Genomic DNA, 71,765 nt, shown 5'->3' with positions numbered 1-71,765 from the left:
TGCTATACAGAGAAGAAAATAGCACATCTCAGAACCATCACACCAGGCTCTACATTTTAGTAATTAATTTCACAGGTTTCACTACCATAGGGCATTGAAAAAGATGTCTCTCATTCCTGAAATGTGTATATGTGCTAGGGTTGCAACATAAAATCCATTTCCTGCTAAGGATCTCGCCCAGAAAGTTTACAAACACAATATTAAAGGCTGAGCAGGATTTGAAATGTCATAGGGAAAGGGGTAATTAGCAGAGGAAAACAATCTTACCCCGTTATGGATCAATAAACTCCTATAGATATAACTCCTCATGCTGCCAACTTGGCTCCACCTACCCCACCCCAAACACCCACTACTGTCAGCAACCCGAAAATGCAAAAATCAATATTTTAAGTACATATGTTTTTAAATGACTGGTTTGCCAAGGGATTATTCATTTTTAAAATGGGTCATACAAGGGTGTCTGCCTGGCTCAGTCAGTGAGTCGACAGAGCATGACACTCTTGATCTCTGGGTTGTGAGATCAAGCCCCACATTGGGTGTAGAGGTTACTCTAAAAAACTTAAAATAAAATAAGATAGGTCATACACAGGGCTCATGTACAAAGCAACTGACCCTGGTTTAATATGGGTTCATTTGCTTGACACCCAGTTTTTTTTTTTTTTCAGAATACCAAGAATACAAAATATCCAGGGTTGCCACTGTTTGCTTATATTGTGTAACAAACCTAATGTTAAACATGACCCTTGAAACTGTTCCCACATCTTTCCAGTCAGGACGCTTTGATGATATAGTAAATATCACCATGGTTCCACCTTGAAGAAATAGGGTTTAAACAAGGATTTTGCTCCATCAAGTAATTTTGTCCACATAAAGCTTAAAATTCTCTTCAAAAGCAATACCTGTCAACAATCTGTAGTAAATATATATTTAATAAAACATATCTCTGAAGCAATTCTAGACTCCCCAATTACTTTAAATCATGACAGTTTCTGTTCTCTCACTTTGTCTTCTATTCCTTCTGCCTTTCTTGGTCTGAAAATTAGTTACGGATACGAAAAACCCAGAATGTAATCTGAAACCGAAAGCAACAAGCCCATTCACTGAACTAAATCACTTGTAATTAGAAATAAAAGAAAATTCATTTATGAAAATGAAAATCCTAAAAGCTTTTTGGAATATGAAGTTAATCATTACAAATGTATCCCATCAGAAATAGCTTTTTAAGGCGGTAAGCTCCATAACTAATTTTAGAATAGCTAAAGGAAAGCCCTCAGAAAATTAAGGCAATCACCATAAAGACCCCATTTTGATAAAAGGGGATCTATATTAAATCAGACTGGAAGCATGGAGAGGACCTCAGAGAGCATCTACAGAACGTAGACCACAATCACACAGGAGACAAGAATAGGACTGGGACCGAAATACAGGGCCCTTTCTCCAGTTCCAGAGCTTGTTTCTACCACACTCTTGACCTTGAGACTGAGGGTGATGGACCTGACACAGCACCTCCTACATCAGTAATTTCTGACTTGTGCCTCCTGACCAACATCCAACCATACCCAAAAGACAACAACAACAAAAAAAATAGGGGCACCTTGATGACTCAGTTGGTTGAGCAACCGACTCTTAATGTCAGCTTAGGTCATGAGCCCAGAGTCATAGGATCCAGCCCCTAGTCAAACCCCGTGTCAAGTTCCACACTGAGCGCAGAGACTGCTTAAGATTCTCGCTCTCTCAAAGTTACTTTGGCTTCCATTCAAGACTCTCTCTCTCTTTCTGTCCCTCTGCCCCTCTCTCTCCCACTCAGCGCTATTAAAAAAAAAAAAAAAAAAAGAAGAAGAAAATTAGGAAAGTTAGCCCATTACTTTGAGATGGTATCTGAATAACTGTTTTTTCCCCTCTTTTATACAAAGAATATAAAAATTCATGCAAGTATAAAACATTTTAAAGTATAAATATTTTAAATGTATTTTAAAGATTATATTATTTAATAGTAAGTATTATAAATATGAATATTTTAAAATATGAAATAAAATATTCCACTAAAATACAGGATTCATGAGGGTAGGGTCCATATCTAACTTGTTTATTGTTCTATCCCCAGTTACCTATATGGTAAAATATTTCTGGGTGCTTTTTGTTTGTTTTCTGGGGGTTTTTTACTGCCCTTGATCCAAATATCATTCTTATTTTAAAGTAACTCCCTACAGTATGCATTGTAAGTAGAATGCAATGACCCTCTTCTCACCTTCTCATAGTTAGGGAGGCATCCAGCTGGTTCTTGTAGAGGCAACATAAAAACACAGGGATAGCAGAGAAGTTACTCTTGGCTGCAGCAACAGAGACAGCAGCACGAGCAGAGGCTGTCTGTTGCATGGAGTGACCTTGACCCTGCTCTAGCTCCTATTCTCCCCTGGTCCTTACTTGTTTTCCAAGCTTGTACCTCTTGCATTTCTGTTGCTTCTGTGAGCTACCTGGTTTCTTCCATGAAAATTCTTTTCTAAATACTCAGTTGGTTTAAGGCAGCTTCTCTTGTTTATACCAACAGCTCTAACATGCACATAGTAGGCATTCAATAAATATTTTTAAATGAACAAATCAATTAATAAATCAATTAACCATCATCATAATTTTCTGTATAACACAGAATTTTCAAGAACTCGCCTATATTCTGATTATTGCATCTGGTTGCTACCCCACTTATGCTCCAATATTTAAATTGCGATATTTAACAAAGGTAAATTCTTCTTGAAGCAAGAGTCAAGTACAAAAAAATTATTATTTTAACTAAACTAGGACTAGACGTCATTTACCAAAGTCGGCCATGATACCTCATGGTGTCGATTACCACTATGAGTAATGCCATTTAAGTAGTAAGTAATTTGATGAAGTAAAAGTCTTTGAAAGAGAATTTTAAAATAAGAGCTAGGGAGAAAAACTAAGTACGAGCACGAAAAATAAAAACTGTGAAATAATTTTATTCAAAAGAAATTAGATTTGCAAACAGCATCAAAAAACAGGTGTAAAAAAAAGGCAACTGAAACTTCAGATATGAGCTGACATTCACGGGGCACACAGTGGGTGGAAAAGTTCAGGGACTTTGAAGGAGCGGTGCCTGCAAAGACAAAAACTAGGTCCCCTTATAACACAAAAAAATCTTTGCTTTAATCAGATAAGGCTATTTAACCTTACTTGGTCTGTGAATTCTTTAAAATGTTTCCATTCACCCCTCCTCTACTGCCCTGAAAGCTGAAATCAACCATAACTCACTCCTTCCACACAAAACCCCCTGATTTAAAAGGGGAGGGGAAGGACTAATACTAAAAACTGAAAATTAAATATCATAGTTTTGTAGCACATGTATGTAGAATACTAGTCAAAGGATTTTCAGAAATCTTTCAAGCCCAGGATCAACTAAATGGAAAATTCTGAGGACTTTTCACATTTAGACTCAGGAACCATGTTTGAAACATGTGTATCAAAACATGACGTTTCAGAATTGCCCTAAGAAATTCCACTCCCTTGTTACAGATTTACATTGATAAGGCAAAGAATTTAACACAGTGCGTTGTGTTTGGTTTATGTGGACACAAAGCCCGGAGACCAGGTTTCTCCAGTCTGATACCATTACAAAATCCATTAAACCATCTCAGTAAGCAAGAGTGGAAAGGCCATTTTGTGTTCAGTGACCTATACTCAGCCCCATGGATTTTGAAGCAGGCAATGTAGTTTTGACTCTATATCTGATCTCCAGGGAGCCTGAGCACAACTCCTTTCCGGATAAAGTCTGAAGAACACCTTTCGCCAAGAAAAGTAGGTAGTAAGCACTTAAAAGTAGTTTTAAGAAGAGACCAAGAGGAAAATGAAACATCGGGAATGAGGACTGTGAAACTCTCATTATTTCAGCTCCACGTGGCCTATGCATTTCCTGTATAATCTGTGATTCCTACAAAATGTGGTCATTTCAAACTGTGATGTAAAGACGACCCAAGAGGAGAACCCAAAATCTACACACCGAAAGACTACCCCCTGGCTTCCAGTGCTTTTCTGATATAGATTCGGGGGAGGGGGGGAGCTTTTCCTACACTACTTGGATGTATCAAGTCCCTCTACATTTTCGTGTCAATAGAACCATAATGGCTCCTTCAGCATGTACGGTCCACACAACCGCGTCCGCTCCTTGCTCTGAGAACGCACAGATATTCCTCCTCAGGACGACATTCCTGGCCCCGATCCTGAGCGAAGGAGAAGCAAGGCGCACGCACTGCCCTCGGGGCTCCTGGGTCCCGCCTCGAGGACACCCAGACTTGTTGCTCCGGCGGCGGGAACTCACCATTACGGACCGCGTGCGGCGCGCCCTGCCCACGAGGAGGACGGCCTGTGCTCGGAGCCGGCGTCCCGCGCCCGTCGTCCCGCGGCGGCCCTGCGAGCCGGTGCGCCTCGCGGGGCCGGGCCTGGAGCGGGCGGCGGTCCTACAAAACCCGCGCCCCGAGAGCGGGGACCGGAAGCGCCCGCGGTCCGCCCTTCCGCCTCCAGAACGCGGGCGCCAGGCCTGGGGCGCCTACTGGGGGCGGCCCGGTTGACCCCGGGGGAGCATCTCGCCACCTCCCGCCCTGCGTCTTCGCCTCCCAAAGGTCTCCTCCCAAAGGGGCGAGCGCAGCCCCCACCCCGAGCCCGCGCCCCCCCCCCCCCCCCGGGCCTAGCTCGAGGAGAGGAGCCCGAGTCCCGGTGGCCCGACCCTGCCGCGTGCGCGACCCGGGCCGGGGCCGGGGGGTCAGGCCAGGGCACCCGCTAGAGGGCCCCCGTGGGCCGGGCCCACTCCCCTCCCTTCTCCGCACCCCCGCGGCCTCCCCGCTCCCGCTGGCTCCAGGAATCAATAGTGACCGCTGATTTTTCACGACAATTGCAGCTGTCTAATTCATCAGTGAATAATTAAATCAGAAGCAGCCAGGCCTGCTTTGAGCAGAGCCGGGTTTGGCGTCGGAGACTAGGGGTCTCCCCTACCAGATCCCAACAAACTGGGGGCCCAGTCGGGAGCCAGGAGGGCAACCAGGGGACAGGCCTCGCCCCGTGCCGCGGCTGGGAGAGCGGCTCCGTGCGAGGAAGGAATATCCCGGCGTGGGGAGTAAGCGGGGGGTGGCCGGGGGACAAGCGGGGCGCTCCGCCGCGGAGCTCCGTTTGGGGGCTCATCCCAGAGCGTCCTGGCCCGCAGTGCCTCGCGTGGGGCTGCGCTTTCCACTCTCCTCACGCTGACTTTGCGAAGGGAGAGGAAATCACCCTCGGGAGGCGATTTGCCTTTGAGGAAGATGGAGAGGAGCAGAGAGAAGCGCCTAGAAACGGCATTGATTTAGACATCAATCCTGGCCGGCTCCCTCCGCCTCCCGAGCCGCGGGGCCGCGCAGCCCCCTCCCCGAGAAGCGGCTCGCCTCCGGCCCGAGGCCGCCCGGCTCCGCGGGGGCTGGCGAGGGCGGGCGGAGCCCGCACGAGGGCACGGCCAGCCTGGGGAGCCGCTCGCAGCCTCCCGCGCCGCCACCCCGCGCCCGCAGCCTCGACGCCCGTCTCGGCGCCGCCGGAGCGGCCGGCGCGAGCACCGCTTCGCCGCGGCCAACAGGTCTCCCGAGTCTCTCCCGAGTCAGGGGCGTCGCCGCATCTCTCTCGCAGCCGGGGCAGCCGGACGCCCTTGGAGCCCGAGCTCTCCAGAAGCGGCCAAACCACCTGTGCCTGGCCAGGCCCGGCCCCCGGCGCGGGTCCGAATGGCCCGCGGGGACCGTGTCCCGCTCCTCGAGCCCCCACGGCCCCCACAGTAACTAAACAGCCTCGTCTGAACCCTGTGGTCGGCCAGAGTTGCTTTTTCTTACACGTTTGGAAGCGAAACAATTCAAAATTCCTAAAAAGTAGCATCGAAGCGATTTTCCAAAATAAAACGCTCCTGAAATAATCTGACTGTGCTCTATTACTTCTGATCGTGTTACCTTGAAAGATCAGCTCAGACTCACTCGGTCATTTAATTACTTTCCGAGCTAATATGCACGGAAACTAAAAAATATATACCATGTGATTTCTTTTAAAAGAGATAGCCTGACTCGCATGAATATTTAAAACCCCTCGATTGGTTCTGTTAGTTTTCAAATAGATTATCTTTAGAGATCGGAAATAATATTTCTCAAGTTTAAAAGCTGGCTAACTCTTGAATTTTCAGTACTCTGTGCCCTTTTTCTGATTACATGGTAGCCGAGACAATTGAAATTACACAAAAATTTTTAAACTCTCCTATTTTCCTAGAGAGAGGAAGTGCTAGGTATTTGTATTAATGCCTAAACAATATTGAATCCTCAATCAAAAGTGGTTCTGTCCAGAGCAAATAAATGATCGTCTTAAGAAGGTAATAAATAAAAAGCGATGCCCGTGTTTAGTGTCTCAGGGCAACTTGAAAACAGCTCCGCTTCCAGAGAGTTAAATTTGTCCTTTTTACCATCAACTGCAACTTTTGCCTTCCCTTTGAAAGGACAACAAAAAGATTTCACGCACAACTTGGCCTGAACAAAAGGACCTCACGCCAGTTTCTCTTTTGTGGGGTGACAACTGGAGGAGAGAAAAACTTTATTTTAAGCATACACGAATTGTACTTTTGGAAACCCACTGTTAAAAGAAAACGCGACTGCGGATTCACACAGCTCGAAACCGACGCTACAGGGCTTTGGGGGAGAGAAATCATAGGACAGGTACGGAAGGAAGGCCGGTGAGCATAAAACTCATCTTCGTTCTCAGGCTAACAAGTTGCTTTATACAAGCGCAACGTTCTTGTAGAGGAAGCTGTGTTCCTGTGAGAGCCGTGCTCCAGGCTCCTCGCTTCCCCAGTATTCCCCCGGAAAAAAAAAAAAAAAAAAAAAGAAGAAGAAGAAAAAGAAGCCCTCTGATCTCTGCAGTTTCCAATCCTCAAATTCCCCTTCACTTTTTGGAATTTCATTTTCCCCAACCGTTAATTTTTATCTCCCACCAGCTTCTGCACTGGGAGCAGCCGCGAAAACAGAACCGAAGGGTGGCCCCAGAGAAGGTTGTATGGTGGGCCCCGAATTCGGGGGAAGAAAAATATCCTGGGCAATCCCAGCACTCAACTACGGCGACAGTCACCTTCTGTCCGTCTCAGAGGCCCAGGCTCTTACTTCCGCCCAAACTCCTCCCGCGAGGGGTCGGGAAACCGGGAGAGGGCAAGAAGGGAAGACGGAAATGTGTGTGTGTGCGTGCGTGTGTGTGTGTGTGTGTGTGTGTCCTTGAGAGCACAAAACTCCAACAATCTCCTATCTGTGGGAATGGAGGGGGAACGATCAAGGTCTGCAGACCTAGTCCCAGTCTTTCTTTAAAACTAGGCAGGTGGACGCTCTAGCAACTTAGACCTGCGGAGTTCGGGATCCTGGCTGTCGCTGCTCTTCCAGACCCGCAGCCCCGGGAGCAGGTGCTAACTTTCTTCCGGCTAGGGGGGGTCTCCTCTTCCTTCCCCCCGCCCCCAAGCCCGCCCACTCCCCGCGCCCGACTACTGAGGCTGTGGTGGCTTTTGCCCCAGCCCAGCCACCGCGCTGGATTGGCCCCGCAGCCACGCTCCCCACCCTCGAATCCAGGCACTGCTCTGGGGGCCCCGAGAGAACGCTCCCCCAGCTGCCAGAACTCTTGTGGCTTCATTTTTCTTTTCCTAAGAGGCCAGCCGAGTGTGGGAAGAACACTAACACACTCTAAGTGCTCCTCCACCCCGGCGCAGTGTCGACCAAAAAGTTAAGGGCCGTCCCTGGCAGCTTACACGTAAACTGGCTTTTCCATTTTTAACCAGATCGACGCAGGGGAGACGAGAGTTCAAGAAAAAGGACCCGTTTTGCCTCACCACCTAAAACACTTAGGGGGGAAAAAACAAACAAACAAACACCTTTCCTAGATTTAACTGGAATCTGCAGTTTCAGAGAATTTCTGAGCTGAGAGGCAGAAGGGAGTTAGTGGTGCTGGGCTTCGGTTTTAGTTTTCTTCTTCCTGTGCTCAACCAGCCTGCGCTTTCGGGCAGAATAAAATTGAAGCTAATGGAGATATCAAACAGAGCCACAATTCCGAAGGCTCCTTTTTCCGCCACAAGCACCCACCGTCCATCTGCAAGTGTAATCACAGAGACTTGCGGTGTCTTCATCACTATAGGCTCCGGAAGAAAAGGGAGGGGGGGGGCGGGGAGGAGAAATTTCTCCGTCGTTAAAAGGAACCCTCTATTATCACATTATTATTTGTGTATAGCAACATAAGAATTTCCCCCCTCCTCTTAAAATTCTCCCACAATATTGAGACAGCATTTGTTGTACGATTCATACAAACGCTTGAGGCCTTTCTGGAAAACCATTACCATTCAATGGCTAGAAAATTGCTCTCCTTCCTTTAAAAAAAAAAAAAAAAAAAAGGCTCAGCAGCAGCTACCACGGACAACAAAAACTTTCTCCTGCATAATCCTCGCCCACGGAATGACAAAGAAATGATATTGACTTACCCCTGAACGGATGAAGTGTTTGATAAGGGGGGGACTTTTCTGAAGATTTCTTTTCGGGAGCTGCACAGACAGCTGCAATTCATGGGCGACACTGATTGCCAGAAACGCTATGGATTGGCATGGGGTCTGCAGCTCACAGATCCTGATCAATACCCCTACACTCACACGCCAGATGGTTTGGGGAAGGACAAAAATAAAATAGTCCAAATCAACCCACCATTATGTCTTTTTGTATTGCTCTGATAAACCCAGTTGCAGCACAAATGTGTTCTGCCCAACACAAAACCTTCCTCAGCATTTTGAACATTTGGGTAGAAATAAACAGCCCCCCCATCTTCTTGGGATTTGGGCTGTGGTTACTGTTTTTAGTAAAAACAAAGCCGTTGGGCCCCTTATCCAGATTGGGTTTACTTGTAGTCTGTTTATTTTAATGTGGGTTTTTTTGGTGAATAATTTATAGGGTCTCTTTTAATTGAATGTTCACCTTTCTCTCCCTCTCAGAGCCTAAAAAAAATTTTTTTAATGTGAAAACACACATGAAAAGCTCTGACAGTAAAAATTTCCAGTCTATTCCCATAATTGTTAACTAAAGTCTTTTTCTTTTATAACGCACTAGCTTACATTTGTTGTCAAAGCTGCATTTTATTTACAGACTTCTTCTTACTCATTGAAGTGTCTGATTTTGAAGAAAATTGGACCTGCGGATGTGATATGTTAAGAAACGGATATCCTAATCCTGATATAATGGCTGGTACAACCGTCCACGTTTTAATAGTCATGAACTAGCACTCCTGTTACCATATTTCTGCAGTCTATTTGTGAATCAAATGCTGAGGAGAGGAGGGAAGAGGAGCGTAACTTCAAATTAAAAAAAAATTCTGAGTTACACAACTTCTGAAGGTTAGAGTACGGGTGCTAAACAAGGGACAGTCAGAAAGCAACTCTTCCTTTTATTTGAGAAAGAAACATCAAAGATATTTTGAAACACACTTGAAAATCTTATTAAAACTGATATTCTTAAAATTATCTTCGGGTAGAAAATAAATTTTTTTCCTTTTTAGAAAGAATGGGAAAGGGCATGCAAGACTAATTTAGTAAAAATTAAGATGCTGACTAAACATGCACATTAATTTTCCTTTTAAATGGGTTTTAGGTTGAAATACAAAACCTCAAACCATCATTAAGAAAAACAACGTGAAAAATCTGCTTTAATCTAGCCCAATGAAATTATACACAAAGAAGCCAATACGATTTCATGATTTCCCTGAGATCGCCAATATTGATCGAGGGAAGGGGGAGGGATGGTGGGAGAGAGGGAGGAGGGAGAGAGGCAGGGAACAAGGCAGCGAGAATATGCAACTCACCTTTCAACTCTCCAGCACGTGACTGCTCCCAGGCACACCAAAATGCAATTCCCAGGAGCAGATTTATCTTGGTAGCCTGGTAAATGAGTTTATCATTTTGAAAAATTATTTTAATGGAAATCTACATATTCAGGTTTCTGTATGGAGGCAGTGCCTACTCAGGGTCCCAGCTCGGGGTCATTGGCCACTCCTTGAGCTTGGAGCCGGGGCAGGGAAGGCTATGTTCAGCTTTGGGTCCCATCAGACAGACTCTTGCCCCAGCCTTGCTTCTCTCTTGCCCTATTTCAGTCTCTGAGCACTCCTAGACCAACAAGAGGTTGCACTCTTGTGAACTTTTGTTCAACTCGGTAAGTTTTCAAACATTAACTGTTGCAAATAATCCCAAATGTCCAGCTGCCATTTGGGGAGTGAAAAGAGAGACAGTAAGAGAAGGTTGAGGGGGAGAGGAAAGACAGAGAAACAAAAAAAAGCAGTTATTTTTACCTGTCTAAATTCGTGACATTCAAGATGTGAGCAGCTAGAAAAGTATGTCTAGCAAAGTAGAGGACCGTCCACTTTCTTACCCAGGCTTTGATATCACAGAGCAGAAGCTACTTGAAAGAATGATGGGCAAGGTATTGGACAGACCTCAATAAAGTTGATCTATGAATAACGTCACTGTACATTCATGTGACAGGATGGTGTGGGAGGGGGTGGATTTTTTTTGTTTTTTGTTTTTTTGCTCTGTAGCTAGAAGGGAAAGGAGGGCAGCCGCAAAAGGTCACCAAGACTAAGAACTATTTTCCAAATGAATCAAACCTTTCTCTAGTACCAGGAAGACACATGCAGTATCTCAGGCTGTGTCCTTGTTTTCTTATCAAGTTTTCTCTAACAGCTGGAAGTGGTTGGAGGGGGCTGTCTTAAGGAGACCCCCTGCTCTTCTTTTGACAGCTGATCAAAAGAAAATAGGTCACGCTTCTCAAACTTATGTCCACCCTGTCCTTAATTACTGTCTCTTTAAACAAAGGCAACATCTGCGCAACCTCAGCTAAGCTTGAATCTTCGGAGGCAAACAGAGCGCAACCTGCCTTAAAAGAATCTGTTACTTTTAAGGGTTTCAATGCTGGGTAGCTCCCTGTCTTCAGCCACCCCTCCACCCCCACCCAGGCCTCAGAAATCTCCACCTCCTTTCTCCGTAGCTCCACTTCCAGTCCCCGACCCAGGATTACCAAACAACGGAAATTCTGGATAGACGAAGGTGCACTTTTGAAAGCTGCGGCTTTCGAGCGTTTTAAAACTCGCCAGGATTCTTGTCTTTTCAGAAACAAGTTTTGGATACACAGATATCGGGTGAGAGTCCGTGTCATCTACCCACAGCCGTAACCTGAGGTGTTCCTTTCTAGGGATTCGAGAGAAGCGTGTGTGTGTGTGTGTGTGTGTGTGTGTGTGTGTGTCCGCCCGCGCGCGCGCCCGCGCGCGCGCGTTAGGAAAAAAATCTGCGGGTGTCGTCCCGCAAGGTTTACGTACTCCCTGCTCCCAGGAGTTTGCTCACTATAGGCATCGGCAACAATCTTGCCACACCGCCCCCCCCCCCCACTTCTTTCCAAGTCGCTAATGGGGGGAGCATTTGGTCACCTTGAAACCTCAGCTCCTAGAGTTCTAGTTTTGTTTTGCAATCTAACAGGGCCCTTCTGAAGCCTCATAACTGGGAGATTTATGGGCTCGCCGGGTAATTAAATGATGTTATTGTGTTAACTTTGCTTGGATTACGGTGGCCCGCGCCGCCTGTGGGCTTGCGAAGCTGACCGCAGCTCCTAGGCGGCGAGGGCGCTGGGGTTCCTTTAGCCCAGTAGATTATGCACGCCCCGGTCTCGGGAATCTACCCAGCATTAGAATACTTAAGCGCCTGCATTTTGAAAGCCTAAACTACTGCCCCCCAGCTAGAGACGCTTGAGGAAGTGGCTTGCTGGGAGACTTGGGTTTGTTTTTAAGCCAGTACGTTCTGGCTTTCTAGCCTCCAGAAAAGCTTTGGGGTGAGGCAAGGAGAACTAAAGCAATGCCCTTTTCTCCAGCTCGCAGCTGCTCAAGAGGGACACAGCGAAGCATCTTTAGCATAATTTCTCTCCCTCGCTCGCACTCTCGCCTCTCTCTCCCCACTACCCCCTCTTCCCCTCCCTCCCTCTCCTTGACGTTCGATTCTTGTGGCAAAGGAGGAAAAAAAGGCACAGAGCCGTCAGCCAAACCTGAAAAGCACAGCCCCGCCCCCTCCTCAGCCATTGGCAGCCGCAGTCGGGAGGCCCGCCCCCCAGGGCAGCCGCGTACTTGGAGTGGCTGTTCGCCGCGCCCATCGGGCGCGGCCCCGCCCCAGGTCCGAGAGGCTAGGTTGGCTGCCCCGGCGAGCGGCAGAGCCCTTCTGGACAGCTCCCGCTCACCCAAACAGAAGACGTCGGCGCTGGAGCGGGCTCGGACATGGCGAGGCAGCGTGCCGGCCCGAGCGGTGGGGCCCGGTGATCCCTCCCTCCCTCCCCGCCCCCTCCCCCTTCCCGCACGCACGCCCCGTCCGCCCCCACCCCGCCCCCACCCCGGGCGCGCCCGCCTGCCCGCCCGCAGCCCGGGGCGCACACCCGCACGCACGCTCCCCCTCCACACACTCACGCACTCCCGCGCCCTCCCTCCGCACCCGCGACCGAGCTCCGCCACGCGCGCCTTGCCAGCCCGCCGGCCGCCCCCGCCGCCCCCGCCGCCCCCGGGCCCCGATGGACTGAATGAAGGCTGCCTACACCGCCTATCGATGCCTCACCAAAGACCTAGAAGGCTGCGCCATGAACCCGGAGCTGACAATGGAAAGTCTGGGCACTTTGCACGGGCCGGCCGGCGGCGGCAGCGGCGGGGGCGGTGGCGGGGGCGGCGGGGGCGGCGGCGGGGGCCCGAGCCATGAGCAGGAGCTGCTGGCCAGCCCCAGCCCCCACCACGCGGGCCGCGGCGCTGCTGGCTCGCTGCGGGGCCCGCCGCCGCCGCCAACGGCGCACCAGGAGCTGGGCACGGCGGCAGCGGCAGCGGCGGCGGCATCGCGCTCGGCCATGGTCACTAGCATGGCCTCGATCCTGGACGGCGGCGACTACCGGCCCGAGCTCTCCATCCCGCTCCATCACGCCATGAGCATGTCTTGCGACTCGTCCCCGCCCGGCATGGGCATGAGCAACACCTACACCACGCTGACGCCGCTCCAGCCGCTGCCGCCCATCTCCACCGTGTCGGACAAGTTCCACCACCCGCACCCGCACCACCACCCGCACCACCACCACCACCACCACCACCAGCGCCTGTCGGGCAACGTCAGCGGCAGCTTCACCCTCATGCGCGACGAGCGCGGGCTCCCGGCCATGAACAACCTCTACAGCCCCTACAAGGAGATGCCCGGCATGAGCCAGAGCCTGTCCCCGCTGGCCGCCACGCCGCTGGGCAACGGGCTGGGCGGCCTCCACAACGCGCAGCAGAGCCTGCCCAACTACGGGCCGCCGGGCCACGACAAAATGCTCAGCCCCAACTTCGACGCGCACCACACTGCCATGCTGACCCGCGGTGAGCAGCACCTGTCCCGCGGCCTGGGCACCCCGCCTGCGGCCATGATGTCGCACCTCAACGGCCTGCACCACCCCGGCCATGCTCAGTCCCACGGGCCGGTGCTGGCGCCCAGCCGCGAGCGGCCACCCTCGTCCTCGTCTGGCTCGCAGGTTGCCACATCGGGTCAGCTGGAGGAGATCAACACCAAAGAGGTGGCCCAGCGCATCACCGCCGAGCTGAAGCGCTACAGCATCCCACAAGCGATCTTCGCGCAGAGGGTGCTGTGCCGGTCTCAGGGGACTCTCTCCGACCTGCTCCGGAACCCAAAACCGTGGAGTAAACTCAAATCTGGCAGGGAGACCTTTCGCAGGATGTGGAAGTGGCTGCAGGAGCCCGAGTTCCAGCGTATGTCCGCCTTACGCCTGGCAGGTAAGCACAGAGGGTCTCCTGGAGCCAGGCTGCTGTGGAGAGGGCTCCGGGGTTCTTGTGGCCCCAAGTCAGCGCGCCTAGTCTCGGTTCTTTCCTCCTTTTCACTACGCACTTCCTATTTTCTCTCGAATTTCTTTCTTCTACTGTCATTTCCTCTTTCTCCTCCCTTCTTCCATTTCTGTTCTTTTTCTTGTGCATTTTCTTACTTCTCTCCCCCCCTCCTGTCTTCCAGCTTTCATTGACCGACCCCCCCCACCACCACCACGTGTCATTCACCCTCCCCTGAATGTGCCAATTTTACCCTCCATTTCTGACCTTCTCTAGTTGTGGGACAAGGGAAGGGGGGTATGCAGTGTTCACTAGGAGCCTTCTCTTTACAAGACTCACAGAGACTGAGGATTGGCCTTTTTCAAAGCCCTGTGCACTTGAACTCTTGAGACAATACATTTCAGTTTTCCAGGCTGCCTGGTCCCCCTATTTGGAGGCAGTTGAGGGGTTTTGCTCTTCAGAATGGAAAAAAAGTCTGCGTTCTCCTCCTACCCATCATAGCAGGAAAACTTCTTTAGTTATTAGCAGGAGTCACAATCTTGACCGCTGGGGAACGGGTGGCTAGGTTACAACAGCGCTTCCCAAGCGCAGCTCGGGCCTTGGGGTTGGCGTGGGGAGTTTGTGACCGAAAGAGCCGGCTTCGGCCAGTTCCCACGTCTCTGCCTACAGAAAGGGGAGGGTGGAAGGACGAAGGGTGGGACTAACACATTCGCCTCTACCAGAATTTGGGAGAAAAAAACAAGAATGCAGAGCTCCCTGACGAACTCGCGGGCCAATCTTGCCCGGCTCCCAGCTTTTGCTGGGATTTGCCAAGGTTTGGCTTGGCTTGGAGAGAAGCTAGGCGCTCCTGAAGAGAGGTGCTGAAAGATTAAGATGCAGGTTAGTTAATGCATCTTGGCCACCGGCTACAGGCTCCGCCTTTGCATTAAGCGGACGCTGATTGTGCGCTGTAGCGCGGCTGCGGGGAGGGCTGGCGGCCCGCGGGAGGGGACGGGTCGACGCGCTGGTTACATTGTTCTGGTGCGGGCTTGGTTCTTTGTGCCTCCTCTAGCGGCCGAGCCGCGAGGTACAGCCCTCTATTGTTCTAGGAGCAAGGATACCTCCTGTGTAGGCGGCGGGAGCAAGAGAGAAGGACGCAGCAGTGGCTGCGACTGGCACAGAGTTGCGCGCTTTTGTGCGCACAGACCCAGCGCGGTGCGCGTGGCAGTTGCGCTGCCCCCCTCCCCCCAGGACCTAGCCGCCGTCCCAGAGAGGCAGAGGTTCACCGCGCCCCACTGGGGAGGACACAGAGTACCCTACTGCAAGTCCGGATGGGCAGTTTCTCTTGCACTGGGCCCATCTCTCCAGATCGGTGGGCTACCAAAGGGGACAAATCGTAGTGGCAGTGATTTACATGGGTGCGGGAGGTGGCTTGTGCGTTGTGTGCGGCCAGCACGGTTCGGAGCCAGCTACATACAACGCGCTTCCGGAGCCGCAAGCTCAGGCTTCCTCTCCCGCTCCCTGGGGCTTTCCCCGCACCACTGAGCCTGACTTATGGGGTGCACTCTACCGACGCCGGATGGGGCCGGGGGCGTGTTCACCCAGGCTTGGGAGGGGGCGTTTCCATTCTGACCGCCTCCGCCTTTGCCGGCTGCTGGAGGATTCTGATCTTCAAGCAGTAATCGCCCCACAGTACTGATTTGAAAAGGTAAAAAAACAACAACAAGAAGCAAACAAAAAAACTAGCTATCCCCCCAAAAGCTTCCCTAAATCGATGGACTCCTAATACTTTTGTGTGGGTTTACTGATCTTTCTCTTTTAGCTTACTCTTCATTCTCTCCTACAATTTTCTCCTATTTGCTCTTGGTTCCTGGGAAAGATTGAGCAATGAATAGAGAGCAGCGGTGAGAAATATACTGGAGGCTTACTGACACTTCTGAACAGTGTGGTGCCCCTTTGTCTTAGGCCCGAAAACACCCCCCTAGCCCCTCTCAGGTAATGTCTAGCATAGGCTGGCTTCCTGGGCACAGGCGACCAGAAGGAACGTGGCAGCTGGAGTGGAGGATACAGTTAAAGGCAGGATGACATCTATTCAATTCCAGACCATCTCAGAGCGCTGCCGCCCCCTCACGCCTGTCCAGCAAAGGACAGAGCTTTTAGAAAGAAGAAAGAAAGAAAGAAGAAAGAAAGAAAGAAAGAAAGAAAGAAAAGAAAAGAAAAGAAAAGAAAAGAAAAGAAAGAAAGAAAAAGGAAAGAAAAGGAGAAAGAAAGAAACCATGTGCCTTATGCCCACGTATGTCTGAAAGTGATGGGGCAAGTAATGCTTTATCTGTTAGCCCTCCTCAGCTTTTCCAGTGGCTCAAGCATTGCTGGGGTGAGAGAGAGTGTGGCATGCCTGGGGGTCTCCAGTCCCACCACCTACCCTAGGAAAATCACGGTGCGGGCATACTCCTCGGAGGCTGGACTCCGGAAGCGTGGAGGCTTTCCTGAGAAGGAGCCCTGAAGCCACCTGCACAGGAGACTGAAAGCCTCCTTCGGCGAGTGGGAAATCCTGCTGAGGACCCCGCTTTGCTCAAGCATTCAAATGTGTGTCTGTTTTATTACCCCGAGTTGAAAAGGGACAAGAGCTTTAGCCTTTTTATCTGGCCATTTGATCAGCAACTACAAGTGTGTTGAGTGGTTATTATTACATAGGAGGCTTTTCAGTTTGGGGTCAGTAGATCAGTCTCTTCAGACACCGACACAGAAGCTAGGACTGGTAAGTAGGTATTATGTGCTCAGGAGCGCTAGGGGACAGGAGCAAATGGAGAAGAAAAGCAGAGGCCTTCTCGCCAGGAATATCGATCGGAATCCCCGCAGGGATGCCGCTGAGGGCCCACACGGTTCAGCTCTGGGGTTAAACAAGCCCAGTGGCTCCACAGGGCTGCTGAGGCTCACTGCCAGGCCAGAGCCTGGGAGAGCTGGCTCCTGCCTCCCCACCCCCACCCCAGCTCACCAGAACTAGGCCCCATTTCTCTCCCATAATCTCCTTTTAGTTTCCCTTTCATTTTCTCATTTTTGACCCCTTTGGGTCTTGCCAGAGGCCCAAGCATACAGGGATTTGAGGGACCTCAAAATTAAGGTGTCTGATTCGGACCAGCTCCTGCAGATCTCACCTTTAGGTGAAGCAAACCCAGCACAACAGAAGCAGGTCCTCCCTCCACACGTACCTGCCTCCCACAGGTCTATCTCCTCCTTGCCAACTTACTTGGGTGTATCCACACCCGAGGGTGGCATTTCAAAGGTAAGGGAGAAGACATCAGGGAAACTCAAATTGCCCCAGCACTACGTTTCAGAGAAACAGACTCCAAGTAAACGGTTTCGTTGGGAAAGGGTGGCCAAGGCAGCAAGTGGTTGTAATCGCACCCACTTGGGCCTCGTTGGCAGTGGTTCCAGAGGCAGGCTCCTGAAAGGCAGTTTGCGTTACCCCAGCAAGATGCAGCAAGGACAAAATCCCGCGGATTTGAACCCAAAGATTCCCTGGCTTTGAGCCCAAGAAGCCTCTGAACCAAACACAAACATGAAAAAGGAGGGACTGAAAAAACCCAGGCAAAAACTGGACGGGCGCCTCTCAGAGGAAAATCGAGGCTTTCCTGGCAGGCGAGTGGTCTCCTCCAACGCCCTGAAGACAGAGCAGAGCCTCTGAGCACTAAGGTTTGCACCTTGCAAGGCGGCCTGCTAGGAACCTGCCACAGTTCCCGGTGGCTGACAGACATAAGGCCTTCTTCAGACAGCAACTCCCAGCGGCCACTGTAGAAGCAACTGTGTTCTAACGGCCGATGCCTTTCACCAACCTGCTATCGCATCGTCTGGGTCACCTGACGCCTGCAGCGGCAGAGCATGGCCGGGACAGTCCCCAGCGGCTTTTGCCAGGAGCACCACGGGCATGCGTGTCTCCTTTGGCGCGGGGAAGTCTTGGGCAATGCTGGCCGACCGGCATGTTCTAAGCGGAGAGGCGGGGACCTCATTTTAAGAGCCTCACACCCCAGTTCCCTCCGGCTAGTGCGACTCCCGGCCCAGGTCAGCCCATTTCTCCCCGCAGTTCGGATCCGAGCTCTAGAGACCGAGCGCAATCCCCGTCCGTCCATACGGAACACAAGATGTTTTCGCCTGCTGGCTCGTCGGATTAATAATTGAAAAGCAACTGTTCTTGTGTGGTCAAGTCCTGGGTGCCTGAAGAACACCTTTCTAACACGCGTTAGGGGGAGCGGGAGCGGGAGCGGGAGGAAAAGGCAGGACTCGAGGGAGGGTAGTGAAGCCGAGCGAGAGAAGTAGCCCAGGCCGCCAGGCGCCCTCGACGCGAGCGGCTGTGCATTTATTTTTATTCCAGGCTTTCCACCGTGTGGTTATGTCACTTTCTCAAACAAATGTGTATATGGAGGGAGATCGATGCTGATAATGTTTAGAAGATTAAAAGAGCATTAATGCTGGCAACAATAACGTAAACGTGTGGACCCAGATCTCATTGATCTGGAACCTGATCCGGCGCGTTTCCAGTAAGCCCGACGGCGCGCTCTTCCCAGCAGAGCGCTCGCCAGCGCCCCCGCTCCCCAGCGCCCCGTCTCCCCGGCGCTCCCGCCGCGCCGCTTTCCGGGCTCCCGGCGGACCCACGGGTCGGGCTGCGGCTTCTCCACCGCGCGGCCCCAGCTAGCCCTTTCCCAAGGCTTTCTCCAGTCGCAGAGCTGCTAGCCATCCCCGTGGTCCCCGCGCGCGCGCACACCGCGTTCTGAGCTCTCTACGGAGGGCTCTGTAGGTGGCTGAGTCCGCGAAGGAACTGCACCGGACGCGCCGCCGAAGCCCTCCCAGCTCTCTCGTTCTCGGGGGACCGTAGCGGCCCCCGGCGGATCAAACACTGTCCGGCACAACTTCTTTCTTCCATCTAAACCCACCCAGGAAATTCGACCTCCCTCTCGATATGCGGAGACGACCAAGCCCAACTTGGAAACGTCTCTAAAGCTGCCTGTTAAATGCGCAGCTTCCCGATCCTCGGATCCCTTCGCACCCTTCCTTGTTTTCATTAGAAGGGAACATTCGCACTAAAGTGTTCTTATTCGCAGACGTTCTACACTGATGCATTAGTTGGGCATTCAAATGCGGCCCCGGTGACAAAGGCTTGGGCTTCATCCCTCAGAACGGTCTGCCTTGGGCTAATTAGGTCAACCGGGGAAGAACCATAGCTCCTATACCGGCTGGGGCAGGAAGGTAAGAAAATCAGACTGGGGAGCCCCACCCCACCCCTTCCCACCAGCTGGAGAGAACTTGTGCTCTGAGACTCGGGTCAGAGGTTTTCCCTGAGGCACCTGCAGTGACTGAAAAAGAAAGAACTTTTGAGTTCTTCCTTCCTTCCCCCCTGGAAGATGTCCACACTGTGCCACACTGCTCCCCTTGCCAAACGGTGGCTTATTCCAGAAGGAACACTAAGGTGAATTTTACTGAAATTCAGGGTGAAAGAGCTTGGATGGTAATGGAGGGGTGCAATAGGAATTAAATTGTTCCGGCTTTTTGAAATTCTCAATCCTCCAACCGGTGAAAGCTAAGTTTTTCTTTCAAGAGGAGGTCTCAATCTGGAAGGAAAGGAGTGTTTTCCTTCCTTTGCCAAGAATGAAATGGGGGAAAGGAAGAAGGAGAGAGAGGAAGAAAAATCTTTCATTGTTCTGCTTTGAGGGGTGCCAGAGGGTGAACTGGTATTTCTTTCTGTCATTCCCAGAGACGGGGTTCACCTTCTCACCAGTGGACTTCCTTAAAGAAGGGAGCTTTGGTATAGCACCTTGATTCCTAGTCAGGATATATCTTACCAGCCCCCCGCCCCCAAAAACACATTAACGTGGGTCACACGGTCATATACAGAAAACAAGAATACTTGAGCGTCATCCTTCAGGTCGGGAAGACAACTGCCCCCCTCCCCAGAGGCCCCACGTGAAGAGCTCCTAGGTTCTGGGAGGGGTGAGCAGGCTTAGACTCTCCTCCATACCCATCTTAGAATCCCAAGAATAGGGCAGGGATTCTGGTGAATGGTGAGGGTAGGGCAGAGGGGAAACTGCCTCAGATTTTGTCTCCAAGAGGAAAAATGCTTTACCTCCTTCTAGAGCCACATCTGCCCAGCGGTAACAGGGGTCTGAACCCTGAGGGAAGGAGAGCCTGTTTTGCTTTCATCTTCAATCTGAGACCTTATTGTCAGGTCACTTCTTGGTTTTCTGGCCTTTAGAATCTGTTTCTAAAGGAATATCAGAGGAAAGAGGTTGAAGGAAGAAAGTACTGGACCCCACCACACTACAGCTGGTGGCTGGTGTTGGCAGAAACTGTCTTCAGGGAGAGTGGTATCATGAAGGGGAATCCCTGGAGGAATGAAAACCTCAAAGGAAAAGCAGAGAGATTTAATTTCTGGGTTCTTGCCAAAGGAAGGGAAATGAGAAGGGAATAAATAGAAATAATTGCCTGGATAAAGGACCCTGAGGAAAAGGGTGAGTATTGAGACACCCTGGGCCTTAAACTTTATCTGTGGACTCTCTGGATTATCCTCACCCCTGACCATCTCAGAGATGCTCTGCCCCCCCCCCCCCCCCCCACCGCCGACCTGGGGAAAGTCATTTCCTCCAGGGGACACGTTTCTTGGTGGACAAAGAGAACATTATGAAGAAGCCTACTGGGGTCATTTATGCTATCAGGTGCAGAGCCTGCTCAAGATAGGCCAGAAGCCCATCAGCACCCCTCACCACCCACTCTGTTTCCCTACCCCACTGCCGTGCTTTTGGGAAAGGCTTTTTGTTTTCCAAGTCTCACTCAAGGCAACAACTGAAAAGTGTGCATAGGTTTCTGTATCAGCCCATCTGGTGCCAGACAAGGTGCAGGATGGGCAAGGCACAGAGGCAGGCTGTCGACATGCATATAGAGATCATCTTACTTGGGAAGCAGGATTCCTAGAACTTGTGTACATTCTTTATGAAAAACTGTCCCCACGCAAATTGCCCCGGAGGGAAGGGAGGCACTGCATTCCACCCTGATGCCTCTGTTGCCATTTGAAGATCCATTACTCTTCTGCAGAAAGCAGACTTTGTTTGGGTTGGAAGCACACCTCCAACGTAATTTAATCAGCATTGGACTTTGGCTCATGTAATCAAATATACATATACTTTCTCCTGCAGGAAGAAAAATAATTTCTCTGTAACTGGTATTGACTTGAAGTCATGTAATCTCTGGAAAGCATCACACTTTTAAAGGGAAAGGTAAAATTAAGGGGGAAAGAACCCACAGTTGTAGTGGTTTGCCTTGCCATTGCTAAGAGAGCCAGTTACCACCTAAGAAAGGGCTGCTCCAATTTTAGATATTTCATGCCAGCTGCCTCTGTGTAGTCAGCCTCCCACATTTATATATAGCAGGAACCAGGGTTGACTGGCTCACCAGATCCTGGGAATCTTTGGGCTGAGACATCCTTGGAGGACCCTATTCGATGTTCCACAGGCGGCAGCAGCAGCAGCAGCAGCAGCAGCAGCAGCAGCAGCAGGATCTCAGTGGGCAGCCAGCCCCCTTCTTTAACTGCGATTGGTAGCTATTGCCAGCCCACTCCCTACTCCACCCACAGGGCCTTGAGCATGAAGCCCTACCCTAGAGCATCCTCCCGGAGCGATCCTGGACTCCCCACCCTCCGGGCGAGGCTCTGGGCTTTACCCAAGTTGAGTCTGTTAGGGAATCTGTTGTAAACACAGATCCATTGATTTGCATTTGTCAGAGAGTAAAGTTAAACCAGTGAAAAGAGAAGCCCTTACCCTTTTATGCAGGGCCAGGGAAACCTTTCATATTGATCCTATTGATCCAACCTTTCCCTTTAAGGAAACCACATAGTTAAAGACCCTCGTTCAATAGATTTACCCTTCGCGCTTGTGATATTCCTTTAAGTGTTCTCATCTAGGATAGCTGGGCATTAAGCCCACACTCCAAACCAAACAAAAATGAAAAGGAGGGTAGGAGGGGAGGGGTCAGGAGGCAGAATTGTGGGAAGTGAAATTGAACCAAACTGAAATGTGTAATGACTCGGTTGGAGATGTTTTTCTCATTCTTCTAAGATGACACGCAGGGTTAAGAACAAAATAGATGCACTTAGCATCTCTCTCTCTCTCTCTCTTCCACAAAAGAAAATCTGTTTATATGCTAGAGTAGCAGTGTTTCAAGAACATCATTTTCTACTGTAAAATTATTTCAATCAAGCCACTAGCTGGGTTCATTCAAGCTCATACTTAAAAGCAGTTAATACTTCCATAAAAATTATTTTGCTTCATTTATAGCAAATCAGGAATACAATAGAACTGTCCCCAGAAATGCAATATTTTGGACTATGTATTTGAGCGTGGACACTGAAGTCACTTCAGAAGAAAGAGTGCTTGGAGTTTTGTGTTCTGATAGAAGTGGGTAGAAAACAGACTGATAATAAGGTAAAACTTTTTTTCTTTTTTCTTTCTTTTTTTTTCTTTTTCTTTCTCCTTTCTTTCTTTCTTTCTTTCTTTCTTTCTTTCTTTCTTTCTTTTTTTTTACAGAGCAGTATAGATGGAATAGGAGTTGCTAACTATTGATCAGTATCCCTCATGTTTGCAGATATGAAAATGAAAGTCCCCTTTGTTTCAAGAACTGTTGGTACAATCCATTTCATTTCTTCCTTGACCCTTTTTTGTTCTGTAAATAATCCATGTCTGATTTTATTTTCAACATGGTACATGCATTATTCCTAATTGGCTAGCTTTTGGGTTGTGTTCAGACATTCATGTTTGTTTTCTGTGATTGAAAAATATTAATGATTCCTTAGGTGAGCTAATGTATTTATCTGCTGAGTGAGTTCAAAGGGCAGAGTTCAGCTATGGTTCAGGTTAATTGAACAGGAAGCAGTGAGCTCTCCGGGCTGTGTTGAGCAAGGGACCAGTCCCTTAAAATATCACACTCAGCAAACACACAATTTCACTGTCCTCATCGTGGAGTCTGATGTAAGAGGCTCAGATCAACTCGGATTGCCTGTTTAAAAACCCAAAGCAAAGCACAGCAACTGCAACAAGCCCTCACTGTCCCCCTCGGGGAAGAAGAGTTTTCTCATTGGCTAATTGCTTTATTGGTAGCACTGACCTGCAGAGCAGCTGCAGGGGCCTGGATGAAGGCTTAGGCCTCATAATAATGTGCTCCATTAGAACAGGGCAAGGCATTTTTTGTTTACTCAATTGGAGCTCCCTGCAAAGTGCCATTAACCCCAGCCCAATCGTGTGTGTGCTGCAAAAGCCAAAGGTCACACCAGTCAGGCTGTAGGCAGAGCCTGCTCTGCCCTGGTGGGAGGGAGGGGGCATCCTGCTGGCATTGCCTTCCCCAAGCTTGGCCCAGCCCTATAGGCCCCTCCAGGGCTTTGACCACAGCAAGCAGTTGCACAATCTGTTTACATTTCCCAATTGCTGAATCATGTTATTGATGATTAAACAGTTCTGATCTAAGCACCATCAATCACACCAGAAAAAAAAAAAAAAATCCTCCCACTGACCCTCTCTTTTCTATTTATGTTTTGTTCATTGTGCATTACAGTAAACAGAATTGTGCAAACAGTGCTTATTAGCAGGAATATAGTCTGGATAAGTGCTTGGATCAAGAGGAAGACAGACCTGCAAACATGGCTGGGGGTGGGGTGGAGGAGTTCTTAGCAGAAAGAAGGTTTGAGATGGAGCCCCAGCATAGTCAGGGCTTCTACAGAGAGCACCTTGAGCTAGAGTGCCACCTGCCGGGAGTCTTCTAACTGCAATAAGCCTTGCACCTCCCACAAGGCTCAAGCCCCTTCCTTTACTTTGTTCCTAGTATCTGTGTCCCCATTCCTCACCCTCCTGACCACTACCCACATTTCCCTAGGAATTTCTTGCAGGACTTTTTCCTTTTTCCCTGGTACTCTAGCCTCTGCCTCTCCTAATTCATTGGTTCTGCTGTGATGGGTAAGGCGATTTGCCCACTCTGCACACTGAAGTAATAGTCTCCTCTTTCTTGGGAGAGAAGGGGTGGAGAAAGCAAAAAATATCTGTGGGAGAGAAGAGGAATGGTTATTATGTATGTAGGAGAAATGCCTCAGTTGATGGTGCCAGTGAGAACTCTACCAACTGTAAGGTGCTCTGCAAAGGTAATATATTGTACAAAGGAGGGGAGTGGGAGAGAATTAGTACTGGCAGGGAGGACATCAGGAAAGAGATATGCCAAATCAGCGAGCCAGAGGTGGGCCTGTGAAATCCCCTGGGAAGAAAGAAAAGTGAACCAGCCGTTTTGCAATTGCAAAGAAGTGAGCCAGTGAGCTAGATTTGGAGCCAAACTGTGGAGCTGACCGTATCTCTGTGGGCAGCAGCTTTTTCCAGACTCGCCTCACATCGATCTCGGCCCAGAGCCCCTGGCTGCCTAGCGCCTGTGGGTGGGTTGCCGCCTCCGCGCCCGACGCGGGATTCAGCACCACGAACAGCGCCACGGAGCGCCCCAGAGACTGCCCGCCTGGGCTGCGGTCTGAGCGAGTTTCCATCTCAACCCAGAGAAGAAAAATGGGTTCCTCTACTCGGGTTAAATTCAGGCAGGACCCTGAACAGTAGCTACAGCTCTGTAGATCTCGGCGCCCCAGACAGAACAGGGCTTCAGATTTTCCTCTCGAGCCCCATGGCTTCCGTTCTCTGTGTGAGGTCACCGATAATAGAGAGAGAGGAAGCGATGCCAAGTCAGAGGACAAAAGATGCTAAACGACCCTTTCCTTCGGAAGAGGAAGAGCATTACCTCTGTTGGGAGGGCTGAGGGATTGAACTGTTTTTCCCCATGTTACTAGCTTGTGCAGACACTGATTACAGCTCTCAACAAGATATTTTAGATTTGGGTTTTCTTTCCAGGTTTACAGTCTAGTTGCCCCACACAGGTGTACACAAATGGATGCTTTTTCCCCCTACCTACATGCTGATTTTTGAAAACATGGTTTTCATTATATTGAACAATATTCTCACATTGTATCAGCACTAATGTTGCAGGGAGAGCCAACTGAGGGACATCACTACCTCCAATAAGTCTTGAAACTGGGTTCTATTTCTTGAGAGCCATGTTTGATGGGCTCCCTTTAAGAACCTCTGCACCACTCTCTGGGCCAAGGGTTGAGTCACTTCCTCTAGGTCACACAGTGGAGACAGGTGAGCCTAGCCAGGGTGAGAGCTGACATTAGGCACAGACCCCTGACTCTGGCCATTTTTTAATCAGTTGCTCTGCTTTCTTTGTATTTTTATTCCAGAGAAAAGAGACAGATAGATGGGTCCTTACGGTCTATAATAGGGCACAACTCACCTCTCTTTGGATTTCTAGTAAAAATATGGCCCTTGACTTCTCAAAGCTAATTAAAATGAAACTTTTGCTTTATTTTAAGGAATTTTAGTTGAAGCCTAATTTATTGCTAAAGTGGTTTCAGGGAGGTCAAGCACAGGAACAGACAAGTGTATCCACTTTAAAAGAAAGTCAAGGATGTGACATATGAGACTGTCTTCCTTATGACAATTCATCTTCAAATTCCAAGTGGCTCTTGCATGAAAATACAGTCCAAAAAACAGAACAAATGTGGTAGAGCATTCACTGCCAGTATTAAAATAGAAAATAATTTTCTTTGTTCAAATTTTGCCGTCAGAATGAACAGGAACATGTTTAAATCATATCTAAGAACTGGTTTTAAATCTATTTGATAAACATTGATTAAAGCAGTTTCTTCAAGCCGCATGATCCTCGAATTTGCAGACATGCATTTCTTAGTAGTTGTTGGGTTACACCATCAAAACCTTTTCCAGTAAAACATGGATTTGACAGTAAGCAAAACCTTTTTTTTCCGTCTATTTTATATGCATCACTGCATTTTATTAAAATAAGACAGTAAATTCTGTGAGGGCTTATGCCAAATGCATTTCTTTTACAGTGAACTCAGTAAGTGAACTTTTCCAAAGATGTTTCCACAAGACTACAATGTAAACAGGACCTCTCCTAGTCTCTTTTGATTCCAAATACTAAAAAATGGGTGGGGTAAAGAACTTTTTTGCTTTTCTGAAACAATGTAACAGATTCCCAAATCTATGATATTTTTCTTGGATTTAGTGGTCTCCTAATGTATACCAGAGTCCACTTCGGTTCATGGTCAAGGCACAAGAGTGGATTCTTCGTTCATCTCAATGTGTAACCTCTCTTCATTTCTCTTTCATTCTTCTGCAAAGGAAGAGACAGTTTTCCCGAGGCCAATTCCTCAACCTGATTCTGGGCCCTTGTCCCTCCTGTCCTCTCAGGATCCAAGACTCACCTGTGTTTATACCCTCTTCCTCTCCATTACCATCTTCCCATCAGCATATTTGTGCTCCTATTCCTCTTTTTAGAAAACGCACCCCCCCCCTTCCAACACACACACACACACACACACACACACACACACACACCTGTCCTAGCTTCTCTTCCCTCTCTTCACTCCTGGAGTTGCATGAACTCTGTGTCTGTTTCTCACCTCCTCCTCCCAGCCCAGCTTTGTGCAGGCTGGTTCTAGCCACTCCTGTTTACTAAACCAGCTCTTAAGCAGTGTCACTGTTGAGGTTCTTGTAGCCAAACCCAACGGGCGCCTCTCAGTTCTTATTTTAACTGGGCCTCTCCTCAGCATTTCGCACACTGCTGACCACCCACATCTTGAAACCCTTTCTTCTCTTGACTTCTGAAATAATACTGTATACTCTCTCATTTTGCTTATTAGCATTCTGGCCACTCCTTGCGGTCTCCTTTCTGGGCTCTCCTTGATTTGTCCATCTAGCTCAGAATCCTGGCCTAAGCTATTTTTACCCTCAACATACGCACTCTGGAAGATCTCACCCATCCAGTTACCATCTCTTTATGCTGAAGACTTCTTGGTGTCTCTCCAACCCTATGTGTCTCTTAGCTCCAGGTCCTTATTTCCTTCTGCATCTGAATATCTTTGCCTGAACATCCTCAAATGTAGTTTACCTCTTCTTTTATCCCCTTTCAGTAATATTACTTTGTACACAGAATCTCATGCCAGAAACTGGGAAATCAACTCAGACTCTTTCCTTTTCCTCTTTCCCCTTGAGTCGACCATACTAGCCCCGTGGATTTTACTTCCTAAATATCTATCTGTCTCTCTCCATTACCTGTGCTGCTGCCCTAATTGGAGCCATCCCAACTTCAGCAGCCTCCTGACTGGTCTCCCTATCTCCAGTCCTGACTTCTCCCATCCATTTTCCAACTTAAGCCAGAGTGGTTTTTCTGGAACCCAAATATGACCACATGACACCATTATTTAAAATTCTTTGTTAGCTCCCTGTGACCATCGGATGAAGGTCCAGACCCTGAGCAAGATGTACCGGCGCCTATGTGGACTGACCCCTCCTCACATATAGTCTCATCTCACATCGTCTCCATTTCACTCTGCTCTGGCCATACTGTACTATTGCCAGCAACTCAAACACATCAGGCCATTCCTTTGGCAAAAAACACTTCTTTTCTTACTCAACTAACTTGAACTTAATTTCAGATCTTGGTTTAGATGTCCTTGCCTCTAGGAAGTCTTCTCTAGTCTCCTCAATTGGGATGCCCTTGGACAACCCCTCCCATTGCACATAGAACATAAACAGGTATCACCTGATGTGTGTCTTCCCGCCAAAGATTGTAAGTTCCAGTAGAGCGAAGGTTGGATATATTATGTAATAGACAGCCAATAAGTATCTGTGAATAAACTAATAAATACCTTTCTTTTATATGACACTGTTTCTTCTCACTTACTCACCCAAGTTAGTGGGTGGCATTTTGAAACAGAATCATCATGGGAGCGCCTGGGTGGCTCAGTTGGTTAGGTGTCTGACTTCGGCTCAGGTCATGATCTCGTGGTCTATAAGTTTGAGCCCTGCGTCCCGCTCTGTGCTGACAGCTCAGAGCCTGGAGCCTGCTTCAGATTCTGTGTCTCCCTTTCTCTCTGCCCCTCCCCCACTTGTGCGCATACACGCGTGCTCTCTCTCTCGCTCTCTCTCTCGCTCTCTCTCAAAAATAAATAAACATTAAAAAAGAAAAAAAAAGAATCATCCGTGTTGGTGCATCATTTTGGAGCAGTATTTCATATTTCACAGTATCAAGTTCTCATCATTGTCATTTTTCTCCTAAGCTAAAATAGTACAGGTATATGTGAGTTGTAACAGGAATCTTGAAGTGGGGTTGAGTCTTATCCAAAGCTTCAGATTATTACCAATGAGGTGAGGAATGTAAAATGACAGTCACCAGACAACTAGAATAGGGACCTGTTTAACCAGTTGACTCTGGTACTCCAAGGTAACCTGCTTCAGTCAGGTCATTTTTCTTGCTATTCTACTCATATGTTGTCCTCTTTGCCATGACTATGTCTTTGCGCACTCTTTTCCCCACTACTTGGAATGCTTTATTTTATGTCTCTTTCGGTCCCTTCCCAGCCACTTCTGATCTTCCTTCTCTAGAAGTTCCCAGCCTACTCCAGTCTCTTCATTTCTCTTTCTTTTCTAAATTCTGGCTGCAATCATCCATTCCAAACTGCATAGCAGCTTCTTAGCTATGGTCTTACCCCACTCTCTAGACCTCTTCTAGGTCTCCCTCCAACTCTGGAGAGGAGATATTACATCCTGTGTCTCCCACAGCTACTGGTCCACAGCTGACCCCATAGTAGGCATTTTTTTCCCAAGTGAATCATTTGATGGAATCTTGCCTATCTTTATGGAATCCCCTAATTTCGGCCACTCTTGCAGGGAATAGGTTGTGTAGATTGACTTATATTTGGCATTCTTTTCTAGCCTCTACTCTTCAAAAATGAATATTCTTTTCTATAAATGTTTTGATTGTTGACAGAAATTCTTGCTTACATAACCAAAAATAGATTCCTATGTCAACCCAAAATGAGAGATAAGCTAAATACGGAGGAAACAGTGCTCACGATGGGTCAGTTAATACCAAAGGTTGTTCTACTTCCAGACAAAGCCAAACATTTTAGAACATTTACATCTGCAAACACATCAGCAAATCATAGGGACTGGTTTCCTCTATTCAGTCATTTTATTTGCCAGTAAACTAAACTTGAGTTAAAATGGCCATTATCTGATATACTGCAAATTCTTAGATTATTGATTTAAATTTACCTATAAAGAAAAAAGCCAGAGGTCAACATTTTTGTATTCATAAGTTTATCCTTTTCCTTTCTCATTTCCTTATCTTTTGGCAAATGTGTACATAAGCAAAATTACCTGAGATCTTTGCAACTTAGTTGTTCAGAAATTTCCAGATGTACCAGTTCTGCCTACACAGTACTGAACTAAGTAGTTAAGAAGGGGGACAAAAATAACTTTCTTAATCTTTCATTTTACTGGATTTTTAGGATTTAAGTGAGCAAATCCTCATTTACCTTTACAATATCCATATAGGATTGAGTGAAAAGAAATTTTATTGTCATCTCAAGTTTAGTGGGAAATTGAAAGTAAGATAATTTGCTATATATCTTGTGTGGAACTTATTTATTGCCTTGAGATGTTTTATCTTTTTTACAGCTATGTTTTGACATTCATATTACATGAATAAAACACTAAGAAGACCAAACATGTATAAACAGAATTTAGTGTTAAAATTAAAACATTTCAGACTTTTTTTTTTTCCTGATGAGTTTAATTGAATGCATTGCTGTGCTGCATGATAATTAGGGATCCTCAGTAAGCAGTTGACTTAAGTGACTGTCATTCATGTGCCTTGCATAGCCCAACCAAGTTTCTGTTGACACAGAGGCAGAGATAGACAGGTTGGGCAGAGCAAGAGGAAGCTCTGGGGCCTGTCTGAAGACCTCCCAGTAGGGGCCAACCTCTTCTCTGGCTGGAGCACTATGACCTGGCACCAAAGACCACACATTGTCCTTTATTTCTTCTGCCTGGTGCTTCAGCCTCCTCCCCTGCCATCCTCCCAAAGGAATCAGGTTGGACCCAGAGGAATCAGAACTGCTGAGCTCACCCCTCCCTGACCTGTTTTCCATCAAGAGCTTTGGACTCAGGCTTCCATTGGCAGATTCTGGAAATTCCATTAAAAAGGGCAGAGTGGGGAGTAGGTAGGTGATTGGATTGGAGGGGAAAGGAATGAAAATCAACAGGATAAATAGGTGGGCTTTTCTGCTATAACTCATACCAACTGAGGAGCTCAAGTGTTCTGCCTCCTTAGAGCTCTGAAATTCCCTAGGATAGGCAAATCCCTATCTCAGGTTGGGGAAGAGCCTCAAGCTAAGAAGAGTGGGAGTCTATGGCAGGTCCTGAGAACAGTGTCTGTACTACCCAGATCCTTCTCTCCTGAGCTATTGGGAAGGGGTTGGAGGCACCAAAACTTCTTTTTTCACCACACCTTCACCCAGCTGATCTTACAGAGGTAGGAGCAAGTTAGTACAGTGGAATGAATGGTCTTTGCTTTGGAGTCAGACAGGCTTGAGTCTTGATTCTAACTCTGCCATTTACTAGCTCTAACCTAACTGCTCTGAGTCTCAGAGCAGGTATCTACCTTGGAGAGCAGATGTAAGTATCAGAGAGGATCTGTATAAAGTAGCTGTCAAGTAATAGGCTGATGGACTGTCTACAGGACTTCCCCACAGAATCACTTACTTGGAGTGGTGACCTGAGGGACAAGATGACTTTGGATGTTGGAGAGGGGTTGCAAAAGGATTTTATTGGAATTCTATTATATGCTATGTATCAGTTACCTACTGCCGTAACAATGCCAAGTAACAAACCATCTCCCAAACTCATGGCATTCAACAATAAACATTTTTTTATTCTCACAAATTTGTGGGATTCAGTTGATCTAGGCTGGTCCCTGCTAGGCTTGCTCATGCATCTGTGGCTCAGCTGGCTTGATCATGTGTCTTTGGATGACTCTGCTCCACACGTCCCATCCTTTTCTGGGACCACTGTAGTGGCCTGAGCATGTCCTTTGCATAACAATGGCAAAGGGGAAAGCCCAAGCAATAACATACTCTGCAACATACCATTGGGGAAAGCGAGTCACATGGCTGAGCACAGAGTAGAAGGGTGAATTGGAACTTTTTCTTTTTTCTTTTCCTTTTGCAATCTATGTAATGCCATATATTTTAGCTCCCTTTTAATTTTTCAAGAAGCCATCCATTTCTATGGTAGGGATAGGACAGGATAAGCAATTTGGCAACAAATAGAAAATAAATGTGGAAGTATCTCAATATACTTTGTTATTTTATACTTTATACCAGTAATAAACGTATGGCCAACTTGATGGGAGCCATATTTCTTTGTACTATGTCTATCAGTGGAGATGCCTGACCTGTTCTTCTAGATCATAGCAGGCAGGCCTCCTGAGCTTTGCTCTCCTTCATCTTCCCTTTAGTGCTAGTACAGGGCTTAACATGTAGTTGGCACTCAATAAATACAGAATGCCAGATGATCCCCAGGGTGACATAGCTCTAGTGTCCTATTAGGAGATCCCCTCTGGCTGACCACATATAGCTCTCCCTGTATTTATAAAAAGGCTTTATTTTCAGTGGTTCTATTTTTTCCCACCGAAATAATCACCAAATATCTGATGCCTGCAGAAGTTAAACCTTTCGATCCAGATCTCAGTTATTCTACGCCCACAAAATCCAAACAATGTGAACACTTTGCTTAGAGTTTGCTAATGAAGACAGAAGCAATTTGGAGATGCTATCAAAAAGATCAAAAGATTTACTCTCATGTGACTCTGACAATGTTTAAAGTTTGTTTCTGTTTATTTGTTTTTAACCTTAGGTTCTACATCTGGGGCATTATTTTTTAAATCATAAGCAGCGTTAAAAATACCTGACGGTTTTGTTCTGATTCTTAATGTGGGTGTTAAGAGATGCTTTCCATTAGTGAGTCTGCCCCAGATAATGTGTTTATTTGCATCTTCCTTTTCTCTGCCTGTCCCCTAATGGTCTGGTACACAGAAGGCTACTTGAGCTGATTTATATGGATCTCAGTTGCTCTCATTTGTGCATACTTAATTCAGAGAGGTGATCCCATTGATTTCTGAGTCCCACTATTCAAGACATTGTACTTACATAGATATCTCAGCTGCTCTAACTACATTGTCTGAAAAGGAAAACATTTTAAACCTTTGGAAGCAATTTTGACGGACATTTCATTGTGTTCTATATTACTTACCTAATTAAATTTCCTTCACATCAAGGTCTGTTTAAAATTAAATTGAGAAATATTTTTGAGTTCCATTGGGCAGATAACTTTGTTTGGCTGGATTCGTTCTGCGTATATATGAAATGGCATCCTATGAATCAATACCCAGTGCTTAGACTTCCCATAGATGTGAAGAAATGACACCCTTACTAGGCAAATGTAGTCTCCTGTTATTATAACAAGCTGTCCCTGGTTACTGAACTTGTTTACCCTGTAATTCCAAAAAGTCCTCACAGTTTTGTGCCTGTGGTTTGGGCAGGCTGATTTATTCAGATGCTAAGCATTGTGAACAAAATTTGTCACTTATTTCATGGATTAGCTGGAGTCCTGGGACTCTTACCTATAAGCTCACAGCCCAGCTCGAGGCAGCTAGCTTCCTCGGGGGGCACGCAATCTTATTTGCCTAGCTAAGAGTTTAGAATTCCGGACTGGGTTTGAAAGCAAAAAGGGTGAGTTGTCTGAGGGTTAATTCCCAGTGGAAGAGGTGTGATAATGTTTTGTATCTTTGGAAGCAAGAAATAGGAGAAAGGCTTTATCTCTCACTCCACCCACTCTGCTACTGAAGACAAGAAAAACAGACCCTCCTCATCTTTTATCCTAGCCCTCTTTGAGACAGCCATTCCATTAAATTCTGTGGCAAAGGACCCTGTGGTAATAAAGCTGTAATTGAAGAGCTGGCGCTCCATAGGCACTGCTTTAATATTTTTAAAAATAGTCCCAAAGAACTGCTTTTTGTTGCACTGTAAATTGGCCTTTCAGCATTTCAGAATTCATTAGAATCTTCAAGGTCTTCAAGGTTTATCCTTATCTGGTCTTAGTCCATTCAGGCTCTGCTATAACAAAGTACTGGCAACTAGGTAGTTTATAAACAACAGAAACTTATTGCTCAGAGTTCCCGGGGCGGGAAATTTGAGATCAGGGCACCAGCATGGTTGGCTGAGGACCCCCTCCTGGGTTGTGGACATTCCCATTGCGTCCTCACGTGGAGGAAGGGACTAGGGCTCTCCCTGGGGCCTCTTCCATAAAAGCACTAACCCCATTGGTGAGGGCTCCGTTTTCAAAGACTCCACCTACTAATACCATCACCTTTGAGGGTAAGGATTTCAAACATATGAATTTTGGGGTCACACATAATCGGCCCATAGCAAACTCTGTGCCTCAGATTATAGGTACATCATTAAGTTACCGTAGGCCTTAAATGAGCCCATGCATATAGATGCTTAGAACAATAGGTACATCATGAATGCTTGCTAATTTAGCTGCTATCATTGTTATTCCTGTTGACTCAGACTACCTTTTGCAAGTTCTCTGTATATCAGCAGGAGATTTGGCCCAAGGGACCAACTCTCCCACAGTCTTTATACATTAAGAGTATTGCTCGGTGTTGTCATCGAGAACATGAGCTCTGGGGCTAGACAGATCTAATTTGTGTCCCAGTTACACCACCTACTAGTTAGCTATGGGACTTCAGGCGAGTGATCGACTTCAGAGAGACTCCGTTACTTTCTCTGTAGAATGGGGGTAAGGTTGCTGTCTGACATCACCTAGTTGGCGTGCAGACTAAATGAGGTACCACCACAGATGCTTAAAGCTGCACCTAGCGCACTTAACTCTTATCTCCTCGATACCGCAGATGACACCCCGTTTCACATGGACACATCTGTCCTTCAGCATAATGTATGCATCATTCTCACTGGTGGAATTTGTGATGACAGAGATTGCCAGACACCACATTGGTCTCAGGATGCAGTCCTTTCAAACGGGTCAGACGTGCCCCAGGGTTATTTACTCCTACCCTGCCCCACGCCACCGTGTCCTTTTAAGACTCAACAGTTATGGACATTCTGTTAAGCTCATGCTTAGAACATGGGAGTCTAATTTGCACGTAAGTAGGTCCTGACTGAACCCTCTCTGACTTCTATCGGGATAAAGTCTGTTTTGGTGTGGTACGTGTTGAGCACAAAGTCCAGATTTGCTAGAATTTTACATGTAAAAACTGCAGCTCAGCCAATGAGGCTCAGCTTGTCTTTGTCCTCATCGTGATCACAGGTTTGGGGGTCATATCAGAAAGTTATTTTCTCAGACATCCTGGTGGTAAAAGGCTAAGAGTGCCGAGAATGGTTTCCCTGTTAGCATCTTTTCTGGTTTCGGTATGTCTGGATCCTGCCTCTTTACCATGTTCCTCAAATCTACTCTTTGTGCATTACCATGGGTGCTCCTGTAACTCCCTGTATGACTTTTGTTGTGGTTCACACCATCATCTTTACTCCCAAAGCCAGGAGCCTTAACAAGAAAAAAAAAAAAAAAGAAAAGAAAGGGAAAGAAAACCCATAGACACCTTGCTGTTGCTTTTTCTGAAGTAGCAACTTTTTTTGCTAATAAAAGATTTTGAAGCCATGGGCCTCTGAATTCTCAACACACGAGTCTATTTAAACAGCCTCCAGAATCCTTTCCTGACCCCAAATTACTCCCACACATTAATTGTCCTAGTGGTTTCATGGCCACATTATTTCATATTCATTAGTGTTTTCATGAAAAATTATAACGCTAATTACAGCAGCTTCCAGTTAATTCACTTGGTGATTCATTTTCTCTCCCTCTTGGTGTTCTGCGTGTGGTCATCTTGGAGAAAGCATCCAAGGGGTAATTGCAGCTGTATTCCCTGAGTGATCGCCTAATGCCATTAGTTCTGATCCACAGGCGCATCTTGGGCAGCTCTGATGGGGTCTAGTTACAGCTGCACCCTGGGCCTGCCCTTCGATGCAGGGAGGGAGGGAAGGCTGCAGGGAGGACAGGTCTTCTGAAGGGGAGGGACGGGTTTAAGGAGGATGAAGTGGGAGCAGAGCTTCCCGGTGGGAGTGAGCGTCACTGGAACCTCTTCTGGAACCGGGGGTAAGGACAGGATAGCGCCAAGAGAAATCTGCCTTGAGAAGGCATGTTTGGAAGAGAATAAGGCAAGCAAATTCTCTTCAGTTCTTGCAGATGTGTGGACAGGCCCCAGCTACACTCTGGAAGCCTGCTTCCCGCTCAGAGTTCTGATGCCAGTTCTCCTCATTAAAAGTTTATTTGACCTCACCGCCATTAGGATGGCAGCTAGCAAAAACACCCAGAAAAGAACAAGTGTTAGATGCGGAGAAATTGGAAACCTTGTGCGCTGTTGATAGCACTGTAAAATGATGCCGCCTCTATGAAAAGAATGTGGCAGTTCCTTAAACAATTAAAAATAAAATCACCGTATGATCCAGCAATACCACTTCTGGGAACGTAACCCAAAGAATGGAAAGCAGGGGTCCGGAGAAGTTTGTACACCCGTGTTCATGACAGCATCATCCATAATAGTCCAAAGGTGGACACAAGCAAATGTCCATCGATGGATGAATAGATGAACAAGATGTAGTATGTACATAAAATGGGATATTACTCGGCCTTTAAGAGGAGGGAAGTTCTGACATATGCTACAACATGGATGAACCTTGAGGACATTATACTAAGCGAAATAAGCCAGTCACAAAAAGACAGATACCGTGTGATCTCACTTATGTGAGGTGTCTAGAGTAGTCAAATTCATAAAACAGTAGGAGAAACGGTGGTTGCCAGGGACCAGGAAAGGAGCAACGAGAACTTGTTGTTTTAATGATACAGAGTTTTCTGTCTTACAAGATGAAAACGTTTTGGCAATTGGTGGGACAATAATGTGAATACATTGGACACTGCAGAACTGCACACTTAAAAATGGTTAAGATGGCAAATTTGATGTTATGTGTATTTCAGCACAGTTTTTTAAATGTTTATTTATTTCTGAGAGAGAGAGAGAGCGCGCGCAGGGGAGGGGCAGAGAGAGAGGGAGACACAGAATCCAAAGCAGGCCCCAGGCTCTGAGCTGTCAGCACAGAGCCCAATGGCGGGCTTGAACCCATGAGCTGAGAGATCATGACCTGAGCCAAAGCTGGACGCTCAACCAACTGAGCCACCCAGGCGCCCCAACAATAATTTTTTTAAAAGATTATTTGTCATTTATATTGTCATGCTTGCTTACTATTAAAAATGAGAAAATAGAGGGGCGCCTGGGTGGCTCAGTCGGTTAAGCGTCCGACTTCGGCTCAGGTCATGATCTCACGGTCCGTGAGTTCGAGCCCCGCGTCGGGCTCTGTGCTGACAGCTCAGAGCCTGGAGCCTGTTTCGGATTCTGTGTCTCCCTCTCTCTCTCTGCTCCTCCCCTGTTCATGCTCTGTCTCTCTCTGTCTCAAAAAAATAAATAAACGTTAAAAAAAATTTTTTTAAATAAAAAAAAAATGAGAAAATAGAAAAAATAGAAGAGCAAAAATGTTCTGCCACTCAAAGACAACCATATTAATACTTCGCTTTTATTAAATTTATTTTCTAATTATTTAGGTAATGCATTGAAACATTCTTCTTGTGCAGGGAGCCTGGGGGGCTCAGTCGGTTAAGCGTCTGACTCTTGGTTTCCACTCAGGTGATGATCTCACAGTTTGTGAGGTGGAACCTGCGTCAGGCTCTACACTGACAGTGTGAAGCGTTCCTGTGATTCTCTCTCCCTCTGTGTCCCTCCCATGCTCATGCTTTCTCTCTCTCTCAAAACAAATAAATAAATGTTAAAAACAAATAAAAATAAAACATTCTCCTTATAAAGACTCACAACCTTAATGATCAGGAGGAAGTCTCCTTTGCCCACCTCCTGTAATCCCACTCTCTTTATCACTTGCCAGTAGCGACGTTCTTACGGCTTCGATGATGTCTGCCAACCCAAGTGCTTCCGATGCATTCATTTACCTATACATGTACTCACGGAAACGTTTATCTCAGAGGCCTGCACATTGTCCTGCCTTAACGCGAGTCCCGTAGCACAGCACGCATCGTTCTGAAGCTCGTTGCTTCCATTCAGTGGCTAAGTCCATCCAGTTTGTCTGTATAACTGAGATTCACCCAACCCAGACCTGCTGCAATGTATCCCATGGCATCGCTGTTTTCATTTTGTTAGCCATTCCCGTCCAGATGGACCGTTGGACTGTTCATCCTGTTTTGTTCTTTGCCGTATTTGCTCGGCGATGTTGAGCGAACAGCCTTGTACGCGCCTCCCTGGGTATGTGAGCGAGTACTCCCTGGGGAAGACACTGAGAAGTTGGTTGCTGGGCTGTGGAGAAGCACATGTTTGAATTTTTATAGATACTAAACTCAGCAATGTGGGGAAGCACCTGTTTCCCCCACACTTGCCAATCGTTAATATAGTATTCGTCGCCTTTTTTATTTTTTTGCATAGTTGATGGGGAAAAAATGGCATTTTGCGGTTGTCTTAATTTACATTTTCTTGATTTCTGGTGAGCTTGAATATATCCATAGACCTACTGGTTATATGTATTTCCTTTTCTGAGAATGTTCTGTTCATGTCCTTTGCCTTTTTTTTTCTGATTTTTCTTTTCTTTTTCTTTTTTTTGTACTTCTTTGATTCTGGATGATGGTAATTCTTTGTTTTATATACTGCAAACATTTTTTTCCCGTGCTTTTTTTGGAAACTTAATGAGGTTTCTTTTAACTTTCATGCAAATTAGTCTTTTTGTGTTTTTATTTTATGTGTTTTGCTTCTTGGATAACTTTTAAACATTCGCCTGTTTATTCTTTGAAGACTTTATGTTTTCTACAACACTTTTAGGTTTACAACATAGTGAGAAGGAAGCTACAGGGATTTCCCGTATACCTCTTGCCCCACACATGCATCGCTTTCCCCCTTATCAACACCACTCACAAGAACGATACATTTTTGTTTATTGACATATCAGAATCACTCAAGTTCATAGTTTACCTTAGTGTTCACTGTTGGTGTTGTACATTCTGTGGGTTTGGACAAATGTATGACATGTATCCATTATTCTCATACAGAGTATTTTCACTGCCCTAAAAATCCTCTCTGCTCTGCCTCTTTATCTCTTCCCCTTTCTACCTCCAGGCAATCAGTGACCTTTGTATTGTGTCCACAGTCTTGCCTTTTCCAGAATGTCATATAGTTGGAGTTATGCAGTATCTACTCTTTTCAGATTGACTTCTTTCACTTAGAAATATGCATTTAAAGTTCCTCCGTGTCTTTTCACGGCTTGCTAGCCCATTTCTTTTTAGTGCTGAATAATAAATATCCCATTGTCTGAATCTACCACAGCTTATTTATCCATTCACCTGCTGAAGGACATCTTGGTTGCTTGAGTTTTGGCAGTTAGGAATTAAACTGCCCTGAACATCTATGTGCAAGTGTTTGTGTGGACATAGTTGTCATTTCCTTTGGGTAAATACCAAGGAGTGCAATTTCTGGATCAGATGTTAAGAGTATGTTTAGTTTCGTGAGAAACTGCCAAATTGTCTTCCAAAGGAACGACAACTTTGCATTCCTGCTATAGCAACGTATGAGAGCCACTGTTGCGCCACATCCTCGCCGGCATGTGAAGTCAGTGTTCTGGACTGACATTAGAATTTCAGTCTTTCTAATGGGTCTGTAATGGTATCAGATTATTGTTTTAATTTGCACATTTCCCTGCTGACATATGGGGCATTTTTGCATATACTTGTTTGCCATTTGCCATCTGTGTATCTTCTTTGGTGAGGTATCTGTTAATGTCATTGGCCCAGTTTTTAATTGAGATGTTTGTTTTCTTATTGTTGAGGGTTTCCCTCCCCCTTATTGTTGAGTTTTAAGAGTTTTTTGTATACTTTCGATAATAATTCTTTATGACACGTGTCTTTTGCAATCATTTTCTCTGAATTTGTGGCTTGTCTTCTAGTTCTCTTGATATTATCTTTTGCAGAGCAGGAATTTTTTTAAAAATTGTTTTTAACGTTTATTTATTTTTGCAAGACAGAGACAGAGTGCAGGTAGGGGAGGGGCAGAGAGAGAGGGAAACATAGAATCCAAAGCAGGCTCCAGGCTCCTAGCTGTCAGCACAGAGCCCAACGTGGGGCTCGAACCCATGAACCGTGAGATCATGACCTGAGCTGAAGTCAGATGCTTAACTGTGCCACCCCGGCACCCCGAGCAGGAATTTTTAATTTTCATGAAGTCCAGCTTACCAACTGTTTCTTTCATGGATTGTGTCTTTGGTGTTGTCTCCAAAAAGGCATCACCACACCCAAGATTGTCCAGGTTTTCTCCTTTGTTATCTTTTAGTTTTATAGCTTTGCTTTTTATATCTAGATCTCTGATCCATTTTGCAGAGGCCAGATTCATTTTTTTTTTTGTGTGTGTGTGGATGTCCAGATGTTCCAACCTATTTGTTGAACAGACTATCTTAGCTCCATTGTATCACCTGACTATATTTATGGGGGTCATTTGTGAGCTGTCTATTCTGTTCCACTGATCTATTTGTCATTCTTTCACTGGCTGGGCTACTGTCGCTTTATAGTAAGTCTTGAGTGTCAGTCAGTTCTCCAACTTTGTTCTCCTTCATAATGGTCTTGGTATTCTGCCTCCCCATATAAACTTTAGAATCAGTTTGTTTATATCCATAAAATAAGTTGCTGGGATATAGCAACTGGATCTATGTATCAAGCTGGGAAGAATTGACATCTTGACAGTATTGAGTCCTCCTATCCATGAACATGGAATATCTGTCCATTTATTCAGTTCTTTGGGTTTGTTCATCAGAGTTTGTGCTTTTTCTCATGGATCTTATATATATATATATATATATATATATATGTGTGTGTGTGTGTGTGTGTGTGTGTGTGTGTACACACATATATACTTTTTTTTTAATTTATACCTAAGTATTTCATTTTTTTGGATGCTAATGTAAATGGTATTATGCTCTTAATTTCAAATTCCACTTATTCATTGTTGGTATATGGGAAAGCAATTAACTTTTGCATATTAACCTGCATCCTGCAACCTTATTCTAATTGCTTATTAGTTCTAGGAGTTTTTGTTTGGGAGGCTTGTTTTTTGGTTTCAGTTCTTTGGGATTTTCTACATAGATGAACATGTTATCTGTAAACAAAGTTTTATGTCTTCCTTCTCAATCTGTATACCTTTTACTTCCTTTTCTTGCCTTATTGCATTAGCAAGGACTTCCAGTACAATGTTGAAAGGGAGTGGTGAGGGGCCTCTGGGTGGCTCAGTCAGTTAAGCATCCAACTTTGGTTCAGGTGATGATCTCACAGTTCATGAGTTTGAGCCCCACATTGGGCTCTCTGCTGTCAGTGTGGAGCCCACTTCGATCCTCTATCCCCACCCCTGCCCCCACCCCACTCTCAAAAATGGATAAACATGAAAAGAGAGGGGGTGGGGTGAGAGGAACCACTTGTCCTGTTTCTTGCCTTGTACCTGATCTTAGTGGGAAAGCTTCAAGTTTCCTACCATTGAGTATGTTGTTAGCTTTAATCTATTCTTTCATTTGTCAAGGATTTCTTTTTATAAGTCATGTGGGTTGGGATTTATTTTTTTTCCTCAAATGGATAACTACTTAATCCAACACTAGTTGCTGAACAATTCATCCCTTTCTTAGGATTTGAAATACAGTATTTTATCATGTATTAAACTCACTTATATACTTGGGTCTGTTTCTGAACTCCATTCTGTTCTATTGATCTATTAATTCCCATGTCAACATCACACTATTTAAATTATTTAATGTCTTGAGGTCTGGTGAAGCATGTTTTACCTCTTCATCTTTTAGCTATGAATTTTCTTAGCCTTTCTTGCACTTTTATTCTTCCATAGGAATTATGGAGTCAGCTTGAATTTATATATCATTTTGACCTTTTTGATTTTATAGGGCATAGAGTTCACTTAGCCAAATTTTTGTTTATATTTTCGTTAAGAAAAGTTTTAGCTTTGGTCTGCCAATTTTTTTGCTAACGGTTGTTATTCCTAAGTACTTGTGTCATTGTGAATTTTTTTTCTGTTGCATTTTCTAATAGGGCCTTTCTGGTGTAAAGAAAAGCTATAGCTTTTAAAAATGTTTTATTATAGGGGCGCCTGGGTGGCTCAGTCATTTAAGTATCCAACTCTTTGATTTCAGTTCAGGATATGGTCTTATGGTTCATGGGATCGAGCCCCATGTCAGGCTCTATGCTGACAACGTGGAGCCTGCTTGGGATTCTCTCTCTCCGTCTCTGTCTCTGCCCCTCCCTCACAAACTCTCTCTCTTAAAATAAATAAACATTTTTAAAAATGAAAATGAAAATGAAAATAAAATAAAATGTATTATTATAAAATAAAACATATACACAGGGAGTGCATGAAAAATAAATAGGTTGCTTAATGAATTATTGTAAAGCAAATTGAATACTGCCAGCTCTCCAGAAGTCCTCCATATTCCCTTTCCTTGTCAAAAACCTATCCCTCAATCGTAAAATTTAAGTAGTAACCTGCCTTTTATGGTAATTGTCTCTTGGCTTTGTTGTATAGTTCTTAACACTCATGTATGTATCCCTAACTAGTTTTGCCAGGTTTTTAAATTTCATTATCAATAAACTCACTCAGTATGTATATCTTTATGCCTGGCTTCTTTTATTCAACATTCTTTTCACTTTGTTACATGTAGCAGGAGGAGGAGGAGTTCTTTCTTTTTCATAACTGTATAGTATTCCATTAAATTAATATGCCATAATTTATCCATTCTCCTGTTGGTGGGTACTTGGACCGTTTCTACTTTTAGAACAAACAGCTGCTCTGAACTTTTCCAGTCATGTATCCTAATTTACATGGCATATATTTCTGTAGGGTTTTCTTCATTTGGGTTCTCCCAAAAGCAGACTCTGAAACAAGGATTCCAGTACAGGTCATTTATTTGAATGAGGATCCCAAAAAGCACTGGTAGAGGAGTGGAGAAGTAAGACCAAGAAGGGAAGAAACACAGCAAGTGCTGTTGTATCAAGGACGTTCCCACAGCAGGCAACCGGGGCTCATTCCTACTGAGTAATTCTCTGTGTGTCCATAGAAAACACACCTCAGAATCCTTCCACCTGGAAAACAAGGGTGTTGGGGTATTGATCTGGCAGATCTCATCATTCGCTGATTGGGAGAAGCTTGGGGGAGGGGGACATCAATTCCCCAGCCTTTCTGGCATGACCTGTGTAGGGACATAACAGCGTCTGGCAACCAGAGAAAGCCATTTGACAAAGCGATTAAGTTGCTGGCGGCTGGGGGTTGGGCATGCATGACAATGGTGACAGCCAGCGGAGTGTACTAGCACATGAGAGCGTCTGCAACAAGCCAGTCTATCTAGGAGCAGAATTTCTGGGTCATAGGGCATGCACGTGGTCAGCTTTATCAGATACTGCCAAATAGTTTCCCCAACGATCGTACCAACTGACACTCCCCCAACAGCATAGGAGAGTTCTCCTATCCCTGCCAGCACTTGGTATTGAGAGACTTTGACAATTAAGCCATTTTGGTGAGTGTGTAACATTGTTTTTAATTTGTAATTTCTAGATTGCTAATAATTGTGTCTTTCTAAATATTGTTTACGTTTATTTTTGAGAAAGAGAGAGAGAGAGAGAGACTGCACGCACTCACAAGTGAGAGGGGGAGGGGCAAAGAGAGAGAATCCCAAGCAGGCTCCATGCTGTCAGCACAGAACCCGATACAGGGCTCAAACCCATGAACCATGAGATCATGACCTGAGCTGAAATCAAGAGTCAGACGCTTAACCAACCGAGCCACCTAGGCACCCCTAATGGTGCCTTTTTATATAATTACTGGAAATTTGGATTTCTTCTTCTGTGAGTGCCTGTTCAAGTCTTTGCCTGTTTTTGTATTGGGATGTCTGACTTTTTCTTACGGATTTCTAAGAGATTTTATGTATTCTGGATTCACACCCTTTGTCTATCATATATGTTGCAAATATCCATGGCTCTCCTTTTACTCTCCCTTTCTCCCTTTTTTCCTTTTACCCTCTTATTTGTGTCTTCTGATATACAGAAATCCTTAATTTCAATATGCTTCTATTTGTAAATCTTTTTTCTTTGAGTCTTAAATCTTTCACGTGATTGTAAAGATACAACCCTATACTACTTTTATAAACTTTACTGGTTTGCCGTTAACATGAAGGTCTATGTCGACCATGCAGAACTTATTTTGTGTGTACAACAGGAAGGTAGAGGTTAAGAATTAAGCCCTGCCCCAATGCCTATCCAGTTACCCCAGCTCCATTATTAGAAAGAACACACTGTCTTCATGTTCTCCAGTGCCACTGTCATTAAATGACACTTGTCATTAAATCAAGTGCCATTAGATCTTGTTACTAAATCAAATGTCCGTGTGTGTGTGGATCTGTTTGGGGGCTTTCTGTTCTGTTCCACTCATCTAGTTCTATACCCTTATCCCAGTACTACACCATGGTAGTCGTACTAAAGGTCTTGATGGCCGATACAGCGAGTCTTCCTCTTTCTTTTTATGAAGAATAGCTTGACTATTCTTTGATTTTTTTGCATTCTCATAAAGGTTTTAGAACCAGCTTGTCAAATCCCCACCAAATTGGAAAGGCAAGAAAGAAGAAAAGGAGGGATGGAGAGAAATCTGCTGGAATTTTCATTAGAGATTTGATTGGGTCTATACATCAACATGGAGAGAATTGAACTCTTATCATACTGAATCTTCCAATCCCTTTATTTAGATATTCTTTAATTTCTCTAACAAAGTGTATAGTTTTCTCTGTCAAAATATTGCATACCTATTTTTAAATTTATTTCTACATGCTTGATGTTTTGATCCTATTATATAAGTGGTGTCCTTTTCCTTTTCTGTTTGTTGTGTGATATCGGATTTTTGTCTACTGATAATTCTCATATTAATTCTAATAGTTTTATCTGTTTATTATCTTGGATTTTCTATGTGTACACAATCAATATTGATTTTTACATGTTCATCTTGTACCTGAGCACCTTCCTGAATTTTCTTATTGGTTCTAGTAATTTGAGTATTGAGGTTTTTGGGTTTTCTAGGTTAAAAAAATCATATTAACTCATAATTATGAGTGTTCTGTTTCTGCCTGGAGAAGCAGTACAGGGTAGCTGTTGGGTACAAGGAGTTTGGAAGCAGACCACCTGAGTTTGCATCCCAGTCCCATTAACTCACTAGGTAACCTTAAGTAATTTGCTCACTCCTCTGTGACTCAGTATCATTATCATTAATCATCAACTCTTGGGTTGATTGTAAAAATCAAGTGAGTTAATACCTAGCAAATAATGTCTATCAAATAATGAGTACTCAGATTATGTAGACTTCTGTCATTTTACCAGTTTCATTGCTTTCTAAATTTTCACCTATTTGTTTTTTTCTTATTTTTATTGCATTGACAACTTTGCCAACATAATATTGAAGAGTAGTGGTGCCTTCATGCCTCTCCTGAAACCGAACACTTTGGAATATTTCCTTCTTTTTCTTGTTGTTGTAGGCATAATTGTTTTCTTTTTCATCTGTTTCACATACATGAAATCATCTTTACTTGGATTTACGAATCTGATGTTTCATTCTGGAAGAGGGAGATACTTTCCCAGACGATTTTTTTTTTCCCAACCGTATACTTCACATAATGATGTGAAACATTAGTAATGGAATTATTTGTTTTTAAACATCACTGAGATCCTGTTGCAAAAGGATCTACCTTTTAAAACTTAAAAACTGTCCTACCTTCTTACAGAGTCACTGCCGTAGCCTTTCCAAAGAGGTGATGTTTGTTAATATACCGTCCTTTGGATACTCCTTTGGATGTTCGGGATGGGTTCGGAGTATTCACAGCCACATGGGGCTGTTGACCAGTTCTTTTCTAGGACAATATAACATTCTTGACCTTATGTGTTGGGTTATTTTTCTTTTCATAAAGAGTCTATAGATAACACTTTTCTGAGTCATCATGTAGCCAAGAACGCCTCCCTGTAGGAAAGACCCCCTGAACTGCAGAAATTCTAGCATTACAGCCGTTGTGCCCATTTTGCCCTTTATTTCCTCCAATGCTGTGTATTTTTCTTCTGCAAGTTTCTATCTCCTCTCGTCTTACTGTTTTTTATTACACACTATTACTTAGGGAGTTCTGTTTTCTTAATCATTTTCCATTCCTGTTTCATAGAAGCCATCTCCTTGGGCATTGTCTTGAGAGATACCACCTGATTCTCTAAAATATTCTTGAAGTTTCTGTAAGATGTTTTCAGAAGAATTTCCTCTGATTCATTCTCAGATGAGAAAACCCTGATCAGGCCTGATGCGGTCGACAAAAAAGGTGTGTGTTTTCCTTACCACTCATTTCTGGGTGTCGGTGCATTCACCCTCTCGGCCCTGCTCTGAGTTGCCAATCGATGCATCTAACCCAGCTCCTACTATCGAACCAGCTTTCTTTTAGTTTGGCCCCGCTGGACCGGCAGAGACTCGTGGCCCGCACGCACCCCCGGGGCTGCATGCGGACAAGCTGGTCAAAGGGGGTAGACGCATCAGTCCCCACACACTGCGCACCGAAGCCTCCCTTTGCCCCGCGTTCACCTAGAGCACTTTTTGGAAACTGAGCCTTTCACGCTGTGGTCTACCACTGCTGGTGTTCCTCTTCCACCCCCCGGCCCTCAATTTTTTTTTTCCTCACTATTTTCTGAGAGCTGCAGTTCTGCATTAGTAAGTAGGTAGGTGTGGCAAGCACACTGACCGTCTCAACAGAGACCTACCAAGACAAGGGACGGTTGCTTACAGCCATCTTGCCGTCCTCTTGCTGAGCAGCTGGAGGGCTCAGGTGCTATTTTTTCAATTCGGATACTATTTTTCAACCTAGTTCCATTGGCCTTGTGTTTGAGGGGCAAGTGCCTCAGAAATTGCCCTCACACAGGTTGACCGAAGTCCTAGCTTTCAGTTTGGTGAGTTTTATCTTCTAGGTTTTTGAGATGATTTTAAGTGGGAAGTTAGGAAAGGCTACGCTGCCTCTCTTCACCATTTTAAGCCAGACATTTGCATCCAGAATTAAATACTTGTTTTAGCAATTCACGACTTCCTGGATAGCTTGCAGGACAAGCAGCTATGCCACAGAATGAAAGATCTTTCTTTGGGCGCCTGGGTGGCTCAGTCGTTAGGCATCTGACTTCGGCTCAGGTCACGGTCTCATGGTTCGTGAGTTCAAGCCTCACTTTGGGTGAGCTCGCGCCCTGCTTCGCGTGAGCTCGAGCCCCGCTTTGGGTGAGCCCTGCTTCTCTCTCTCTCCCTCTCTCTCCCTCTCTCTGCCCCTCGCTCACTTATGCCCTGTCTCAAAAAAAACCAAAAAGTCTTTGCCAGACTTCAGTATAGGCAGAATTAAGAACCAGAAATTGTCATTTCAAAGGCTGAATGCCCCCCAAAAGACTTATTCTAATAGGAAGATAGGAAGTAAAAGCCCCCTGGACTAGGAGTGAGGGCATCTGCGTTCTCAGGGCTCTGTAACAGACTAGCTGTGATCAGTCGTGGGCTACTGTGGCACCTCTAAACGCCTCAGACTCCTATACCCAAAATGAAGGATTGGACCAAATGGTCTCTAATGTCCTGCCATTCTGAGACTCGGGGATTTTACCAGCTGTCCTGGAACATCTGCTGTTTAGCAACCTGTCCCTCCTGCGGTCAGAGCTTCTGCTGAAAGGGAAGCAGAGACTGAAGGCACATCCGCACTGGGTGTGCAAAGCTCCAGCCATGGGCAGAACCTGCTGGGGGTTGTGGGGGGGGGCGGGCAGCAGGAGGAGCGCTGGACAGCATGTGGTGCTGAGGTCTGTGCCCTCTTTTGGAAGATTCACCCTCTGGGGCCACCTGGGCCTTTTTCTGGCTCTGCCTCTACTTAGAGTTGTCAGGCATCCAAGGGTCTTCATTTCCCAAGTCCCCTTCAGTGACTTTGTATTGGCGGTAAAAATAAAGACGGGAAATAAAATTTGTTTTCTGCAGAGAATGTCTGTGAGGCACGGGAACCGAGAATAGTGGCTGGCTGGCTGCCTTTTATTTGACAGTAAATGGACATCCGGGAGTTGCTGTAAGGTTTCTCAGGACCAGCCTGCTTGGAATCCCCTCCCCGCCCCCAACACTCCAGCAAAGGCAGGGGCAGGACACAGGAGGAGCAGAGATTTATCAGCCATCAGACGGGAAGAGGGTACTGGAGGGTTACCTGGATGGCCCAGAGTTTGCCCCATGTCAGAAGGGAAGGCTGAGGTGTGGCTCAGGCGCTCAAGGGAGACCCCAAGCCTCCTGGGGCTGCTGGCACCTCTGCACTTTGGACATGACCCCCTTCCAGCGTCTCCAGAATGAGGGGTATATGCGTGTGCATGGCCCGTACTTTCTCGATCCTTCTCCCTCCTCTCTCTCTCTCTCTCTCTCTCCCTCTCCCCTTTCCCTCCTGCTTCCCCAGCCCCCAGCTCAGTTTTGCTCTAATAAGCCAGGCAGCAGCTCTGTCACTGTGTAAGCTCTTCACCCCGGAGTGCCTGGCTGTCCGGGATGACTTGGCAAATGGTTTAGAGGTCTCTCTCACCAGGGCTTTGTCTGCACTCACAGAAGGGAATGAAGGAATGATGAAACCCAAGAACCAAGATTGCCTCCAAGTCCATCTATGCGGTGCGCCCTCCCTGTCTCTGCTCTTGGCCTCTCCCATGGATGTGGGTCTGGATGTCACTGGCCCCACTGCCAGAGTGCATTGGCCTCTGTTCCGTGAGGGAAGCCAGCTCCCAACCTGGAGACAAAGCCATTAAGTGTCCCGTCTTATTCAGGCCAGAGACATTTGCAGAAACCAGAGTGAAGTGAGGGTTTGGCTCTCAGGGGCCAAGTTCACTGCACTGGCTCCCTAGTAATCTGGCCTTTGATAAGAAGGTCAGGAATCAGAGAGAAGCAGGGAAAACTGCCAAGCGTTTAAGTGCAAACTATTTATACCTTCCAAATTTTATTTATTTTTATTTTTTAATGTTTATTTTTGAGAGACAGAGAGAGAGAGAGAGAGAGAGAGCAAGTGGGGGAGGGGCAGAGAGAGAGGGAGACACAGAATCCGAAGCAGGCTCCGGGCTCTAAGCTGTCAGCACAAAGCCTGACGTGGGGCTCGAATCCACAGACTGCGAGATCATGACCTGAGCCAAAGTCGGATGCTTAACCGAGCCACCCAGGTGCCCCTACAGCTTCCAAAACTCAGACAGCACAAGGCAATTCAATAATGATTTGAAAAGATCGAGTCCCTTGCAGCACCTCCCCCTTCATCAAACCCTCCCACATCCCAGGTGGGTGATCAGTGCCCCTGTCAGGCCTGGCCCTAAGAGCTTAGAGCTGGAGCCCTACGTCTTGTGTCAGACCCCCCAGCACCATGTTCCTGTAGCAGTGTGCCAGCACATAATTCCTGTGCTGCCCGAGGAGCCTGCACTGGCTAAGACTTATCAGCATTGATGGCTTCCTAGCATTAAATATGTACCATCAGAGTATGCAACTCCTCTATTCTCGCTTCCCTATTTGAATGCAAGGGATCTTGTTATTGTTTTAAAAGCTCGTGAATATGCAGCTTCGTTCCTGAGGAAGGGCAGCCTCCCAGGACACCATCCCCTCTTCCATGGGCTTGCTTTTGTGTCACCCGCCAAAGGGCCGCCTCTTCAGAGCAGGAAACAGAGGGACTTTATTTCGCTTCTCCTTACTCCAACACCCCACAGGTTTCTCTGACTGACCTACCTATTTCACTTAACATAGTAGTACTCTCTAGCACCATCTAGGTCTTGGCAAATGGCAAGTTTTCATTCTTTTTTAGGACTAATATTTCATTGTATATATGTGTATGCACACATGCACATATCTTCTTTATCCATTCATCAGCCAGTGGACAGTTGGGCTCTTTCCATAATTTGGCCATTGTACATAATTCTGCTATAAACATCAGGGGGCATTTATCCCTTTGAATTGGTATTTTTGTGGTCTTTGGGCAAATACCTCCCAGTGTAGGGTAGTTCTGTTTTTAACTTTTTGAAGAACCTACTGTTCTCCAGAGTGGCCGTACCAGTTTGCACTCCCACAAACAGTGCCAAGAGGGTCCCCTTTCTCCATATCCTCGCCAACCTTGTTGTTTCTTGTGTTGTTGATTTCAGCCATTCTGCCAGGTGTGAGGTGGTCTCTCATCGCAGTTGGCACGAGATTTGCATTTCCCTGACGATCAGTGATGTTGAGCATCTTTTTGTGTGTCTGATTTTACTTGTATGTGGAATTTAAGAAATAAAACAAATGAGCAAAGGGACAAGGCGGGGGGTGGGGGTGGGGTGGGGCGGGCAAACCAAGAAACAGACTCTTAACTAGAGAACTGATGGTCACCAGAGGGCAGGTGGGAGGGAGATGAGTTAAATAAGTGATGGGGATCAAGGAGTGCACTTGTGATGAGCACAGGTGCAGTATGGAAGTGGTGAATCACTATATTGTACCCCTGAAACTAATATTACACGGTACATTAACTAGAATTCAAATAAAACTTTAAAAACAACCCTCGGTTTCTCAGAACTAGGTTGGAGCTATAAATACGAACTTTTGTAATTGGTTTTTCCCACACAACCCAGTTGATCTTGCCGGCACAGTGCTCTAGCCCTGGTGTGTGTGCCCTCCGTGCTGGAGAGGGGCCACACTCCCACTTTGCACGAGCCCTTGGAAGAGGGCAGCTTCAGGCTCTCCGACTGAAAGATGCAGCACTTCTGCTCAGCATATTTTCCAAACCGGTATACTTGGAGGTGAAGTGACCGCTGACAAATGCACACACCCACCCCCCCCCATGACTTCCTCCCCACCCCCACCCCACCCTGTGCCTTGGCAAGATCACACTGAACTATTGAGGGAAAGTATTTACTGAATGCAAGGAGAATATGGCGCTTCTGCATTATTTATTAGGGGCTAACAATACCCATCATATGTAGAATGTATTTGGACATAAATTAGTGATGTTAGGAAGCACCAGTGGTCCCAAACCTATTAGGATCTCTGACACATATATGAAAACACATCACAGTCTTACCTTTTCTACAAGGCTGGGAATTGGCTGTGAGACAACCTCACAATGAAAACAAATCTCTTTAACCTTTTATTTGCCATTAGCCCCCTGAGCAGTTCATCTACCATTGAGTAAATCTTGGAAAACCATCTCAAATTATGAATTCCTAACCTTACCTTCTAATATACCTTTTCTCTTCTTTCTCTATGAAAGTAGAAAGAATATTTACATTTGTTAAGTACCTACTATGTGCCAAGTGTCACAGCTAGCACCTTGGTGTCTGGAGAGATGGGCATTGGGATCCCCATTTTATAGATTAGGTTACTGAGACTCAAGGTCATGCAGCTGATAACCAGGTCTGTTTCAAGCTGACTCTTCTTCTTATCCTACAGTTGACTTTCCCTGGGCAGGAAGGCAAAGGTTTTTCTTGGCTTCTATATCTGTCACCACAGTAATGCTATGTAGCACAGAACCACAAAACCAGTGGCATAAAGCCATAAACATTTATTTTTGCTCAGGAGTCTGTGGGTCCACTGAGCAATTCTGCTGCTCCAAGCCACGCTTGGGTGGTCTCAGCTGGGCTCACTCATGCACCTGCCGTCAGCTGCTGGGGCCACCAGGGTCGGTTGACCCAGGCTTGCCTGGGCCGTCACATGACAGCCAGGCAGAGTTCCAAGAACGTGAACAAAGCACATGGCTTCTTGAGGCCTGGGCTCAGAACTGCCACCTTCGTTTGGCTGAAGCAAATCATCCGGCCAGCCCAGATTCCCAGGAAAGGCAGGCAAACACGATCTCATGCTGGGAGGAGCTACAGAGTCACGTTGCAGTGGGTATAGATATTGGGAAGGGAAGAATTGGGGCCAATTTTGCAATTAGTCTGCCTCAGTTCCCACTGTGGGGCTGCTCTGCCCCCTCGGGGGCACCTGCTTCCCGTAAGCCTCCACTCCCCCCTCAAAGCCTGCTCTAGGAGCCTCTCCTCATTCACACTAAGGGGCAGGACGACAGTGCTGTGGAGAATTTAAAATGACTCCCTTCCCAAGAGGAAGGAGGGCAGTCAGTCTGGCAGGGGTTAAGTCTTCAACTCATCTGATTAAGCTAAAGCAGGCGCCCTGGCATCGGCCAGCATGCAGAGGGGATTCTGGGGGAGTGGGGACAGAACTTCCAGAGCTCTTGGAAACCACATAGCTAGATCCTTCTCCACCTACGCCTCAGATTGTTGCTTCTTGCAGATTCCCCTTCGGAATCTGCTCCCCCTTGCCCAGCCCCAAGCATCGCGTTTTGCTGGTGGAGCCAGCATGCCCCTCCTCTCCAGGAACTCAGCAGTTCACCTTCCCACCGGCCTCTGCAAGGACCTCTCTGGCCCACGTGCTTGTGGTTTCCAGGAAGGTTAGAAGGACAAATCCATTTCCGCAGGGCTCCAGGGCCAGCCGGGCCCACATAGGAAGTGATGTTCGATGGTGGGCAGGTGCTCAGTGGACGGAGGCGGGGAAAGTAAGTGCTGGAGCAGAGGTGGCAGGCACAGCTGGGTTCCAGGAGGACAGGGACGGGCCAGGCCAGGAAGCTCGTGAGGAAGAAACGACACTTTGAGAGGAAACTGGAGAGGCAGGAGTTTAAAAATCCTTATCTCTGAAAGAGCAGAGATAAGAGGAAGAAGCCAGGCACAACCTGGAGACCAAATCAGGCCACACTTGCCCTGCTAACTCACACTCAATGCCTTCCACCAGCAGGTAACTCATGAGTGCCCCCTGGGACCCTCGCGAGGTGGTCCCAGAGGCCAAACTCTGAAGCTTCTAGTCTGGGAGGGAAGAGAAGCTCCTGATTCCACTTTTCACTAGGTATGTGGTGTCAATAGCCCCCAAAGAGGCACCTGCCCAATTTGGGACTTTCCAGGCAGAACGGATTGTGTGTATTAACACAATTGTGTATATTAAGCTTGCAAAAGTTCCGTAATTCTTCTGACCACCAGAGGGGAGATGGACAGATGAGGTCACTGAGAAAGACCGCATTTGCCTTTGGTTTGGGAAAATAAGTGGCGGAGGGAGAGGCCCGTGACGGTTAATCCACAGCAAAGGGGGGAAGGCCCTAGGCAGCCACGTCCGGTCCAGTGAGCACCAGGAAAGGGAGGCACAGGGAGGCCCGGGGACCACACAGCCAGGGGATGGCAGGGCTGGGCTTTGTACTCAGGTCAGCACGAACTGCCAAGCCCTCATCCGTCTCTGTCTCCTCCCCCTGTCGGCTGCTCAAGAAAAATAAAACTGTGTCTCAAGTCTTGGGAGTGTAACTCATTTCCGTGAGACATTTTCCTTTCCTGTCCATTGAGGCTGGTATACAGGAGCCCAAAGAACCTCCCGGCACAAATTCTGTAGCAAACTGTCAGGCTGAATTCCGCAAAGAAGAGTGTTCCGGCCCAACAGAAGGGGTTGCTTAATAGGGGCCTGAATTCACAGGCCAACCCCCCCCCCCCCGCCCTCCACCCAGGGTGAGAACTTTCAGCTCCAGAGCAGGGGTGGCCGAAGAGTCTGATCCGGAATTGGGTTCCTCTTCCTTCACAGCTTCCCCGGGGAGCAGGCGGGCTGGGAAGGGGTCTCTGGGCCCACGTCGTAGCTCCAGTGCTTAGTTATGTCACCCTGAGCAAGTCCCCGAACCTTCACCAACTGTTAGATGAGAAGCCGCACCCCCACCCCACGTTCCTCTCAAAGACGTTGTGGAAAGGAAGTTCTGATGGGGGTTCAGCTTTTAGCTCCAGCTCCCCACGTGGACGTCGACAGCCCCGGGCCAGACAAGAGCCCTCACGTTCCGCAGCTCAGTGACGAAGCGCCACCTGTGGCGGAAGATGGGCAGGTGCCATGAACAGCTGCCACCACGGCACCTGTGGGACCCGGTGTCACGATGGAGTGTGGTTCCAGGACGACTGTGGCCTGTGTCTGCCTCACAGAACCGAGTTCCTCCCCCGCCCCCTGACTCTCCACGCGTAAGCGCACACGCGCACACACACACGCACACGCAGCTGAGGTCACTCACCTGGGACACCGGGCCCTGCCACGAAAGAATGAAAGGGAAAACGAGCAGGCGGCAAGTGTCAGGCAGCCCTGGGCCTGCCCCTACTTTGCTTCTCCCCAACACTCGGTCTTCCCTCCCCACAGAGGCCCTGGCTTCCCACAACCCTTTATCTCTCAGCGTGCAGATACCAAGAGACCTTTGTCACAGGAAGGAAAATCAGTGGTGGGTGCAAACCAACTTTTCTGTCGGGAGAAACTGCGTGGTCACTGACCTTTGTGGCACCAGGGCCCCTCCTCCACCAGGAGGAAAAGGAAAGCACAGATGATTCAGGGCTGTTCTTGGCCTCTTTAATCTTTCTTTAAATGTATTTTGAGAGAGAGAGAGCGGGCATGCGCAAGCGCGTGAGAAAGCAAGCACGTGGGGGAGGAGCCGAGAGAAGGAGAAAGAATCCCAAGCAGGCCCCGTGCTGTCAGCACAGAGCCCAGCACAGGGCTCAAACCCACCAACCATGAGATCATGACCTGAACCCAAATCAAGAGTCACAACACTTGACCAACTGAGCCACCCAGGTGCCCCTTGGCTTCCTTAATCTTCTCTAATCCCTGGTATTGACCCTCACCTTGTCTCACCTCCCTCTGAACACCCTCCTGATGTGAATCACCTCTGCCTTTGTCACCTTGCTGCATGCCCTGACCACACACGATGGTGCCCATGTGACCAACCCCTGGCGTGCCCTCCACCCCCGCCTCTGCTTTTCTCCTAGAGGAGGGAGAAGCACCAGACCCAAGTGGTCGGCAGGAGCCTGGGCTAACCTCAGACCTTCCAGAAATATGAGACACAACCTGCCCTCACCGCTGATGAACACCTGCTGTTGGGTTTCTGACACATTCCTGGGTCATAGGGACCTACGTGGCTTGTTCCTAGCTGTTTAGAAATGGGTATTTGACCACAGTGTAATATGTTCACACCAAAGCCATTCACACTCGACTTGTGCCTGTGGGGATAGCTGGCTTCGAACCTCATACCAGCTTCCAGGCATCATTTGGGCTTAGATTTTCAAAACAGGTGTTCTGCCTCTTGTTTTTAGTTCCCTTCAGCTGCAGATCAACTGTTTTTTGTAAGAATCGTGGGGTGAGTGCTGTTAGTGGTGTTTTTGTTATTTCCGTAACTGTCGGGGGTGGAAAGCAAACCTACCTCTTGGAACCGTGAAGAAGTAAAAAACTTACGGCACCAAAACAGAAGTGTGGGGTGCCAGCTGCCAGGTGTAAAGACTCTGAGCTGGTTATGTGCCTACTGCCTCGGTATTTGGGGCTTTTGGACTTGCCGTACCTTTGCAGACTGCAGGCTGCATCTTTGCGTTGGTTGGTGTGAACCCGGTGGATTTAGAAAGCTGCTGGAAAGGGACACACAGGATCTGTCGATCTGTTCTTTCTCTACGTTTGCTGAACGGTTGTGCCTTGAACATCTTTCTCTTAAAGTGGGGGCAGGGGGTGCACACACGCACGTGTGCATCTAACAGAATATAATCGTTCAGGCCAACGTGGACCTGCACCAACGGTCTAAACACCCTATTAAAAGTACAAATAAAATGGGGCGCCTGGGTGGCTCAGTCGGTTAAGCGTCCGACTTCAGCTCAGGTCATGATCTCGCGGTCCATGAGTTCGAACCCCACGTCGGGCTCTGGGCTGATGGCTCAGAGCCTGGAGCCTGCTTCCGACTCTGTGTCTCCCTCTCTCTCTGCCCCTCCCCTGTTCATGCTCTGTCTCTCTCTGTCTCAAAAATAAACGTTAAAAAAAAAATTTTTTTTAAGTACAAATAAAGCATTATCCGAAGAATAATCAATATCGGCAGGAAAATTGAGGGATGTACGGTTAATCCAAAGGAGCATGGATCGGCAAAGGACCTCGGCCAGTGTTTGTAAAGGGTATTTGCCCAGGTTTTGTTGTCAGGAGATTACCATGCAGCACCGTTTACTCAGCATCCTCCAGATGAAGGCTGGGCGCCAGGGGTCCCAGGAGGCGGGGCCAGGGACAACAGTCTGGGATCTGAAGTGACAGTGTTGTCAAGCATGCTGGCTCCCCGTGTCACGGAGGGGTCCAAGGAGGTTTATAAAAGCACAGATTCCAGTACCCTGCCCCACACAGTGAAAATCAGAATCTCTGGGGGTGGGGCCCCAGAGACTGCCCTGCAAACAGATCCCCCTCTTATGGGCCAGTGTCACGGATGCTGTTTCGGTAGAGGAGAGAGACGGAGAGCCGGAAGACAGGATTCTTACCCTGGGTTTGGAGCAGACTTGGAATGGTACCTACCCCAAGCCTATCGCTCACCCCCTCTAGGCCTCAATTTATTTCATTTTAAAATGAAAATAGAGGCGCCTGGGTGGCTCAGTCGGTTAAGCGTCTGACTTCGGCTCAGGTCATGATCTCGCGGTCCGTGAGTTTGAGCCCCGTGTCGGGCTCTGTGCTGACAGCTCAGAGCCTGGAGCCTGTTTCAGATTCTGTGTCTCCCTCTCTCTCTGACCCTCCCCTGTTCATGCTCTCTGTCTCAAAAAATAAATAAATGTTAAAAAAAATTAAAATGAAAATAATTCTGCCAGTTTACTTGCCTCAGGATTCCTGAGGGGGGGGGTGGGAAGGGAGCCCTTGTACATGCTCTCCTGGGCCTCTGCAGAGGTCAGCGTCGCTATATCCACTGGATGAGGAACGTGGGCTCTGATAGGTGAAGCAGTCTTCTGAGGTCCCAAGTCCCTGTAGGTGAAGAAGCCCGGCTTTGAATCCAGGTATGTCTGGTTCCAGACCTTTCCTTCCCATCAAGGTGCTCCTCTGAGATTTTAGAGATCAGGCGTATGCTTAGCAGTCGGCTGAGGCATGTGAACCAGCAGCATTTGCCTGGGAGCTCATTAGAAATGCAGGTTCTCAGGCCCCGCCCCAGGCTGACTGCATCAGAATGTGCATTTCAGCAAGCTCTCCAGTGATTCCTGGGCACCTTAAGGTTGAGAAGCACTGTTGAGGAAGACTTGAGATTGGACAAGAGAGAGTAAGTCTGAAGATCACGGTATGGTAAACAAAAATGCTCACAGGGATGAGCAAGGAGGCCGCCTTTACTGGGAGGCTCCCGTAAGGAGTGAACAGGCCTAGACCATTTCAGCCTTTCTGTCTGAGCTTCTGTTACCAGGGAAGTACGCCTTATCTAAGAAAGTCTGGGCCTCCAGGAGAATGGGTTTTAAGATGGACACAAATTGTTTTTATAGGTGTGTGTATATTTAATTTTCAAAGATAATAGGATTACTTATATTTTAAAAAAGAAAGACGAAAAAATCAGGAAGAAAGCGTTTAGCGAAATGTCATCACTTTTCATGCATTTCAGAAGTGACTCCTTTATAGCAGATAGTACCCACCAGGGAGGATGGTCAGTTGCGGGGCGGGGGGGGGGGGGGGGGGGGCGGGGCGGGGAGGGTGTGCTCAGGGTCCTGAAGATCTTCTCTATGCATGCTGGTCCTCAGGCTAAATCCTAAGACCCGTCAGTTTGAAGGAGGGTCCCCTGATACTCACACTGTAGCAGCTCCCCAGCACAAGATGCTCCCTGCAGAAGGCAATGCCCTGACCCAGGGCTCAGCAGCGAAACTGGCAAACCTGGGCTTTGAGGAATGTGGGAAAACCTCCATGCAGCCTCCCAAGCTGCTAGCTTTGGGGGAGTGTCAGTCCAGTACTCAGAAATTCTCAACCTGGGCCAGATCTCACGTTTCAATTCCTAATTTGTATTCACTGTGTTGTTTAACCCTTACAAGTCACTTTTCTGAGGCCAAGTCCGTCTGTGAAATGCACAAATCCCCCGGAAGTGTCTGGGCACCATGTGTCATTGGCGTGCCAACCATTCATTTATACCCGTGGCTCCAAAAGGAGCCAGTCGGGAAGATTACGCAGACTTGCTCCCTGCCTTCTAGGAAGTTGTATGGGGTAAGGCAGACAGGGTGACATACGTTAATGTCCCCCTAAGTCTGGGCTGCTTCTGACACCCTCAGCCCTGGTCCTTTTGCACTTGCTTCACTTCAAACTACCCAAAGTGGAGTCGGCCAAACCAACTGTTCTTGTTTCAGTCTTTCCCTCCTTGTTGTGTTGTTGTTTTGTGTTTCCTTAGTTTTTCAAAAGCCTGCAGGAATGGGGATGGTACTCCCATTCTGTTACTTCTAATCTCGTTAACAATTTTTTGAATCACGTGAGTAAAAGCTTTGAGGTTGAGAAATTACGCACTTTCGAGTTTTGATTCCAGAAAGTCATTTCAGCTCAGCTGTAAACACGTCTAGAAGCTGAATCTGAAAGAGGAACTGCCTGCCCAGGCTTCCCCTGGGGAGCTGGAGGCATTGCCCGCTTCACGGTGCCTGATTTCCAGAGATCAGGAAGTTTAAGGGTGTGCCGGGAGGCAGGGGGTAAAAAAGAAAGCAAGTGCAGTTGGTTTAAAACCACACAGTGCAGAACAGTCCTGGCGTTCTCGCGTTCCTCCCTTCCGCCACTAACTGGTGCCTTCCATCACCGGGAGATGAACCGGGAAGGCTGGTTATTGACAGCTGGGCAATTTGTACAATAAAGTTTAACGGCTTACATCCCCTCGTACGACTCTGTCAATGTTTCCAACGGATCACCTTCTCAGGTGCTGATTCTCACGCTCGTACTGACTCGCTCCTTCTTCTCTTTCCCTTCAAGCGTGCAAACGCAAAGAGCAAGAACCAAACAAAGACAGGAACAATTCCCAGAAGAAATCGCGCCTGGTGTTCACCGACCTCCAACGCCGAACACTCTTCGCCATCTTCAAGGAGAACAAACGCCCGTCCAAAGAGATGCAGATCACCATTTCCCAGCAGCTGGGCCTGGAGCTGACGACCGTCAGTAACTTCTTCATGAACGCCCGGCGCCGCAGCCTGGAGAAGTGGCAGGATGATCTGAGCACAGGGGCCTCCTCGTCCACCTCCAGCACTTGTACCAAAGCGTGATGGAAGGACTCTCGGGCGGGCACAGGTCGCCTCCGGATGAGGACAACCGACACCAAAAGAGAACGCAAAGGAAAAAGACACCGGATTCTTAGCTGGGGCCCTTCACTGGTGATTTGAAAGCACAATTCTCTCGAAAAGAAACTATTCTAGCTGTAATCATAGGCCAGGTGTTCTTTTTTTGTTTTCTTTTGTAATGGCGATGGAGTCCAAGTGCAAGCTGAAGATTCATCTCTTTGAACCGGACATTGTCCTCCGAGCATGCTAAGCGTCCCAGAAACCCAAATGGGGCCTTCCTGGAGCGAGTTAGTTTCAGTGTGGTGTCAGCCAAGCTCAGGATCACTTCCAATGCCAACGGTCTCGCTTTGGGGCCCGTTTCAGTCAGGGCTCCCCCGTGTCACAGTGGGAATTTGGCCTGTGGAAGGATTCTGAGATTGGGCTCCCAAGACGCTACTATGAGAGATTCTTCTGGCAACAAGAATGACCTCATTTGCTTTCTGAGTGCTTGGCCTCATCATACCACAGTACACCAAAGTTCACAGCCATAACGTAGAAAAAAAAAGGCAAAAAAACCCCAAAACATCAGAATGATAATTACTGAGCACAACTTTTAAATATGGAAATTAAAAACAAAAAATCCAAGGACCTGTTTTTCCAACTCAGGCATCGTTCCATTGAATGGTTTAGAGAGCTTTAAGTTGATCCAGTTTACAATTTTCTTTTCCTTACCTCCTGGAAATCTCACGTGGTCTTGGATCCATCAAAAAAAAAAAAAAAAATCAGTTCTCTCGAGCTCAACGTATCAAGCACAACGTAGATAAACAGAGAAGTAAGGAAGGTTCTGGATTCACCACATCTGGATTTTCAAGACGCTGATTGTGAAGTCATGAGGGAACCGTTGGGAATATGGCTTCAAGCACATTTTGCAGTTTGCTACAAATTCTGTTTGTACATAATGCAGACACGCACACTCAGGAGGCCAATTTAACTGTTACGGTACATGGAGCAAATGCAGCATTTTAAAAGATCTAGATTTTTTTAGATCATTAATGTTCCTTCTCAGTTATCAGTCACCTGGTTCCTCCTATTGTGCATTGTAACCGCCACGTAATTCATTCTCACTCTTTCAGACTTCAGTTATTTCCACATCCATCCCATTGGTAGGGACGTTTTTCAGTGTTTTCTAGCAAGAAAAAAAAAAAAAAAAAGTAATTCAAACCACCGTACGGGTTACTCATGAGGGTCATCTAGTCCCAAATCTCTTCCATTGTCGAATCATCCTCGCGAAACAGCTGAGTAAATCTGGAGAAGACACAGCACACCAAAGAAGCAGAATACTGCAAACCAAAGACATTTATTACTTGCCATTTTCTAGCCTAAAGATACTGTGATTACTTTTAGAAATCAGAAAACCTCTGCGACTCCGAATGGCATTCAGCTCTTGCATCTGGCTCACCATCGGGCTGAGCGAAGCGGCTAGCCAAGCCACCCAGGGAGCGGCTTTGCCGCGCCAGCTCTGGTTCCCGGCTGTCACCTTCCCACAGCGAGGGGAAGAGCGCCCACAGAACTCTGGGAGATTGCGAAGGTCACGATGTGCATACTTACCAGTGAATGGCCCCAGGGGGGCACCATGGGGGTGTTCAAAGCAAGCCAAACGCTGCAATGATTCTTTACAGACACTTGAGACTGACTTTTTTATGAATTACTTAATCGAAACCAAAGAAACTTTTTCTGCACCTACTTCTGCAACAAACAAGACTGTTCCATTAAAATGAATAAATAAATAAATACGTAAATCAATGAAAATCACCACCACCAAGAAGGAAGCACGCCAGAAAAAAAACAAAAAGAAAAACAAAAAAAAGCGCGAGACACACTGTGTTTAAACAGACCTCTTGGGACATTTTTTGGAAGCAGATTGTAAAGAAAGGGTTGAGACAAGAACAGATCTAAGGAAAAGCCTCAGCGGCTGCTGCTTCATTTGACAACTCACGCGGTAATCTTAAAGTTGAAGATTGTCTTTAATTTGTGCCTATGCAGTTTTTCAAAAGAACACGGAACAGAGCAACAGAAACCTCAACAGCTACAATACCAAAGATGAGGATTTCTCACATCTTTTGTTTCAATTCATTATCTCCTCTTGTCTGGCTAAAATACTAATCGCGTCATTGATCTGTGTAAAGGTAATCAATTTTGTTTCTGAGCGACAAAAGGAAAGGGTCATTGATTTGATTTGATTGTTTCCCTTTAATTTTGTTTTATGGCTTTTCTACCCCAACATGGAATCTCTCAAAAGCTTCCATGGACTCCAAGTTTAAGATGTTGGGATACCAAACTATTCTCTCTACTCCTTAGAGTATGGGGAATAATGTCACTTGAATGTTCTTTGCTTATCCCTTAGACTTGGTTCCTTCTATGTTCAGAGTCTCAGCATCAGGGGAGGGAAGGGGAGTGAGGGTCAGGGTTAGGGGTCTTGGTGACACATCCTCTCCTGAACCACAGAACCAAAGAGTTTATAGAGGAATCGACAGCCTCATGTTCATGTGATTGCTACATCATAATGGCTTCATTTGGGGGTGGGGGGAAACATGTAAAAATAATTGCCAGTTTCTACTTTTCTATTAGCTTTTTAAAAATCAGCTGTAAAGTTGCATTTCTAAAGAAAGATATATATATATAATATATGAATACATATATAGATTCAACTTGACATTTGGTGATAACCCAAAATTATTGCCGTCCAAATCCATGTCTTGTTTTGGTCAAGTGCTTCATTTATTAAGCATTCGGTTCAGAATTTTGCTCATCTCTCATGCCATCCCAGAGTCCATCTTCCACTGTGGGTGATTTGGAGTATTCAGATTTCTGTGGAAATTCCCAGGAAAGGTTGAAAGTCAAATTCAAGCATTTCAACATTTAACCTGTTGACAAATGGATTCATGGTGCAAATGAGTTTTACTTGTATTTGGGGTCCTCTCTATTCTACGCCTCAACCGCAATCAAGGTGGCGAGTGAGGTCTGTCCATGAGACCCGGTGCACAAGTGGGGCAGGGCCAGTGGGGCGCTCGTCTTCTATAACTGCTGGGAAGGCTCAGTGGGCCATTCCCACTGGCTATGGAGATGAGGCCAGCCCAGAAATCTGTTCTCCAGGAGCTACTCTGTCCCGTCAGGGTGTTCCAGATCCCCTCAGTGAGCAGATTCACCAAAGGGAATTCTCACAGGGGAGGTCCAACTCCTGTTGCAATGAGTTGATCAGTTTCCTCAGGGTGGTAATTACCAATTTGTATTGACAAGTCTGTGTGCAACCACAGCGGGCGCTGGAGTGAGGCAGTGGTGCTGACTGGGGGCTTGTCTTGATCCCGGAGAGAAAATGCAAAGCAGGGTGCAGGGAGAATCCCAGAGTCCTGCCCCTGGGAGCCCCACCGTCCATTGTGCCACCTCCTTGCTCCCACCATGTGAGTCTCCCTTCGCAGGGGCAGCCGCCACGGAGCCGTGAAGGAACACGGCCCTCCAAGGCTTTTGTACCTCATCCTACCTCCGATGTTCCGGGACTTGCCCCCGTATCCTTTTGTCTCTTGCTCATACCCCATTTCCCTTTTGTCAAATGACCTAGGGAAGAGTGTATTTCAGCAGGGGAATGCTCCGTATGGGTTGAGAAAAATGAATTTCAACTTGGCTATTTCTAAATGAAATCCTTGTGACTTGCGGCCAACGTTCTGGAGACTGGATTGGGGACCAAGCCTGCTCGGTTTGGTTAGTGATCCTTCGGCAGGCTAACCTCACTGTTTGGGTTCTGGCATCCTCTGAAGAGGTCAAGACCAAAAGAGGCTGCCTCTGTGGCCTGAGATTTCCATACTGGTAAAATCTGGTGTAGCCACATACACCCCCTCAGTGTTCCTGGTGACCTGAGGAAGATGTCATCATGTAAAAAAGGCAAGAACTTCCCTCCAAGGACTTTTGTTAAGTGTCCCCTACTGGATAATGTCATACCGGAGAGAAGCGCTTGCCTTTAGAAACGAGTTACATACATATATAAATACATGAGCGTATTCATATATTTATGTATCAAAATTTTAAGCCCTACAGAATTTCAACTTGTAAAAATTCTGAAAGAAAAAAAAAAAACAACCCTGCTAATTGAAAGGTAATGGAATTTGACTCAGTGGGTTTCCTCAAGCATTTTAAAATTTACTTTAAGTTAATGATCTCAGAGAACATAACCATTTGGGCTTGGACTTATACTTTAGCGTCTGTTTCTTCAAGCCAAGAAAAATTCCAAGCATGCCTCAGCCATTAGCAACAAAGGGGACAGTATGAAGGGACAGTTCTGAACCAAAATTCACGTTCTTGAGGCAACAGAAACCTAAAGGCTATTGAGTGGAAAACTACTTTTCTTTATTCCTGTAGGGAAACTGGCTCACTCTTTTGTTTTTAACGTGATTTTGGTACTGGGGATATAAGTCTTTCATTTCAGGGAATTGTTTAACAGAGCCAGCTCATTTCTTTCTTAAAGGAAAACAGCAACAACAATAAAAGCTCAACCCTGATATTTAAAGACTTTTCCAAAATGTAAAATGGTAGGTTGTACCCCTTGAAGGTAGAGGAGAGAAAAAGAAATGAAGGACCCAGCATGACTCTGTCTCTGGATACATCAGAGCATCACCTCTGCGTTTTTTTCCCACAGGCTCTTGGCAATTGTGGGCTTAGGGAATTTAAGCAATTTTTCATTCTAGCTGAAAGGAAATCAAAACTAGGAAGGTAAACCTGACACACACACACACACACACACTCATATTCATTTTTGTAATTCCAACAGTGTATTTCAAAGCCAAATATAATCAATCACTTAATCTTACCTATGCCAGGCACCCACCTTTTAATGCCAATCCATTAAAGCTGAACAAATGTTTTAAAAAATCACTACCACCCGGTACAGGCGGGGACACTTTCCCACTGTTGAAAATGCTGGCAGAATTACTGAAGTGTCTTATTACCATTACCAAAGTGTCATAAGAATATACCTTGGTGGTGAACCCTGATTTTCAGGAGGTTGTACAGTAGGAATTTTTAAAAATATAAAAAGAACAGCCTGAGTCCCAATATTGTTGAAGAATAATGGACTATATTAAAAAGCGGAGAAAAAGAGATGATCATGTGGTTAAGGTTGACCCGAAGGCCCCAACATGAATACTGTGAAAATAACAGTCATGATTCTTAACAGATCAGAGATGGTTTTTTGTTGTTGTTGCTGCTGATGCTGTGTGATTCAGACCTGTTAGCCTAACCGGGGGGAGTGAGTACGCAATGATAGATGGAGGTGGTATGCCTAGAACTTTCTAATATTCACGTGCAAGACTGGTAGCTTAATAATTTTGTACACTTAGCTAAGACCAAGTCACCTGTAAAACAATAGGAGATTCTAGCTTTCAAGTAAGGCCACAAAATCCTTCCTAAAGGAAGAAGTCCCATAAATTAATGACATTGGCTTTAAATAGGGACGTCCCAAAGCTTATTTTCCGTCCATGATTTATTTCCTTCCAAGGGGGGGGGGCAGGGAGGGGGGGTTGTTTTAGAAAGCCTCAGAATGTGTTATAAAATACAAAAATAATTATTAAAATAATATAAAGCCTTACATATGGGTAGACACAAAGCCTGTGGCCGATGGGCTGTCGCATGAGACACAAATTGAGGCCCACGGGCTATCGCATGAATCCCACCGGGACCAGAAAGGCTCATTGTTCTCAGATACCAAAATGACTCTGACAGTCTGAGGCAAGTTAAAGCTACAACCCCAGCATTCCTTATAGGGTTTTGAGTTTGGTTGACTGGAATTAACCAGCTAAGACCTTTGTAGTAGAGAAAATGTGTATAGGAAAAAAACATATTGCTACAGGGGTGTTCATTCCATGGAAGCCTTCCATTTCACAGACACTTCACAGAACATAAACCTCGGTAGATCAGTTTGCCTAAAGCTTATACAGTCCGTCAGCGTGGATGTATACGGATTTAGGGATGTCTCTCGACATCCCTGTGTATCCCCGTAGCAGCACATAGTACCTGTGGGTGTCCAGACTGTGCAGACATGTGTGCACAGACATCTCCATACATAGCTACTGTCATCTGTTACAATAAATGAATTTAAGAGATCATTTAACATCTACGTGAGCCTTCTACGATGTACCTTGCTTTATTTATTATAACGTTGAAAAAAACTGAAGTGCAGGAAAGAAAAGTATCCCAGCATCCTCGTGGTGTACACTCGGAATTGCTTTCATTTGGGCACATCCAAGATAAACTCAACTTTCAAGAAACCTTGGATATTGTTTACTCATCTGAGGAAGAATGACACATATGCTTGATGACTTCGGTTGAATAGCTTTATTCTGGATCTCTCATAACTACGGCTAAATCCAAAGACCTGGAAAAAGACAAGAAAGAAAAACAAAACAAAACAAAAAAAAAAAAACGAAAGAAAAAAAATAGCAAAACAAAGTGCAAACTAATAGGAGAAAAATGAGCTCTGGTTTCCAGGGTTGAGACAATGTGCTGTGGTGTTGTGGGGGCTGCACCAGCTACAGGGGGAAAGCGGGGATTTTTCCTTTGTGCTTGTCACATCTCAGTGGTCTTTATGAACATGAGAAAGCTTGAGAGGTTATGATTTCCTGCTTTATTTTCATTTAGACTTTCGAAAGAGGCTATACATTTTGTCCATCAAGAGAATGAAGACAGTTAAAAGAAACTTTTTTCTCCCCCTTGTCTCTTTGGGTTATGACCCAACAAGCTATGTACCATTCATGTAATTAATTTATTTAAATTAGTTTCTAGCACACAAAAGTGTAGGATTTGGGTATTTAATCGTCTTACTTTGATTTTACTCCTTGTACTTATTTATCAAACTATAGACCAATGGTGCATCAGAGATGCAAGCTTTCATTTAGAATTCTCTTGAAAGGTAGTTTGCTTTATAAAGCAGTGAAATTCTGTTACAGACAGGGAAGAAATACAGGTTACCAAAAAAAAAAAAAAAAAAAAAAGGAAAGAAAGAAAAAAAATCAAGGTATTTTTCCTTCTTGAATTAACTCTGGAAATAGTTTAAATAGTGATTATTAAATTATTTAATTTAAGTTTGCAGCCCCACCTGGTAGCAGGCAAACTTCACCTTTTAATTATTGGGGCCCTCAGAGCCTTCCTATCGTAACTTATTTATTTAACTTATTCAGCATCTACAAAAGGTGCACCGTATAGTTTATATTTTTTATTTAAAACAATAGAGAGCACTGCAGCTTGTTTGCTGTCAGAACAACAGAGCAAAGTGTGTGGACGAGCAGATGACTATTCAACCCGAACCTGTACATTCAGACCCTGCTTCACCAGCCTGGATTTCAGGGCGGCTTCACAGAAACTGGAAAAAATAAATTGAAAAGATCGTAACAGCAAAAAGAGAGAAAACCCTTACACTAGCTGCTTCCAAGAATGAACTCTGTGTGTGTGTGTGTGTGTGTGTAAAAAAAAAAAAAAAAAAAGGGAAAAAAAAAAGCAGAAAAAAAAGGAAAAAAAAAAGGAAAAACTTTCTATTTCTAGTGAGAACCAAAGAAGGCTACCTCACTGACTTTTTCCATTTGTAATTTTAATCGTGTTGAAGACACCAAAGATACCAAAGATTTCTTTCTCTGTGCGGTCTGCATTTTGCTTGTGCTCTTTTATAATTTTAACTATTCTCTCTGACATATGGTATTTACAGCGGCTCAGATACCCCAAAGAAATAATTATCTATGTGACGGTGGCTGCTAATTTGGAAAGGGATATTTTCTGTGTTTCTCTCATTTGTTCGCTGTCCCCTGCACATGTTCAGATGCTGCTGTAATTGGATTCCTTAAATCCCAGTTTCAAATTGGTGAAGAAGGCTGGATGGAAGTGGCCTTCAGTGCTAGCCACGACCTCTGTCCCCGCTTTGGAGCTGTCACAGTAAAGATTTCTAATTCCTGAACCATAGAAATTCTAATCATTGAGGGGAAGAGCTGGAAGGGACCTTAGAAGTCACGTGGTCCAACCCCCAGGGGCCCGGAGGAGTGAAATATTTACCCAAGTCCAACAGCTGTCTGGAGGCAAAGCCCAGACGGGCCTCCTGCCCTCCTGTTCCAGAGCTGCACCCCCGGCTCAGTGCCACCTCTGCATGAGACGGGCCACATGGTAGCAGAGAGGAAGGTGGCAATCCCGTAGCCACGAGCGGAGCCTGGGGCTTGTCACTTAATGTTTTCACGCTGTGGAAGAAGCCACAGGTATTACAGCGTTTGTCCAGTTAAAATCTCAACGTGACGTCACCTATGATCAGTCGCTTGTAAAGGTGGTCGGTCTTGCAATATTAAAGCTCACAGAGGGGTTTCCACCCTGGCAGTGTGCATTGATCCGGGTGACCACTGTTGAACCTCTGCGTTACAAAATGTTGTATATATAAGCATTGAATTCAGCGAGAAGAGAAAGTTCATTCTTGGTCTGCTGAGTTTGATTATTATGGATATTTTTAGGTCATATTTATCAGGAAAGGGAATTTGAGCAGTACACGTGTGACACGGAAGGGGTTCGGCTTTTGGCCTCTTCCTCTTGATTTGTAGGTGTGTATACTTTGTTTCTAGGCCAGCTCTGTATTTCTGAGAAGTTTAAGTCTCACATCCTTGGATCCTTAAGGATTATTCATTGTAAATGAAAGGTGACCCTAAAAGTTCACAGGAATAGACAGGCCACTTTAAGAAACAACTGACTTGAAGTTGCTTCTCTCTTCCCTTACTCATAAAATGAATTGGTCTTTTTAAATTTTCTTTTGGGTCCATTCAATGATTAAATTACCATTAAGATCCATTCATCAGAGTGATTTGTATGTTAGCCAATGACCCATTCGCAGCTTTTGACCAAATGGGTTTTAGACATATGCAAAGATCCCCCTCTAGTCTTTATGGCTCTTTATTGAGTACTAGTATTTCCCACTTCACATAATAGAGTTATCTTTGAGCTTTTAAAAAGACCACTAGGCAAAGAAGCTAAGAAGGGAAAAGACCAATCGGCTCATGTGTCCCATGCATCAAAAGACTGTAGCTAGTGGAAGGCAGACTGGCAGGCTAGGAGCCGCTTGCCCCTTTCTGCAGTTTCCAATACAGATCTATTCGAAAGTCCTCTCCCGTCCAGACAAGCTCCAAGCTCCATCTTCCCCCATACAAGGCAAACTCATAAGGCCTTCCTTCCATTTGGTTTTCTTCCCCAATTCCTATTAAAAATAGAATCCTCAGAATACCGGGGAGACTTAAGAAAGAAGATCCGACGGTTGAGCAAGGGTGCTCCCCTAGAAGCAAACACCTTCCTCCCCAGCCTTCCTACCACCAAACCCCCACAAGAGGGAACCTAGAGAGAGCGACTGCAGCCTGAACACAGAAAACATCCCTCGATTGGCAGACCCCTCCTCAGCAACACCCCCGCCCCCCACCCCCCAACCCCAGCCTCATGCTTCACTTGCAAAGTGTGACATAACCACGGGACGAGTGCCTTGCTTGAACCAAAGCAACGATTTAGCCAGTCTGGACCTCTCTGTGCTTTTTTTAATCCTTCCTGTGAATACCTCAGCTTCAACTGGGCCTCCATATGGTAAATTGGTGGGCTTATTGTACTGTGGTGCTTTGCAACGCAACCCTGCAAAGAACACGGTTTGTACTAATACCAAAGGTTCTTTCTCTCTGTCTCCTCCTTCTGCCTCCCCCGTTCTTGTCCCTTTTCTAGTCCTTCATGGTTCCAAAGCTTTACTATGAACCTGGGCATGTTGGCAATGCAGACCGCGCAATTCCTTACCGAATTTTCTCAGATATACCTCATAGATAATAGTGTTTAGAGTAATGTTATTATAGCGTATGTAATAAATTATTCACTGTTTCTTTTGGTAACTGTGATTTAAAAAAAGAAAAAAAGAAAAAAAAGCTTTATACGTTTTAGGTTGTGCTTTTGTAATAGACAAAAAGGTGCGCTTAAAAAAAAAAAATGTATGTTCTTTTTTTGTTCCCCCTTTGGATTTTATTTATTCTGGATTGGGGAAAGTTGCAGAATGAGCCCAAAGTTTACAGTTTCATATTTTGCTGAAGAAACAATCTGTGTTCATTTGCTCTGTTGAAAAAAAAAATTATTTTCTACATTTGTGCTACTTGGTCTGAACAATTAATTGTTCTGTGTTAACAGTGTAGTATTATAATTAGCAACTGCCAATCAGTGCTATAATTTTATGCATGAGGCTAAAACTTTAGCAGTGTGATGCATTGTGGTCTTAATAGCAACATTTTTCATTTTGAACTAGATCTTCCCCTTTGGTTCAATGGACTTTTTTTATGCATGGGCGCCCATCGTTTGTTAGCAATTGTGGAACAGTTGTGTATACATTAAACTGTGAAAATGTACACAGTTCAGCCTCAGACATTGGTAATATTGCTTTTATTGGGAGATGTCTCACCTCAAAAATACGCTTACATCTGTTGGGATTTCAAAATGAGTCAGATGGAATCAAGTTCAAATTTTGCGAGAAAGGTCATTCCAAGTTTGAGTTACCAACTTGCATTCCACAAATTGGGATCCTCATGACCCAGCAGTATCACTGTATTTGAGAGGGGTCTGGAAACAAGCGCTGAAAAACAACTCTGCATTTTTAATGTCCTCGGAAAGGAGTCACTTTGGCTTTATGTTCATGACCTCGGACCTAACTGGCCTGTGTATTTGGAGATGTGAATTCATCCAGCCCTCGCCTCTCCTAGATCTCTGCCCGGGAATGGCCACTTTCTGCTTGGTTTCTTCTGGTATTTTGTGGTCAGGTCAGTTCTCAGTAGCAACTCAAATGGAGTCAATATCGGCAATTACTCTCTGGCTTTGTTGTCCGTTCTCCCGGACAACCCCACCAACTGTTCCAGTGATTTAGGCCAAAATGGCCATTTCTCAAAACACCACCTGTGCAGCCAAATCATGCTTCTTGCTCCCAAGAGTCAGAGGTGACTCTGTTTCCTGCCCAACAATTTTATGTTTGTCCTAAAGGGAGTATAAGAAGTTCTGAAACACAGTTTTGGGAAACCATCTTGGTTTCACTCCCCAATTATCTGAGGCCGCTGTATCTCAAAAAGTATTTTACAGTTGCAGTGGGTCGGGCAGACTTGTTCTTCCTTACATTTGGGGTCTGAAACTCATTCTCAAGTTTCATACCTATTTCCCAAATCAGTATGCTTGACATAAAGCCAAACCAACTGCCAAGCACGCTTTATTCTGCGTAGGAGAGTGCAGTTAGGGAAACAGTGGTGGGAAAACAGCCATCTGCTATGCAAAATATCGGAAATCACCAACAGTGGAACATTCCTATTATTGGTCAACGAGAATTTGGGGGAACGCGCTTTCATCACCAATAGAAACAAGCATATTTTTTATTTGGCCTTATAAAGTAGCTTGTGATAATAAAAGCTTTGTAATATATAGTCTTTTTAATTTTTTCCCCTTATTAATTTGCCAAAGATGGGAATGGATAGAAGAATTTTCAGTTGGCTTTTGTAAGACAGTTAATGATTGTAATAGTGTTCAACCTTCCAGAAAGCTTTATATGTTCTTCTGCAATAAACCGAATCAATTGTTTGTTCCAGTGAAGTTCTCCTCACATGCGCAAACCCACAGATATCTTGGTGCAGATTTTATAACATCTACAAAGTTCAAATGCATTTTCGATCCAAAGTAAACAGAGGAGTGTCTGAGACATGAACGTGCCCAGCCCTTTTTATTACAAGCAACGCATGGGTCTTGCTCACCAGGATTTGCCAAGAAGACTTGTCTTACGAAACTCGAGGTGTATTTTGTTATGCCATTTTATGTCCTTTTTTTTTTTAAAAAAAAAAAAAAAACAACTTTGTGGAAAGTGATATGTTGAATCAAGTGTAAGCTGAGTTTTCCAGACAACTGAAGTAGCTACATCGTGAATGTTATTTTGTTATTAAAAGGTTTTTACTCAATGCTTTGTGCCCGTGGACGTCCTTTCCTTGGAGACACAGAACTATGGAATTTCCTCAGCTTGGCCTGGATTCTGCTCCTGCTCTCATGGGGGAACGTGGCCATGGCCTGGAAAATTAAGGTCCTGGGCAAGAAGGTAGATTTGGGCTCTAGGAAGAGATCTCCTTGAGTGTCACTTTAAAGAGAGCTGGGCCAAGCTTGCTAACTTTATACACTCTCTCTCTCTCTCTCTCTCTCTCTCTCTCTCTCAATGCCAGCACTTCTCTGAGATCCCTTGTCCTTGAGCACATGCCAGCATGAAAGCAGACCCCAATTCTTACAGGAAAGGCAAGGAAGAAAGAATAGCAATCCCCAATCTTCAGTGGCCCACCAAGCACCCATCTTTCCCCAGGTGGGGCTCTGCCAGCCAAGGATGTGGGTGGCCCATCTGGTTGGCTTCCCCACCTTAACTACCGCAAAGCATACAGGTCCCACAGTCCAGTCGGGCTCTTTCCAACCAGAATCCCCCTTACCACTCTTCCTCCGCATCCTGGTTTAGTTATTCCATCCACTTTTGTCCACTTTTGCCGACAGTTATGTGGAAAACAAAGAAAGGTATGAATGGGTTTTTCTGTCATTTTGTTTCTAATTTGTACTTCAGCTAGTCCCAGTTCTTTGATCTGGAAAAATACCAGAGAGAAAAGAACCCCTCACTGCCTCTTTGTGCCTTGCTGCTCTCTGAGGGGGCCATGCACATGCCCTGTGCTATTGGTCTTTCGTAAGGGACCGGCGGAACCACAGCAGTCAAACCAACCAGGACACGGCCCGCCAACGCGTACTTTATCTCTGCTTGAAAGTCCTATTTAAGAAGCTGTACAGCTTGGAGTTTCCTCCATCTTCCTCGCTTTGAGTCAGTTTGGCATTTAGTTTCAGAGTCAGTTTGCTCTCTAGGAAAGTTTTTTTCAGATTATGACAGGGAGCCTGCTACCTAGGAAGAGAGGTGAAGTATTCAAAGGCTAGCTATTGGGTAGGGAGTCATACCCGGAACAGATACTTCCTTGAAGACAGAATATTATTTCCTTTCTTTACTATGTCACTTTGTGTCTAAATGGTGCCGGCAAACTTTTCACCACACAAGGTTGTAAGACGTCTGCCAAATTGGAATTCCTGAAAAAAGAAGACAACTTTCACATTAACGAAATGGTAAAGAACATCTAAGTTTGGCAGGCAAGGACTGAGATAATGCAGGCATATTCTTGGTGCTGGGTTTTCTTCTAATCTAGATCGCCAACATCCAGATCTTATTCTCCCCCCTTCATCCTGGAGCAGTTCAGGCTTTTCTCTCCCAGTCTAGGATGCCAAATAATTTTATGGGCAACAATAATAGGGACTGACCAACGTTTCAATTAGTTCTCTTGAGACTTCATCCTTTGCTTTTCTCCAAGAAAGTGTTTTCCTGGACTGCCGAGAAAGAGCCTGGCCAATTTTTTTCATCTTTCCTATTCGCATATTTCTACCCAAATTAACATTTTATTAGTACAGGTACAATAGATTCTTTCTTGGTCAATGAATTCTTACTAGAGAAGCTATCCTTCCCCCAAAGTGAGCGAGAACAAGTTCTAATGTCTTTTCTTTCATGGGCTTTTGTTCTCAGGATTGAGTGAGTCCTGGCTGTTTTCTCACTTTAGGCCCTGATCTCAAATGTGTTTATTTTGGGTACTA

General features: G+C 46.1%; 1 protein-coding gene across 1 annotated transcript; it reads left to right on the top strand.

Annotated features, from left to right (window-relative positions):
* Positions 1-12,409: 12,409 nt before the first annotated feature.
* ONECUT2 (one cut homeobox 2) lies at positions 12,410-59,714 on the top strand. Its single transcript, XM_049619873.1, has 2 exons — positions 12,410-13,851; positions 57,772-59,714. The coding sequence occupies exons 1-2, from the start codon at positions 12,624-12,626 to the stop codon at positions 58,056-58,058; spliced, it is 1,515 nt and encodes a 504-aa protein (XP_049475830.1). The 5' UTR covers positions 12,410-12,623; the 3' UTR covers positions 58,059-59,714.
* Positions 59,715-71,765: the final 12,051 nt, after the last annotated feature.

This window comes from Panthera uncia (assembly GCF_023721935.1).
Source record: "Panthera uncia isolate 11264 chromosome D3 unlocalized genomic scaffold, Puncia_PCG_1.0 HiC_scaffold_8, whole genome shotgun sequence".
Lineage (NCBI taxonomy): Eukaryota > Metazoa > Chordata > Mammalia > Carnivora > Felidae > Panthera > Panthera uncia.
The sequence above is the reverse complement of the archived record's forward strand: the minus strand, read 5'-3'. Positions and strand labels throughout refer to the sequence as shown.

Bases quoted from the DNA above. Each gene is read 5' to 3' on its own strand.
- ONECUT2 (XM_049619873.1), top strand. From the start codon at position 12,624: ATGAAGGCTGCCTACACCGCCTATCGATGCCTCACCAAAGACCTAGAA. The intron at 13,852-57,771 runs GTAAGCACAGAG...TTTCCCTTCAAG, and splicing joins GTCCGCCTTACGCCTGGCAG to CGTGCAAACGCAAAGAGCAA.